This window comes from Gymnoscopelus microlampas, assembly GCF_963454915.1.
Source record: "Gymnoscopelus microlampas genome assembly, chromosome: 11".
Taxonomy (NCBI): Eukaryota; Metazoa; Chordata; class Actinopteri; order Myctophiformes; family Myctophidae; genus Gymnoscopelus; species Gymnoscopelus microlampas.
The window spans coordinates 12301653-12373741 of record NC_139948.1 but is presented as its reverse complement, the minus strand read 5'-3'; the positions used below and the strand labels follow the sequence as shown (position 1 = coordinate 12373741).

Genomic DNA, 72089 nt, shown 5'->3' with positions numbered 1-72089 from the left:
CCTGTGCTCATCCCGTGCTCATACGGGCGCTGGGGGTCCCTGGACCCCTCTTTGATAACGTCATCAATTCATGCTCGTCCCTATTGGTGGTCTAAGTCCACATACCAAATTTGGACTTGGTGGCATGCTGCAAACTGAAGTTATAGCTGTTTGCTTCTTTGCCGTGCTCATCCCGTGCTCAAACAAACGGCCCGTGCTCAAACAAACGGACACGCAGACAGAGTCAAACGTAGAGCGGTTGGCACCGCTAAAAACACAAGACAGAATAAACAACAAGCCAACAACCAACAAGCCAACAACCAACAAGTGTTTCATCATTAACAATGAAAAATTCATAATAAAATAATAGCAGTAGTCATGTATACTCCCCAAATGCAGTTAGACTGCATATGTACACATTCTCATATATTCGTCACTGTAACGGACCCTGGTACGGCCAAACCTTTATTTTGAAGGCTGTAGCCGGAACACGGAAGTCAGGGCGGCTGGCTTCCTGAAAGGGGGCTATTTAAACCAGTTCAGTGACAGCATGGCAGGAGAAATGTTTGTTACAGACGGCACGGAAGGAAAGACTGCACATAGTATGTCTAATAATGGACCTGAAAGGATGGTCAATGGAAGGACGGAAAGTTACAGAACTCTGCATTAGCGCCTAGCTGGAAGGGGAAAAAGGTATTATTTTTGTATAAATGTTTTTGGTACTGTTGTCACTGTGGATGCTTCATTGAGTTTTATTGGTTTCTTATGGTTGTTTATGTATGCTCTATCTAATGTATGGGATAATGTATTCATAATGATGATGTATTAATGATTAGTAGTTTATATGAATTTTAGATATGTTTTGCCAGGCTTCATGATGCAATGATGTTTATTTGACTTGTGATTTATGTATTGTATGTTTCTTTGTTTCTAGTTTTCACGTTGAGACACGAAATAAAAATGGTAAACTCATCAGTCGATCTTCAACTCCTTCATGTCCAGCTGGGTCCGCTACAGTCACTCCCATACAAAGTACTCTTTTCCATTCTTCTTTTAAAAAACCTTGCAATTGGTGACCAGTCTCTAACAAAATCAGCAAGAGTGCCTCTTAATACATATGATAACCTCTCCATTGGCAATATGACATCATTTATATCAGGGGGATCCTCATCTAACCATTTCTGCCAAATTGAAAGTCGTGCGGCATACAAAGCTACTCCTAAGATGTATCTATACCTGATTTCGTCATCAGAATCCAAGCATTCATGCTATGTTGATGAATTGAATACATAGGACCACAATGGAAACAGGAACCCGTACCACGTGCCGATTTACATTTCGGACTATATTCAATCAATCAAAAACTCCACCTTGGCCAGGGGAGGTATTGCAAATATTGGAGGTATTGCACTTATGAGCTTCAGGTTGACTACTTGTCAGATAGCAGGTGTCCCACCCGACACCAGGATCTAAACAATGCGTCGCATCGCGACGCATTGTTTAGATCAATGTGAGCTTGTAGAAATTGTGAGCTTGTAGAAATGTATATATAGGGCTGAAGTGTGCTTTGTAATAATAATCAAAATCTACAAAGCAACTAGTAACTAAAGTTTTCAAATAATTGTAGTGGAAATACTCCAGTAAAGTAAAAGCACCTCAAAATTGTACTTAAGTACAGTACTTGAGTATAAATGTACTTAGTTACTTTACACCACTGTTAACATACTCTACCATGCAGATTGGTTAAAATAACGTTTCAAATAAGTTCCTGATTGCAGCTTTAACATTAACGAGTGGTGAGCTTAGAACGTTCTCGCAGACAGCTACTCAGCACTCGCAACCTGTTTGAGTGATTGTTTGTTGTTTCTTTTTTATTGGTGGTACCTGTAATAAAGAGGCGATTAGCCTCCCTCAGAGATAATTAGATGTTGTGAGCTCTCGCAAAGTTCAACACATTACTCAGCGAGCTCGAGGCGGCTTTAATGAATTCTCGACAAACAAAGACCACATCACTGTGAAAGTCGTTTTGCTGATGAATTGGGTTGGAGGATGTGAGAATGAATCACGGTTTTAACCACTTACATCTTATATCATTCGCATCCCCCAGGGGTCTATACTTGGTCCCCTCGTTAATAGTCAATCTATATGCTGTTGTGAGCTTGTGGATTATGACATACATAAACACTAGGGTTCATGTGTTTTCTTTTTCTTCCCACGATTTTGTAACCTCATTTTTTTCACCCTGTGTCAATTGCCTATGTAATCCTGGGCGCTACTCTCCCTCTGCCAGCCTAGGGAGAGCCCAGAACTGAGCTCTTGCTTCCTTCAATGCGTGAGGACCTAGCAAGCCGCTTCTTATCACCTGACAGGGGGGAGTCGAGGTTCCCCGGTAGGAGGGGTATCTACCCTACCACAGGGAGAACATGCAAACTCCACACAGAGAGGCCCTTTCACCAACCCCACCTAGGGTATGGGCACTAGTGTGGAGGAGAGGACACGCCCCCAGCGCCCACAGAGTCCCCGGCGGGAATCGAACCCAGGACCTTCTATCTGCGCTACAGGCTGCGACACCGTGCCCCCGGGTTCATGTGGTTAAGTAGGTGGGAAGAATCAGGGTTGGAGTGGATCATTTGTGGCTTTGAATGGGGGGGTAGGAGGATGAAGGGATGAATTGGGGGTCGAGGATGAAGCGATGACTCAGGGGCAGAGAAATAAGGGATGGCTTACTTGGGTGTCAAGGATGGGGGGATGAATCAGGATGGGATGAAGTGGGATGAATGTGGGAGTGAGGGGTTAGGAACGCTTAAATAGGTTAGATTATAAATTGAAGGTGTGTTTGACCCGTGCAGGTCTGTTGTTCCCAAACTTTATGCTGTAATAACTTCAATATAAAAATGACTTAAAGTAATGATTTAGTTTGACACACACACCATTGGGAACTCCGTATGGCTGAGTAAGAGTGACGTCAGAGGTCTGCACGCCCGTCCTCCTTCCCATTAGTGTGTGTGTGTGTGTGTGTGTGTGTGTGTGTGTGTGTGTGTGTGTGTGTGTGTGTGCGCGCGCGCGCGCATCATTACATAGAGGCCTAGACGTCTAATCAAACAACCTCAGGGATCATAGCCATGGCACACAGTGTTAACTCAGTCGACTGTACGTTGCAGTTAATCAAAACTGTTTCGTAACCACGATCACCACACAGTCTCTCATGTCTTTGCCTCCAGACCGCACCAAACGTTGTGGTTGGCTTGTTCTACAATTTCAACAAGTTACATCACAATGTTAGCATTGCACTGGTAAGCTGCTGTGTACAGTATGTCACTGGGATTACTAAGCATGTGCTGTGTTCCATTTCAAAACAATGACAGCATTGAGGGTTTTTATATGCGCAATAAAAAATCTTCAGTGTGTTAGTTCATTGTTTCTAACAAGTGTGTACCAATTAAACCAAATATAACCTCACAATTATTGTTTTTACTCTCATAGTTAAATTAAAACTGCAAGCCGGAACCTGTTTTAATGAATAAAATGTTATTTTAACCCATTGAATCCAGGAACGCATGTCTGACATTTTCGCTTGTAGATCTGCTATTTTTTTTTAAATTTTAAATCTTTGAATATGTATTTTTTAAAGCGAACATTTGTCAAATATTTTTTGTTCCAGGAACGCCCAGAAGCAAAGATTTGAGTTACAAATGTTCGCTTTAAAAAAAATATGTACTCAAAGATTTTTCACGATTTTTCTAAAAATAGCAGATATACAAGCTCATAGCGCGGCACTCGTGCCGCGCTATGAGCTTGTATATCTGCTATTTTTTTCAGATAGCCAGAGAAATCTAAAAATGACACAGATGTGTCCCTGGATTGAATGGGTTAACAAATCTGTATGGTAGGAATGTTAATCCAATATAAGTCGTACATTGGTCGCGGTGGTTGGATGTGGTCTCCCTATTCTTCCACTGAGAAATACAGACCCTGGTGTAGTAGTAGGACCCTTACTCATTGACAAAGTACTGTAGTACTGCCCGAGGTTCATAATCTGCTGGCTTTGGGGATTGCTGTTCTGGTAGAAGTTTCGGGTTCAAGACCCTGACCAGCTAAGTCTCTGGTTCGATTCCTTTTATGGTGTACAGTAACTAAGTACATTTACTCAAGTACTGTACTTAAGTACAATTGAGTTTTTTTTTTTTACTTTACTGTATTTCCAATTTTCAGTACTTTTACTTCTACTCCACTACATCTCAGAGGGCAGAGGCAAATGTGCTTTTACTCCACTACAATTATTTGAAAACTTGAGTTACTTTGTAGATTTTGATTATTATTACAAAACATACATTAACCACTTCAGGCCTATATACCTTTCCGCCATTTGAAAATAGCTGATCTACAAGCAACAACAAAAAACGTGTGTAATGGTACATTCTGCATAATGATTACTTTCTTTTGGTACTTTAATTTTGATACCAATACTTTTGTAAAATGGTGTCTTATAAACCCATGAGGGTTGGGCACTTAAAATCTATCTATCTATCTGTACTTTTAATCAAGTACATTTTGCATTCCGGATGTTTACTTGTAACAGAGTATTTCTACACTGCATTATTGACACTTTTACAGTACTTAAGTCAAAGAATAGAGTATGTTTCTATCACTGCTCTTCGGCCAGACTGCCATTCTCCTACACTCTCTCTCTCTCTCTCTCTCTCTCTCTCTCTCTCTCTCTCTCTCTCTCTCTCTCTCTCTCTCTCTCTCTCTCTCTCTCTCTCTCTCTCTCTCTCTCTCTCTCTCTCTCTCTCTCTCTCTCTCTCTCTCTCTCTCTCCCCACCCCTTATTCCTCTATTGCTGTCAAACAAAAAGGCATAAAACAATGCACCAAAAACAACGCACAAAGACGGCAGCTTTAACACTACAGGGTTCGACTGTATACTTCACTAGAACAGCATTAGGCCAGTTAGTACCTTCCTCAGGACAGAAGATGTTGTTTTGCACCTAATGTTCCCCCCATAGCAGCTATATTCAAACGGTCTTCAGCTAAAGACCCACCACCAGCCCCCCCTGAACCCCCTCGAGCCTCCGTTTCTCTGTTATCCCATTCAATCCGGGAACGCATCTCTGTCACTTTGGATTTCTCCGGCTATTCAAAAATAGCAGATCTACAAGCTCGTAGCGCGGCACCGAGTGCCGCGCTACGAGCTTGTAGATCTGCTGTTTTTTTGAAAAATGATGATTTCAAACAAAGATTTGTGTGCAAATCTTTGAATATATATTCTAAAAATGTTTTCTAAATCCTAACGGTATGTTGCTATTTCAGTGGTGCTCCAACTTTTCCATGTCAAGGACCCCCAAAAATGATATGCATTTGGCCGCGGATCCCCTTATTCCAGGGACCCCCAGAAGCACAGATTTTAGTAAAAAAAAAAGTTCGCTTTAAGAAATATATAATATTCAATGATTTGCACACATTTTCACGATTTGTCAAAAACAGCAGATCTACGAGCTCGTAGCGCGGCACTCGGTGCCGCGCTACGAGCTCGTAGATCTGCTGTTTTTGAATAGCCAAAGAAAAAGACACACAGACGCGTTCCCGGTCTTAATGGGTTATTGTATGGGTGCTATCCAGATAATTTCATCATGCTGTTGTGGCTGGCGGACCTTTTTCTCCTCCCCCCCCCCCCCCCCCCCGCCATCCGTTTGCCCAGGCTGTGTATCCTGTAGTAGGTTATCTGTGGAGAGAAAAAAAAAATCCAATCAGACCTCTAAATGTGCCTGACCCGAGGCCATAGCTATGCTGACATTTCCTGCACGTCCGGACTGCAGGCTCTGTCTTGACCGCATAATGTGTCTCCCTCTCTCTCTGCACAGTATAAAAGCCAGTGGTGGAAAGTAACTAAAGTAGATGTACTCAAGTACTGTGCTTCAAGTACAACTTTGAGGTATTTGTACTTTACTTGAGTATTTCCAATGTACAATGCTTTTGCTTCAACTCCACTACATCTCAGAGGCAAGTATCGTACTTTCACTCCACTACAATTATTTGACCACTTAAGTTACTGGTTACTTTGTAGATTTAGCTTACAAAACACACACGCAACTTCAGCGATTAAACTTTGTCTATTTGAAAATAGCCAATCTACAAGCTCACAACGCGTCGCATCGGGACATGTTGTGAGCTTGTAGATCTGCTATTCAAAGGAATTTTGTACATACATACACATAGGCCTACTCTAGAAAAATGATGAAATGGGGACATTCTGCATTATGACTACTTTATACTTTTTGGTACTTTAAGTGCATTTTGATACCAATACTTTTGTACATTTTGAATTCCGGACTTTTCCGGACAGAGTATTTCTATATTGCAGTATTGATACTTTTACTTGATGTGAGTACTTTTTCCACCACTGAGTAAAGCCCTAAGTGTTATCACTCTACTCTGAGAGAGAACACGATCAGTTCCATTGGGTTGCACTGTGTCCTCTCTCAGAGTTCACAAAATGAACACTGAGTATTTTACTGGGTAGAGAGAAAGGTCGCTTTGCTTTGCAATCCTTCCCCATGGGCGCTCAACCTATATCATGAAATGACAAAACGACAAGATCTTACTCTAGGCCTACATGCACATGTTCTTTCACTTCTTCTTCTTGCATTCGTGTCTTGCTTCTGCCCCCTTTTGATTTAGAGCGGCCAGGGGAGATATTGTGCTTATGAGCTTCGGGCAGTGCTACTTTTGAACCGCCAGTGTTCTTCCCCGTTTGAACACGCGGTAGACCTGAGATGCTGCTGATTGTACTAACCCATTGCTTTTTCTTGTCCCCTTTCCAGCTAATGTATCTTAGAGAAAATAAAGCAAGCGGCGCTCACGGACTTCGTCTAAGCAGAACCAGCAGGGGGCAGTAAACCAAACTAAACCAAGTCTAAAGACTGTACCCACAGCACTGACCTCCTGACCTTTTTTGCGAGAACTGTCCATGTGTCAATTTTTCTCAGAAGCACATGTTTGACCTAAAGGTCTTCAAGCAACAGGGGTAATTCATATACGCACATTCAAAAACGTCAAAAGTAGAATATCGACAAGCGGTTCGAGCTTGTTGATCTGCTACCTTTGATGCCTTTGTGTGACGCTGTAGTATGATCAAGTAGGGCGTTCATTTACAAAAATACACAAAAAGTTAGATTATGGAGACAAGAGGTTTCTGCCCGACTCCGACAGCAACGATATATTTGTGCTTTCTAGGGCGATGCTCATTGGGAACGTATGTTATACAATACCTGTTGTACCCAGCGAGCACATCACTCCTGTTCTGGCCTCTCTCCATTGGCTCCCGGTCCGCTTCAGAATCGAATTTTAAGGTTTAAATGCTTGCTTTCAAAGCGCGTAATGGACTAGTCCCGCCTTTTATCACTGACCTTATCAATGATTACACCCCATCCAGTCAGAACCCCTAAGGTCGGCCGATCAGCTGCTATTGACTGAGCTCTCGACCAAAAAAAGGTTCTAGAGGCTACAGAGCTTTTGCCGCGGCTGCCCCCAGGCTCTGGAACAGCCTTCCATTTTATATAAGAGCCTCTCAGTCCATAAACATTTTTAAATCACTACTGAAGACCTATTTCTTTTCTCTTGCCTTTGAGCACAGCTAATCCGATTCTCCACGACCACTGATCCTACCTCACTATTTTTCTGCTATGCACTTTTTTAATTAGTTTATTACTGCAAATGTATTTTTTTTTCCCCCGTATTTTTGTATTGCATTTTTTCATTGTATGTATTATAACATTGTTGTTCTATTGTTGTGTTGTATAGCACTTTGGTTGGCTTCGGTCATTGAAATGCGCTCTATAAATACAATAGGCTCTATGCACAGCAGCCATATTGGACAGAAATTGGGCCCCTTCCTTGCTTCCTTCACAGGTGTTACCAATGATACTAATGAAGGCTCTGTTCCATTTAGTGTAGCACAGTGGTTCTCAAACTTTTTTAATAACTCTGAGAGTGTACAAATGGAACCAAATGGACCCGGGAGGGTCCATTTGGTTCCATTTGTACACTCTCAGAGTTACACCCTCTCAAGGAACCATGAGGGTCCCTGGACCACACTTTGAGACCCACTAGTGCTTCTGGTGAGCCAACATGCACAATATCAACACCCTGACTCTGTTTAACCAGAATGGAACAGAGCCTTCATTAGTATCATTGGGTAACACCTGTGAAGGAAGTAAGAAGAGGCCCAATTTTTCTCCAAAATGGCTGCTGTGCATAGAGCCTATTTGAGTTGAGTTGAGTTGAGTACCCCATGTCTGAGTAGTGCTGTGCCCATTACCATAGTAGAGGCCAGTCTATGACGCCAGGAGGCCAAAATACATACGCAAACATACACGTCTGCTAGTTGTGAGGGCCCGCTAGGGTTTGTTCGTTTGTGTAACAGGCAATTGGGATGGATTTGGGTCTTAGCTACTCCAGAGCCAAGTCTGTTGAGGTTGACCCAGGCATTCCGTCCCGCTATAGGGTGACGTCCACCAGATGTAACATTTGCCATGGACGGTAAGCACAGCGGTGGAAAAAGTACTCAATTGCTTTACTTAAGTAAAAGTATCAATACTGCAATGTAGAAATACTCTGTTACAAGTAAAAGTCAGAAATTCAAAATTGACTTCAGTAAGAGTACAAAAGTATTGGCATCAAAATGTACTTAAAGTGCCAAAAGTAAAAGTACTCATTAATGCGGAATGTCCCATTTCAAGTTTTCAAATGTATAAAAATATTTTGAAATAGACGATCTACAAGCTCACAATGCGTCGCATCGCGACGCATTGTGAGCTTGTAGATCGGCTATTTTCAAATGGACGAACACATGTATACAGGGCTGAAGTGGTTAATGTAAGTTTTGTAATAATAATCAAAATCTACAAACTAACTATATAGCAATTAAAGTTTTCAAATAAATGTAGTGGAGTAAAAGTACAATATTTGCCTCTGAGATGTTAGCCGCGGTCCCAGCCTCACTTATCTGCAAAAAGAAGAGCCTGGTCACGACCTAAAGCAGCGAGTGTCTAGGAAATGCTGAGTGGGTAGGATTTCCGTCGTACGCGTTTCCCCCGGAAACTATATTTTTTTTGACCAATCACAACACTCGTTTCATTCACGGAGAATGTTAACAGATTTGTAAAGCCTCAACGTCATTTCCTTGGGCGGTACTTCCGTCAAATTCAACCGTTTCCGGTTCTTCACTTCCTAGACAACCAACATCCCAGGTCTTGCCCAGGGTGCTGAGATGTAGTGGAGAATTGGAAATACTCAAGTAAAGTAAAAAGAATATGTCAAAATTGTACTTAAGTACAGTACTTGAGTATGTGTACTTAGTTACTTTACACCACTGGTCTTTATCAGGCCTACAGTGGGAACTCAGTTGACCCTACAATAGACAGCTGGTGGGTGTATGCCAGGTTATCATAGATGGATGCACAGATAGCTAGATAGCACTCTAGGTGAGAAGACAAACAGGCTTTTGGCATTTGCGGTGAACTGCCCCTTTAAGTGGCATGCTGCATCAAATGGCATTCCTAATGTCATACACATAATGCATTGTTGTGCTAATCAGCAGCAGCAGTGTGTGGTATGATGACTGCGTTACCCTGAGTTAAACACTATAGCATTGTATTGGGGATTGATTTGATTAATTCAATCAGTGGTTCTCAAACATCTTCATGTCAAGGACCACCTAAATTGATACGTAGGCCTATTAGGCCCTCCCCATCTGAACATATCTTGTGCCAGGGACCCCCCATAAAAAGATTTGTGTTAAAATCTTTCAAAAATATTCCAAAAGTTCAACATTTTTGCAAGATTATTTTTGAAAATAGCAGAGCTACAAGCTCACACCGCGTCGCTTTGCGACGCGTAGATCGGCTATTTTCAAATGGCCAATCTATATCGGGCTCAAGCGGTTAAACTGAATTGAATGCAAGATTAACTAATTGTGCTGGGAACCCCCTCCCCGAAGGACCGCTTGGGGGTCCCCGGACCCCACTTTGAGAACCAACGCTGTAGGTAGCCTACTTTAGGGACAGGATCCAGAAATGGGGCCGTTTTCAGGTAACCAGGTTTTATCACACTGTCAGAGCTGGTAAGTGGACTTTCACGTCTGCTATACAATTACAATATCAGTGGTTCTCAAACGTTTCAATTTAACTCTGAGGGAGTAGGAAATGAACCAAATGGACCCTTGCGGGACCCTTACGGGTCCATTTGGTCCCATGTGTACTCCCTCAGAGTTACAGACCTGTCCTGCACGTGTCCATTTGGAACCCCCTATATAGCAGTGGTTCTTAAAGTGGGTCCGGGGACACCCAGGGGTCCTTGAAGGGGTTCCAGGGGGTCCCCAGCAAAAGGGCTGATAGTTAAGAACCAAATGGAATCCTTATGGGTCTGAACTGTAACACTCTCAGAGTAATATTATTAACACAGATGATACTGCAGTGTAGAGCAGAGGTCCCAGAGATCAGAATGGGGGTCCAGGAGATGAACCACTGCCCTATATTAATCGTTAAAGGGAACCGTTCAGGAATTGAACCGTCAGGGAATTGCCGAGGAACCGGAATTGTTAAAATCCCAAAGGATTCCCAACCCTAACTGTAGGGGAGTAGAGAAAGTGAAATACATTTTCTCAATGGACTAATTAACTTGTTTTCTGATGAAATAATCATTTTGCTGGGGAACCTCAGAGAAGCACTGAAGTGACGGATTTCTGATGGAATGACATAACATTCCAAAGGAAATGATGAATAGCATATGAGGCACACATGGGACAGTTAAAGCATATGGACCATGTAATCACTATACATTCCATGTCATAACCTCCTGTCTGTGCCTGGCCTATTAGCTTTGCTGTCTCTGTCTCCGCCCTTTCCATCCTGACAAAATCTCTCGTTCTATTGTCCTAATAAGCAATAATAGGCTTTATGCACAGCAGCCATATTGGACAGAAATTGGGCTCCTTCCTTGCTTCCTTCACAGGTGTTACCAATGACACTAATGAAGGCTCTGTTCCATTTAGTGTAGCACAGTGGTTCTCAAACTTTTTTTAATTTCAAGGACCCCCATAACTCTGAGAGTGTACAAATGGAACCAAATGGACCCGGGAGGGTCCATTTGGTTCCATTTGTACACTCTCAGAGTTACACCCTCTCAAGGAACCATGAGGGTCCTTGGACCACACTTTGAGACCCACTAGTATTTCTAGTGAGCCAACATGCACAATATCAGCACCGTGACTCTGTTTGACCAGAATGGAACAGAGCCTTCATTAGTATCATTGGTAACACCTGTGAAGGAAGTCAGAAGAGGCCCGATCTTTCTCCAAAATGGCTGCTGTGCATAGAGCCTATTGTGCCGCGCCGGCTTCCCTGTGGATCTTGGACTTCATGTGGCCAGTCTATCTATTCTATGACATCAGTACTACAGTATGACAGCATTCATCTCCATACGTGGGCAAAAGTTCAGCCCATTGACTTCAAGTATCAAATTAAAGTTTTGAATAGTTAAGTATTTGAAAAAGCATGAAACATTATGGGGCCCTATTTTCGCCGGTGTCTTACCCATTATTCCTAAAATTCTTTGCCAATTTTTACTATTTTCAAAAACATTTTCAAATAGTTCAAATCTACAGCCAATCTACAAGCTCACACCGTGTCGATGTAGATCGGCCAGTGGTGGAAAAAGTACTCAAATGTTTTACTTAAGTAAAAGTATCAATACTGCAATGTAGAAGTACTCTGTTACAAGTAAATGTCCAGAATTAAAAATGTACTTGAGTAAAACTAAAAAAGTGTTGGTAACCAAATGTACTTAAAGTACCAAAAGTAAAAGTACTAAAATGTTTGAAAATAGCAGATCTACAAGCTCACAACGTTGTGAGCTTGCAGATCTGCAATTTTCAAATAGCCTAAGTATAAAATAGGGCTAAAGTGGTTAATGTATGTTTCATGTACCAAATTATATCTGCAAAGTAACTAGTGACTAAAGTTTTCAAACAATTGTAGTGGAGTAAAAGTACAATATTTGCCTCTGAGATGTAATGGAGTAGAAGTAAAAGTATAGACAATTGGAAATACTCCAGTAAAGTAAAAGTACCTCAAATTACTTAGTACTTGTACTTTACTACAAGTACTAAGTACTAATTTACTTGAGTAAATGTACTTAGTTACTTAGGTTTACACCACTGAGATTGGCTAGTTGAACTAGTTGAAAATGTTTTTAATGTTAAAAATGGCAAAGAAGTTTAGGGATAATGAGTAAAGCACCGGCGAAAATAGGGCCCTATGTCCTTGGCCTATTGGCAGAATGCACAATTAATTTGCGAGATTAGCCCCAGATGGACAGACGGACCCTCTCCTATACGGCTTTCATCAGCGTGCTGTTGTTTTACGATACTACTGGCCCTGTGATTGGCATGTGTTCAGCAGTAATTAGCCAATGATGTTTGGTTAATCTCTGAGGCTCATCATGATGGGATTAGTGCTGGTGTCAACTGACACTCTCTCTCTCCATCTGTCTCGCCCTCTGCGCTCACACTGTCAAATACTGAGGGTTAATTTAACTCACCCATAAGGGTCCATTTCTACAGTTAAATCAAAGGGGCACCTCACAGAATTAGTTGGACATTTTGGAGTGTGTTTTCAAATCCGCGACATTGCATTGAATCTCAGTTCTTCCTGGACTACAGTTTGTTTCCTGCAGTTCCAGTCGGACCGGCCCCCTCACAGAAAGAAAACACTCCAGAATCATGTTTTTTATTTCCTCAACTTCATTAGAACGGGATTATATTTTATTTATTTATTTTTATTTGACCTTTATTTATACAGGCGAGTCCCACTGGGATACAAGATCTCTTTAACGATGGAGCCCTGGAGCAGAAAAAAAGTGTTTATATAAAAATTAAAATAAACAGAACATTTAAAATAATTTGCAACAATGCTTTAAGGCAAGAAAGTAATAGCGCCATTAAAATATACAAAATATACCATTAAAGACAGTAAGTAAGAGGGTGTTGCTTAAACGTAAATACTGTTTTTTTGTATGAAATATACCCACAGATTTAGGCAGGAAGCAAACAAAGGATGGCTTTATAAACTAATGAATACCAGTGAGTGAGTCTATGACACATGAGGCCAAAGAAGACCACCCGACCCTGGCATACAAAGTGCAACGGTGAGTGAGAAACGTGCAGCCTGTGACAAACGTCAGGCCGCTGTGGTACACCGTATCTAACCAGAGCAAACATTTGGCACTGGCGTGCATACTGTATATAAACCAGGTCACCATAATCCAATAAGGGAAGGAAGGAAGTTGCCTCAACCAGTTTTTTTTCTTGGCAACAAGGGAAAAGCTCAATTTATTACTTAAAAATAAACACCCAGCTTGAGCTTGACCAAGTTTTCAATGTGACATTCAAATGTTAACCCATTAAACCCCAGCATCCATATTGTGGGGGAAAGCTTTCGCAGAAAATAGCAGATATACAATTTTCGAACGGCTATTTTCAGCGAAAGCTTTCCCCCCCCAATGACAGAAAATACACTATAGTGTAGGATAGAGTTCTATTATTGGTTCACAGGGTATTGAACATCACCATGGTACATCAGCAAGAATGTGTGACAACTGAGTTCCGTTTAAGCCGTTTATTTTCCACATGAGCATTTGACAACATTAATGACACCACATTTACAACCGACACCAATTGGGTAGCTATAGACAAACAGGACGGGTGATATTGGTGATTGCGAGTGAGTGAGAGCAGGTGAGAGGGGTGGAGCCAATAGGCTCTATGCACAGCAGCCATATTGGAAAGAAATTGGGCCTCTTCCTTACTTCCTTCACAATGATACTAATGAAGGCTCTGTTCCATTTAGTGTAGCACGGTGGTTCTCAAACCTTTTAATGTCAAGGACCACCATAACTCTGAGAGTGTACAAATGGAACCAAACGGTTCCCTTTGTACACTCTCACAGGTGTGTCAGAGTTACACACCTGTAAGGGGCCATTTATAACCCCCCCAAGGTACCATGAGGGACCCTGGACCACACTTTGAGACCCACTGGTGTAGCAGAGTGTTTCCAGTGAGTCAACATGCACAATATCAGCACCCTGACTCTGTTTGACCACAATGGAACAGAGCCTTCATTAGTATCATCGGTAACACCTGTGAAGGAAGTCAGAAGAGGCCCAATTTCTTTCCAATATGGCTGCTGTGCATAGAGACTATCCATGGGAATAGGCCAGGGGGGAGGGGTTGCTGTTGCTCTGCTCACTAGGATGACTCTTTTCTACGACTAGCAAAGAGCCCTGAGGGACTCCGCTCAGTCATGTGGGGTTTCAGTGGTTAAACTGTCATCAATTAAAAACACTTATTATACGGCTTGGTTGAATGCTTGAGCCTTCATGACAGCTATTTAAACAAACACGCAACGTTATTTACAGCTAAAACAAGAATGTTTTTGAAAACATCTGAAGCGAGAAATAGACAATGCAGTAACCGAAAATTGATTCTATTTGGTTTTCTATCCTTGATTCTATCCTTGTTTTCCGAGGGCGACCAGTGTCCGCCCAGCGCAACACTTATGGAATACTTTCATTATCGTAAGCAAGGAGATACTTTGTTTTGTTGTTACTTTTGGGTCAATGAATTCATTTTATGAAGTAGCCGTGTAATAAGCAGGGTAATTGACTGGATAATTATGCCCCTATAATCACACTGTCGGGTTTTGTTTCTCAACAATGACCGGCTGGCCGTCAATTATCCCTTTGCCTAAATACTTAGTAGACTACTTCAATTTGACTACGCTGCCAGGTTACAATGCCAGGAGGCGAAGCCACTGTCTTTCTGGAACTATAGAGAACAACAACCAGCCTCATCGTTGTGGCATTCAGCACAGGTTTCAAGCTAAGCAGCTGGGATTCTACGACAGTAAAAGCACTCTGCAGATAGGCCTGCTGTAGAGACATGAGCAAGAGTGGCACCACAGCAATAAATATAATAGGATTCGGGTTAAGTGCCCCTTTAACACAGGATTTTAATGTGCATTCTCAGTCAGTCAGTGACTTGCAGCGGTGGGAAGCTATTAAGTACATTTACTCAAACGTACTTCATACAATTTGGATGTACTTGTTCTTCAGGCGAGCAACGGTATGTCAAGGACCCCCAGAACTCTGAGAGTGTACAAATGGAACCAAATGGACCCGTAAGGGTCCATTTGGTTCCATTTGTACACTCTCAGAGTTACACACCAATCTACTCCAATACATTTTGAGGCAAATATAATATTCACTTTTTATTTTTGTTTGATACCTTTAAATACTTTGAAGATTAGAATTAGCTATATAAAATATAATTGACAAATATATTAGGATGTATTATTAAACACCAGGAACTACAAATAAAGTATCTCACCAATATGATTCTAACAGCATGTCATCTAAGGAGGTCTTTATATCTGGCCTGTGCTGGTCCTGTTTCACTCAATACAGGATGCGATCTCTCTTTCTGTTACTCAGCCCTCTCTCCTTTCCTCCGCCAGAATAGAATGACTCTATAAAGGCATGAATCAATAATATTGATTTCTTATAATAACTGTCTATTCCAGTGATTCTCAACCTTCAAGGATCGCGGATTTGATATGCATGCATTGATATGCATGCTGCTATTCTTGATCATTCCTTTTTGATTATTATTATTATTATTTTCCTTGATGTTTTGTTTATAATTATATTGTTATTATTATTGTTACTATTATTATTATTATTATTATTATTATTATTATTATTATTATTATTATTATTATTATTATTATTATTAAAGCTGCTACAATATCTGAACCAGACCAAAACAATTTTACTCGTGTGTGCAGTATGTATCAATAAAGAAACCTTGATCATTAGGCCACAGACCCCCGTTTGATAGGATTCTTATCTCCGGGACCCCAATCCAAGAAGATTTTCTGTATTGTTAGACATGATCTGATCTGATATGGTCTGTCATTTGGTCCAGCATTCCTTTACTGTCTATACTACAGTATGTCTAGATAACAGTGAAACTCTGATCAAAATTCTTATACCATTCTTATGTCTCTACTCTTGTTGTATTTTACCTGCTATTGCAATAATGGTGAAGATTGACTGTCATCATTTAGCTGGGGACCTCTGGATGTCCCCCAGACCGAAGGTTGAGAACCGTTGGTCTGTTACATATGTATAAACTCAAAGAATGTATTATGGCCAGTTCCAAAGGTTCCCGTGCTCATTCTAAGCTGTTTTTGGTGCAACTTGCACAACAAACGGCTCTAAATCGGAGCGCATGACCTCAGGGGAAATCAGAACCTTATTATAATTTCCTCCAGTGCGGCTATTATACGCACACGTGCAGTAAAATCCTCAATGTTAAACCTATCCATTTGTAACTCTGAGAGTGTAGCAAATGGAACCAAATGGACCCGGGAGGGTCCATTTGGTTCCATTTGCCACACTCTCAGAGTTACACGGAGACTCTTGGATTTCAGTGTGTAAGCTATATGGATCAGCGTGGGAGCGTGTGAATATTCTTGGTGTGGCGTGCATGGTGGAACAACCAGACAGACTGCATTGGATGACTCACAGAGGATGACAGAGCAGGGGGGTGCCTACACAGATTGGCCTGTCCACAACCGTGACAAAGAACCTAAAAAACACTCCGCGCCGAAGAGATTAAAGTCCTATCTACGCTGAAGTACTTTATGTGGCCTCAAAGCGTTGATACCTCTCCGTGTGTGCTCCCCGTTGTTGGCCCACAACACCACTACAACTCTACCTCTGAGGCAGGCAGGCAGGCAGGCAGGCAGGCAGGCAGGCAGACAGACAGACAGGCAGACATAGGCCTACATACAGTATGGTAGATACATACATGTATACATTTATACATACATACATACATACATACATACATTTATACATCCATACATACATACATACATACATACATACATACATACATACATACATACATACATACATACATACATACATACATACATACATACATACATACATACATACATACATACATACATACATACATACATACATGTATACATACATACATACATACATACATACATACATACATACATACATACATACATACATACATACATACATACATACATACATACATACATACAAATAATTTAAAAAATATGGTAATATTAATCAATAGATAATAAATCAAATCTTGTCTAGTTGTGTGATATAGGCCTATAGTGGGTTGAGCCCTGAGGGACTCTGGTGACCCATATGGGGTTTAAGTGGTTAATAATATTGATTCAAAAAGATTAAATAATAATGTTGTAAAACATTGTGACCTTTGAAGAATAAAAAAAACTAATAAGGTAACAATGAGCAATAAAATAAGCTGTTCTTATCGTGTGGTCTCTAAAGTGTCCCCTGTACTGCCTGTGTGTGTGTGTGTGACTGTCATTATTATCAATAATGCTGCAACATTGTGGCCTTTGTTCCCGGGGGGCGTGGCTTACAGCAGCAAGGGGGCGTGGCGCCGTGCTGTGTGTGGCTGCGAGGGGAGGGGGCGGGGCTGGGGGACGTGGTGTCGGCGCGGCGTCACGTCACGGGGTCAGCGTTGGGAAGAGAACTGTCAACGGCGAAATAAAAAACGGGCTAAAAAAAAACTTTCCCCTCAACAACTCCACCACTTCCATACCCCGCGTTACACAGGGGGATCCGGAGGACGTCGGCGTCGGAAGGAGGAGACGATCAAAGCCCGAGACGAGAGATGAGCGACCGCCGCGGGCTGTGATCTGGTGGCGTGGCCGTCGATCCGCCCCCGTCGCACGGAAAGGATCTCTTTTCTTGTCTTGTTTTTTCTATGACACGGATCGAGACACAGAGAGCGAGAGAGAGAGAGATCTGCAAAGCTAGCAGGTTAGCCCAGGCTAAAGTTGCATTAAAGAAGTGAAGAAGGCGGATCGGATCGGACTGGGGGGGTTGGTGGTGGTGGTGGTGGTGGGGGTAGCAGGCAGCTACAACGGGAGGCTATACCCCCATACACACACACACGAACGAACACACACACACACAGACCCTATGCGACTGACTGATATCAGGTAAAGATATATTCCTCCTACTACTACTACCCCGGTGATCTGTGTGTCTGCTTGCCTGCATCGGGCCGGGACAGACAGACACAGATCACCCGATCCTTATTGTTGTTATTAATGGGCTTTATTATTATTGTAACGATGATAATGGATCCCTGACTCTGTGATCGCAAAGGCAAAGCGGTGATCGCGAGGTTTTTCTCTCTCTCTCCCTTCTCGCGTTGTCGCGTTGAATGCAACACCGTGGTGGTGTTGGTGGCAGGGATCACAGGGGCTCCGTTTGATTAGGAATCGTGCATAATAAAGGTAACCGTTGTGTCGTTCGCCGATCAGACCCCGCGATCTACAAGCCTTTACTACGTTGTAAAGGCTTGTAGATCGGGGGGTCTGATCGGCGTGCAGCTGAAAGGTGGAGCCCCCCCCCCCCCCGTGTGTGTGTTTTTCTTTTGCAGCGATATGCGATCGGTGTGTTTTTAAGGCGTTTGCCATGATGTTTGATGATACAGTGTTGCTTCATTCACAAAAGCTGTTACAATGTTGACGCACTGCAAAGAAGAGAGAGAGAGTGAGAGACCCTCTCTCTGCTCTGCATGAAGCCCACCCTCCCCTCCTCCCCCCTCATTGTGCATAATAATTATTCCGTTTTAAATGCTTTCCATAATGACAAAGGCGGCGCAAACCAAAGGCAGCCAATTATAAACCTCCCGTCCATGTCTAATAATAATAATAATAATGCAGTGCTGTATTTTTTTTTACCGCATATTCTTTCATGATATAATGATCCCTAATGATGAATCGTTGCCACTACAACAATAACAACATCTAGATGTAGATCGCCTTATTTTTATTGAGCTCTATAAAAAAATCCGACACCTGTCGTCCGTCCGTCGTTATATTCAGCCCCCCCCTCCCCCTCCCCTAACCCGGGGGAGATAATAGCTAAAAACTGCCCTTGTTTACACATTAATTTCACGTTTGTTTTTGTTTTGCCTTGTTGATGATGGCTATGGCTGCTGCTGCTGGTAGAGCGACCAGCAGTGAGCAGTGGCCCCCTGGTGCATCAATGCGGTAGACATGGATGCATATGGGTGGGGGGGGGGTTACCGGAAAGACTCGCCCCGAAACACACTCGCCCCCATCTTTTTTTTCGCTGACAGCTCGCCCGAGCGGTTCTTGTATTGTTGTATTCGTTTTTGGACTGGAGGATAAGGTTAGAAATACGTTCAGGGTTTTAGGCATAGTTTTACTGAGGTTATACATATAGGAATAAGGGTAGGTTTGGGCATAGCTTGACTGAGGTTACGTTTAAGGTTAGGTTTTGGAATAGTTTTACTGAGGTTACGTTTAGGAATAAGGTTAGGTTTGGGCATAGTTTTACTGAGGTTACGTTTAGGAATAAGGTTAGGTTTGGGCATAGCTTGACTGAGGTTACGTTTAAGGTTAGGTTTTGGAATAGTTTTACTGAGGTTACGTATAGGAATAAGGTTAGGGTTGGGCATAGTTTTACTGAGGTTACGTATAGGAATAAGGTTAGGTTTGGGCATAGTTTTACTGAGGTTACGTATAGGAATAAGGTTAGGTTTGGGCATAGTTTTACTGAGGTTACGTTTAGGAATAAGGTTAGGTTTGGGCATAGTTTTACTGAGGTTACGGTTAGGAATAAAGTTAGGTTTGGGCATAGTTTTACTGAGGTTACGTATAGGAATAAGGTTAGGTTTAGGCATAGTTTTACTGAGGTTACGTTTAGGAATAAGGTTAGGTTTGGGCATAGTTTTACTGAGGTTACGGTTAGGAATAAGGTCAGGTTTGGGCATAGTTTTACTGAGGTTACGGTTAGGAATAAGGTTAGGTTTGGGCATAGTTTTACTGAGGTTACGGTTAGGAATAAGGTCAGGTTTGGGCATAGTTTTACTGAAGTTACGGTTAGGAATAAGGTTAGGTTTAGGCATAGTTTTACTGAGGTTACGTATAGGAATACCTGGTGGCAACCATTCTGAGATCGTTGGATTTGACCCCAGGGCGAGCGCGTTTTGGGGCGAGCTGTTCTTGTATTCATATAGGGCTCTTTTAGCTTTCCACTGCTGGAGCGAGAGAGGGCAGGGGGAATTGAACCGCTATTATTTATGTCGGTCGATATGCCACGGGGGTCATAGTTTGCTGACAGCAGCACATACTCCTCAACAAGGTCAAACGTGGCTGGTTGAGCCGGCTCTCCTGCTTAATGTCAGATGTAGTAGGACTTGGGACTGTGTGTGTGTGTGTGTGTGTGTGTGTGTGTGTGTGTGTGTGGTGTGTACGCCTCTCTCGCTCGCTCTCTCTCTCTCCATGTGGCAGGCTTAAAGCCGCTTCTAACCCAGGTGAGGCACTACCAATGAATTATTCAGGCACATGCAGCAGATGATCCAACCAACATGGCTGTGGAATGTGCTGCAATAAGGGGACAATAAGAGGCCGTCTGTCTTGTCTTGGGACCCGACAATGGGACCCAGGACGGCGGTGTGATGCTGCCACCACAGCCCACAATAATTGGCTACTTAGGATGCCATGCTATGAAGCTGGCCCGGGTTGGCTCAGACAAGCCCAATGATACGACAAGTTGGGGAGTTGTGTTATGGAACAGGGGGTTTGGGTGAAACCTCTCTCATACTCCGAAAGAGTGTGCAAAATGAAACCAAATGGAACCCCCGTACACGCTTTTCAGAGTTACAGGCCCTTTAAGGTTTCCATTTGGTTCCGTTTTACACCTCTTCTTGTGTTTAAAAAATGGTGTGTGTACATGTTGGCCAGCCTTCTCTTCAATTTCTCAAAATATTCACCCTGCGCAATTACGTCAAGTTTCAAAAAACAATCCCAGATGTTGTTCGGGGGGAAAAAGAATAACGCCCTGAAGGTTCAAGCGTTAAGGCCACCATCCTCCTTTATTTATGTATGTGTACGCTGCTGTCATTTGACTTGAAAGGGGTTTGCATGTGACAGTGACAGTTTGTCATGAGGCGTGTGCGCTCCTCTGTTGTGTGTGTGTGTGTGTCGCCCTGCGCTCGCTGTATGGTGTAGGCGGAGACACGTGGAGTCATGACACTGGACTTTTTCCCCCCCCCTGTGTAAAAATAGAACTTAATGTAGGCTACATGCCTGGAGTGTCATGTGTGGGCAACAGGCCAGTATGGCGTTGGGACAACAATCTTATGGCTAGTGTTGCTGTCGAGTCTCTACTCGTGTGTACTGTACGCTACAGTACAGTATGTCCATCAGTCTGTAATCTTTGGCATTGTATATGGTCTTAATTGTGATTTGGTCTGGTCTTAACCCTTTTAGACCGTGTCATTTTTAGATTTCTTTGGCTTTGTTCCAGGGACCCCCAGATGCAAAGATTTGAGTTAAAAATGTTTGCTTAAAAAAAAAATATATATATACATTCAAAGATTTGCACACATTTTCACGATTTTCCAAAAAAATAGCAGATCTACAAGCTCATAGCGCGGCACTCGGTGCCGCGCTATGAGCTTGTAGATCTGCTATTTTTGAATAGCCAAAGAAATCAAAAAAATGACACACAGATGCGTTCCCGGTCTTAATGGGTTAACTTAAAAGCAACGAATTGTTAAAAAAATATATGTATTTTTGGCTTTTTCTGCCTTTATTTGATAGTATACAGTAGACTTACAGGAAATGGGGAGAGACAGACGGGGAGTGACCCGCAGCAAAGGTCGTCGGGATCGAGACTCGAACACGCGACACGCTGTCAGGCATTAGCACCCTAGGTGCCCGGAACGCTACGCCAGCCGTCTGGGCCCAGAACTTATTTTGATGAATAGAACGTTATTTCAACCGATCTGTAATGTATGTTACAATGTCACTAGTCAGAGGTGGAAGAAGTACTCATGTTTTTTGCTTAAGTAAAAGTATCAATACTACAGTGTATATATATATATATATATATATATACTCTGTTAAAAGTAAAAGTCTGGTTTTACTGCAGAATGTCCCATTTTCAGAAGTTTTCAAAATGTATACAAAACCTTTGAATATATTCCGCATTGGGAGCTTGTAGATCGGCTACTTTCAAATAGCTGAAGGATATATATAGGGCTGAAGTGGTTAATGTATGTTTTGTATTCATTATCAAAATCTACAAGTAACTATAAAGCTGTCATGATTTGTAGTGGAGTAAAAAGAACAATATTTGCCTCTTAAGATGTAGTGGGGTAGAAGTACGGTAAAAGTATTGAAAATTGGAAATACTCTAGTAAAGTACAAATGCCTCAAAATTGTACTCAAGTACAGTACATGCACTTTCCACCACTGTAAGTAGCACATCTGCAGCGGTTGGAGGTGGTCTCCCTATACTCTTCCACTGAGGAATTTACACCCTGGTGTTGGGTAGGACATCCGACTGGTTGACGAGTAGCACTGCCCGAAGCTCATACGTGCAATATCCCCCATTTGGCCAAGCTGGGAGACCTACAGGTTCAAGTCCTCCTGAAGCTGGGACATGAAGCTTTAGAGATTGCAGATTTGAAATGCTATTGCCTCATTCTGAGCCACCCCCCGGAATGTAAATAAATGTTAATCTAAATTCTCAGGTGTCTTAGTTAGCTAGGACAGTAGTTCTCAAGCTTTTTTCGTGCCAAGGACCCCCGAATTGATATACATTTGTCCGCGCGGACCCCCATCTTAAAAGTGTTTGTGCCAGGGACTCCCCAGAAGAGATTTGTGTTAAAAAAAAAATCTAAATTATTCAAAAATGTTCTATATTTTTCAAAAATATTATTAGAAATTGCAGATCTAACTGGTTGGAATAACGTGTTCCTTCCACGCGCTGCGTCCTACCGGGGAACCTCCCCCCTGTCTGGGCTCCCTAGGCTGGCGGGGGGAGTGTAGCGCCCAGGATGACTTAAATAATTGGCACCGGGTGAAAAAGGGTTACAAAATCGTGGGATGAAAAAAAAAAAAATATGTTGGCTTTTTGAATAGCCAACATATAAATGGATAAAGTGGGTCAGATGATTGTGATGCTATGTTAACCACTTCTGCTGGGGACCCCCTGGACCCCACCCCCCCTGGACCCCTGGGGGTCGCCCCCGACCCCACTTTGAGAACCAATGGGCTAGGAGAGTCTCAAGATGTCGTCGTAGAGGTGAATGTGGGGGGGGCGACGCGACGCGACACACCGAGTGGGACATTCTCTCTCAGACACTCACTCACACAGGCTTGGACAGATCTGTCTAAAGGGCTTTTGGAGAGGAGAGACCTACTCTCTCCTAATCCCCCTCGCCGAGGAGTGAGTGAGTGAGTGTGACTGATTGCCTGACACTGTGCTCTCCACTGCCGGTCAGGTTGTGTGAAGCCTGATTTATAACAGAATATATACAGTACGTTGCATTTTAGATTTCTTTGGGCTATTCAAAAATAGCAGATACACAAGCTCGTGGCGCGGCACTAGCTTGTAGATCTGCTATTTTTGAAAAACCGTGAAAATGTGTGCAAATCTTTGAATATATATATATTTGGTAAAGCGAACTTTTGTAAAATATTTTGTTCCAGGGACCCCTCCAGAAGCAAAGATTTGAGTTACAAATGTAAGCTTTAAAAATGTATATATTCAAAGATTTGCACAAATATTCCTGATGTTTCATAATAGCAGACCTACAAGCTCATAGGTGCTATGAGCTTGTAGATCTGGTGTTTTTGAATAGCCAAAGAAATCTTAAAATGACACAGATGCGTTCCGGGATCGAATGGGTTAAACCCCCCCCCCACATGCCACGTACGTCGCGTGCCGGAAATAGCCAATCTACAAGCTCACGACGGGTCGCATCTATGACGCGTTGTGGACGTATGGATCTGCTATTTTCGGCGTGTAGTGACACTACACGGCGGAGCATAAATTAGGCATGATGGCAGGGCGTCCGGGACGATTGAGGGCTCGACCGAAATGGGGGCAAACGGCAGAACGGCTGGTTTATATATATATATAGAACTAGTGTTACTTTTATGGCCTCGCAGAGTTCTAGCTGGCCTGCTCGAACTTGAACGAAATGGCTCAAAGGCAGGGAGAAGAACCTGAGAAGCGAGATTTGCTAATCTGCCAGATAACGGCCGTCTCTGTGACAGCGAATGGGAGGAACGGGACTTTGAGGACCCGAGTGTTTCCCCTCCGCGCCGCTCCCCCTGGTGACAGCGGAGAGAAAAGACCCTCTGTCCCCCCTTTGACTTGGAGCTGGAGAGACCGTTTTTTTAGTGGCTGTTTTTTTTTGTTCTGCCGGTGATGTAGAGTGGCTTCGGTGTGAAAAGATGAGGGTTCTAGTTTGCCGGGGTTGGGTAAAAGGGGATCTGTGTTAGCCGTGTGTGTGTGTGTGTGTGTGTGTGTGTGTGTGTGTGTGTGTGTGTGTGTGTGTGTGTGTGTGTGTGTGTGTGTGTGTGTGTGTGTGTGTGTGTGTGTGTGTGGGTGTGGGTGTGGGTGTGTGAGCGCAGGCATGTATGTGTGCACGTGAAAGTCAAAGTCAATGTCCTGAAGTGACCGTTGGAGAGGCAGCTGGCTGTGTGGACAGTCTGGTTCATTTCCACGGCGGCCTCTTACATAGGGCTGTCACGATTGCGTAAGTTGTCGTGTAAGTTATGTAAGTTGACGATTAATTGTCATGCAAATAATTGCGATTAACTATTTTATTGCGTTTTTGCCGTTGAACATTGGAACGTATAAAAATAAAGGGCAGATATTGCAAATATCTTAATATACAAAGAAATTACTGACATATTCAATAATTGTATACTTTTAAAAAAAAAATGTGAGTGTAGCGGGCCGGAAATAAATCACGATTAAATTAGGCGATTATGTAATAATTGTGACATGCCTACTCCTTCGGGGAAACGCTCGCACGGACACAGTGTTTCCGGCTCCCCATTTGTTTACATTTGTGTTGTTATGCTTCCTATCTCCCTGCCTTTCCGGCCACAGTCTATGGTTATGTATTCATCCTCTCTTAACCACTTAACCACTTAAACCTTAACCACTTAAACCATGTTGTTGGCCAGGGTCCCCCAGGGGTCTATACTTGGGGGGGGGGGCGCTCTCCATTTTCCCTCTACACCAAATCTCTTTGCCTGAAGATAGCCCATTTACAAGCGCGTCGCAACACGACGTGAGCTTGTAGATATGGCTATGTTCGCCGAAATGTCCTCCTACCAAACGTTTTCCTTCTTATGCCCAGAATAGGGTCGCTGGGGTTCAAGGGGTTAACCTCCTCTTTTGCAACATCTTGACAATCCTCTTTTCTGATACGTTTCCTTCTTACTGTTACTGCTGTTTTTTTTTCTCCTTCTTGTCCTTGTCAAGGAATTCTTGAGTGTGTGATTACTAAACAGTCGCACGTAATCCCCTTGTGAAATGCACACAAGAATGAAAGGGCTTTGCTATATTAACCCCCCACATGCCGTGCCTCTCTCCTCCATCCCAGTGCCCACATCAGTAATACCCCAGCATCCCTCCCTGGGTTTCTCCGCCCCCCTGTCCTTTTTCTTGGTGCCAGGCAGCACCTTTTTTTCCCACGTTCCCTCCATCTTTCACCTCCCTCCGTGTATACAGTATATACACTCTATCGTTACTGTGTGGCAGACACCGTCTATCTCCATATTCTAACTTTTTTGTGTTTTTTCCCCGCAAATTAACGCCCTACTTGAACATACTACAGCGTCACACAAAAGTAAGCAGATCTACAAGCTGGAAACGCGCCGCCACGCTTTGAGCTTGTAGATCTGCTTCTTTGGTGCTTTGTTTTTTAAATTTGAATCCTGAAAAGTAGATGATATCAGGGATCTTTAACGTTTTTCAGTCCAAGGACCCCTTAGCTGAGAGGGAGATGAAGCAGGGACCCCCCAACACTACATATTGTGTAGAATTGTGTTGTAGATTTGATTTTTTCATAGATTTCATAGATGGCTTCATAGACTTTGACAGCACTATCATTGTGTAGCGTTGTGTTGGATTCATGTTAAAGGAGGAGTTCACCCAAAAAATGACTTATTTTCTATCAATTGCACACCCTATGAAGCCTTGAATCTATGGATTATTTTTTGTTTTTGTGGCATTCCTAAGCTAATAATTTGATTCCCGTCTCCTACCGGCTAATGTATCCGGTAGGAGACACAAAGTAGATTATTTGTGTCTCCTACCGGAAATACACACGGTCATCAAATTATTGTCTTAAGAATGCCACAAAAACAAAAATAAATCCATGAAATCAAGGCTTCATGGGGTGTGTAATTGATAGAAAATAAGTAATTTTTTGGGTGAACTCCTCCTTTAATGTGTATTTTCAGACAGTTAACCACTTAAACCCTCACTACTTTGAAAACTTGTATCTGGTCCGCTCTTTTTTCCCCCCTTATACCAAACCTCTTTGCCGAAAATGGCAGATCTACTGTACAAGCTAAGCGCGAGGCGTTGTAAGCTTGTTGATCGGCTATTTTCGGCTAACGTTTCCCTCAGAATAGGGATGCTAGTGTTCAAGTGGTTAATGTAAAAATGTTCCTATCACATAAAGATTTGTCCGTCCCCCTGTAGTAAATCTGAGGACCCCCTGTTGAAGACCCCTTCACCATATGACCAAACATCAGTGAAAGCCCCCTTTTAATTAGTGTTGGTAATTAGTGCCCCTTGTTCCCGTGAATGCAAATTAGGGCTGGTAACTTTCCTCAGAAATTATATTTGAATATTGGTCTTAAAAATTGGCAGATATTCAAATATATTCGAATATTGTTATTATAAAAAAATATATATATATTTTTGTTATGTTTCTTTGACAGGGACAATACAAAAAACTATGTATCAAGTGCTCGGATCCAATAAAACATATTTTGTTTGTTTTTATAACTTGATACATTGTTTTTTGTATTGTCCCTGTCAAATAAACATTACAACATCTTTTTTTATTTGAATATTAATTTTCATATTTGAATATACATATTTCCCCAATATTAGAAAATGATATTCGAATATTCGTTTACCAGCCCTAATGCAAATCTAAACTACCCCTAAGCGCCATTTTAGGAATTGTGGTACTGTACGGCGAAAATGGCTGATCTGCAAGCTCACAAGCCGTGACGACACGACACGGTTGTGAGCTTGTAGATCAGCTATTTTGTTGAAAGTGGTCAATATAGCTACAACGCCATTATAGACAATCGTGTGGCGACAGTTTGCAGAAGGCTGTTTACTATTTCAGAATGACAATCTCTCTCACCATGCCCCCCGTTATGCTCCCCCCCCCTGTACAGGAAGGGTTTGTTGAGATGATGATGATGGAGTGAGGAAGAATATGACTGGCCTGCACAGCAGTGGTGGAAGAAGTACTCATAGTTTTTACTTAAGTAAAAGTATACCACAATGTATACGCTGTTACAAGTAAAAGGCCTGTATTCAAAGTTTGACTTGAGGGAAAGTACAAAGGTATTGGGCATCAAAATATACTTAAAAGTACCAAAAAAGTACTCATTATGAATGGCTGATTTCAGAATTTCTTTCAAAAATGAATGCGTTGTGAGCTTGTTGATCGGCTATTTTCAAGTAGATGAAGTCACATGAAGTCACACTTCAAATATTTGTAGTGGAGTAAAAAGTGCAACATTCGCCTCTGAGATGTAGTGTGCAGTAGATAAAAGTATAAAGTAATTAAATAAAAAATTGACCTTTTTTGACTTAATTAAGTACAGACTGCAGTACTCGAGTAAATAATATACTCGGTTACTTTCCACCAGTGCAGTGCAGAGCCCCGTCCTTAACCCTATCAGAACACCTTTGGAAATGAATGGGAACGCTGAACGTTGAGCCAGATCTAATCGCCAAACATGAAGTGCATTAATGAGTGACCTCATTAATGCTCTCAGTGACTGAATGGCAGCAAATTGCTGCAGCAGTGTGCGTCCCAGCCAGTGAAAAGCCATCCCCGAATAGTGGAGAACGTTATAGTAGGAAAGATAAGATTTCCATTCACCGGGACAAAGGGTCACTAATTAGAAACTCTAATTTAGAAAGGGCGTCCACTGATGTTAGGCTGTTATTACAGTATAGTGTTGCTCAAATAAGGGTTCGTTCTTTGGGGCAGTGTTTCTCTTTTACAGTGTTTAACTTTTACATTTCAAGGACCCCCCTTAACTCTGACAGTGTACAAATGGAACCAAATGGACCCTACCGGGTCCATTTGGTTCCATTTGTACACTGTCAGAGTTACAGACTTGTAAGGGTCAATTTAGAACCTCCTAAAGCAGTGGTCCTCTAACTTTTTGATGTCAAGGACCCCCAAAATGATATGTATTTGGCCGCGGACCCCATGTCAAAATATTTTGTCCCAGGGACCCCCCAGAAGCAAAGATTTGAGTTACAAATGTTCACGTTAAAAATACATATATTGAAAGGTTTGCACAAATCTTCACAATTTTTCAAAAATAGCAGATCTACAAGCTCATAGCACTATGAACTTGTAGATCTGCTATTTTTGAATAGCCAAAGTATAAAAGGAACCATACGGAACCATAAGGGTCCATTTGGTTCCATTTGTGCACTCTCAGAGTTACGTTTGTTTTGCGTGTCTGTCTAATATTGTTATGAATTGTTACAAACTTGTAGATCTGCTATTTCCACTATTTTTGGCCATTTCCACAATTCTTTTAAGCATTTTTTGAAGTATGAAGTTGTTCAATTATGTCACTTATTTCTTTTGTGTATTTAGGTTATTTGTCATATCTGCCCTGTGCAATTTCAAAGCTTAAAAGTCAAACAGAAATGTAATCTTTATGGTCAAAGAGAGTTATTATTATCTACAGCAATTATTTGTGTGACAATTAATTGTCACGTAAAAAGTTAACCTACAGTATTAAGACCGGGAACGCATCTGTGTAATCTTTTTGATTTCTTTGGTTATTCAAAAATAGCAGATATAATAGCAGATATACAAGTTCATAGCGCAGCACCGAGTGCCACGCTATGAGCTTGCTATTTTTTTTAAATCTTGAACATTTTTGCAAATCTTTGAATTTGAATTAAATATATATTTTTAAAGCGAACATTTTTAACTGAAATCTTTGCTTCTGAGGGGGTCCCTGGAACAAAATATTTTCGGCCAAATACCATTTTGGGTGGTCCTTTACATGAAAAGGTTTGAGCACCACTTTTATAGCAACATATGATTTTTTTTCTCCAGAAAACTGTTAGGATTTAGAAGACATTTGTAGAATCCCCAGAAGCAAAGATTTGAGTTTGCTTTAAAAAAGGCATATATTCAAAGATTTGCACACATTTTCACAATTTTTCAAAAAAATTGCAGATCTACAAGCTCAGTGCCGCGCTATGAGCTAAATATCTGCAATTTTTTTTTATAGCCAAAGAAATCTAAAAATAACACGTTCCCCGGTCCTAATGGGGTAATTTGCCCACATCATCATTCATCTCTCGCCCTTCTCTCTGCCTCACGTCTCTCTCTCTCTCTCTCCTGTCACTACAGGTGAGTGATGGAGATGCGAGAGTTGACGGTGGTGTCTGGAAGCTTCGTGGGATTCCAGTTCCTCTTCTCGGTGGCCAGCCCGCTCCTCTCCTCCGTGATCTCGCCAGGCTATGGTTGCCTGCCACCCACCAAGCTCACCGAGTGGAACTCCAGGTTGGTTTCCCCCCGCCCGCCCGCCCGCCCGCCGGCCCAGCGTGGCCATATTGTGTGAGAGAAATAAGCAACAACGCATCGCGATGCGACGCGTTGTGAGCTTGTAGATCTTCGAGCCATCTTCGAGCGATTTTCAAAAACCCTTGAAATAAAATGTGGAATCCTTTTTGAAACATTCGAACACAAGTGCTCCCTGTGGCACAAAAGAGAAATTCATTTTGTGTCAAGCAGCCATCAGGACACAAAAATCACAACACATAAACAAATACACAATACATAGACAGATCACTCAATACATTGACATTACTACACAACACCTCTCTTACAGAGAGGGAAATAGAATAGGCTACCAGTCATCGTTCGAGAGGCATCACATATCACAACACACATTATGGACAAAATCTATAAGTTAGGACAACAACATCAGAATAGAAGTTTGAGTGTGGTAAGTTTTATGGGATTTTGTGGATAGGCCAATATACAAACTCGCATTGCGAATAGATCGTCTCTTTTCGGCGAATGTTGGCCTGTTTGCACCGAATATTATCCTATTATGACATGCCCAGAATAGGGACACGAGGTTTCATATGGTTAATATCCATGACTGTCTGTCTGTCTGTCTGTCTGTCTGTCTGGATATCTCTTTGGCTCTTGCTGTCTAGGATAACAGGTGAAATTTCAATCTGGTACTTGACAGCTGCACTAGAATAAGGAGGGACAGCCCATGCAAGGCCATACAAGCGACTACTGTCCTGTACAAGTATCTGGCTGGCCTACTGTACTATAAGGTTACACAACACTGCAACATTGGCAAATTATTGAAGCACCCCGTTCCCTTACAATAACATGAGTCCTATACATTCTTGCCGTCTCACTGTCCATAATGGAAAGTGTTGGCTGTGCTACTAGATCAAATATATTCAAAAATTGTAGATTTACTGTATAATGATGGGGAAAACGAAAAATCAGGCGAGTAGCTTGCAAGTCTGTGCTGTGCGCTCGTTTCTATCCCGAACTCTGTTCCACTTATTCAATATTTATTAGCAATTATACCGTGGCCACGGAGACTACAGTACTTGCCGGAGGACGTTCATTAATATTTTCAGATAACCACAAACCCTTGACATGGCGGCCTCATCACTAAATCATTCTAAATAATATGCTCAATAAAACGCTATTAACGGCTATACATTAGCTACAAGCTATTTCATTTTGACTTTCAACCTTTTCAGGAACGTGCAACATTATGTGTTGTTGATGCTACGTTTGTGTATGTGCGTATTGTGTGACTTTGGTTGACGCCATACGTTCACTTAGCGCTGCTAATAAGAGGTACAAAATTGTTTATTTGTCTTACTTAGGAATGTGTCCTTGGCCTTTCCTTGTTCAGTCGCCTTAAACATGAAACATTTCCAAACGGCACTCCACCCGTTTGCTTTTTCAATCAAAACCGGTCATGGTGGCTCTTGTCATATTCAAGCAAGACTGTGACAAGACCTACAGAGCAGTTTTGAAGTGGAGGAGAAGAGAGGAGAAGAGAGAGTGGAGCACTGTGAGTGGGAGGAGGCAGGCTGTCGGGCAGGTGTGTGAGTGTGTGTGTGTGTGTGTGTGTGTGTGTGTGTGTGTGTGTGTGTGTGTGTGTGTGTGTGTGTGTGCGTGTGTGTGTGTGTGTGTGTGTGTGCGTGCGTTTGTGTGTGTGTGTGTGGTGCCTAGTATGCTGTATGTTTGTGAATGTAGACCTTTGTACAGCATATAAAACAAATCATCATATTGGACAGCTGAATCTGCAGTACAGACTGTTCTACTGGTCAGCTCCCAGGTGTGATTGTACTGGTCAGCTACCAGGTGTGAATGTGTGCATGTTCAAGTTTTATTGGAAAACATCATTGCATAACAGTATGAATTATGATGTTTCTTACAATTCAAGAAACACAACAATAAAAAGTGTGTGTGTGTGTGTGTGTGTGTGTGTGTGTGTGTGTGTGTGTGTGTGTGTGTGTGTGTGTGTGTGTGTGTGTGTGTGTGTGTGTGTGTGTGTGTGTAAGTGTGTAAGTGTGTGTGTGTGTGTGTGTGTGTGCGCGCGCACACTTATACAGTATATATATACACATACACAGAGAGAGAGAGATATGTGTGTATATATTGTTTGGTCTTAAGGCCAATATTCGAACGATATCACACGGAATAGATGTCAAAACAACAAAATGTGTCACAAAGGACTTAGGCAAAAGGTGTTGCGTACCTCTGGAGAAATAAATATTCGCAGACGTTTCATAAATTTCCGCATAGTCTTGATTGGTTGGGAAGACAAAGTAAGCTCTGGCCGTTACCATGGACCAAGACAAAAAGAATGAAAAACCTGCCATATCCGGTTTTCTTCACGTATCTGTGTGAAGTAGGTGGCCGCCTTAATAGGAGAGCGGAAGCAGGTTGGAGTCTTATTATATCCAATGGAAGAAGTGAACGTGAACTCAGCTTCTGAACCATTCTTAGGCCACCTGGTCACTGAAGCCACACGATCTTCCCAAGATTTTCATACAAAACATTTTTTTCAGAGAGACAAATCAGGAGAAAATCAACTTCATTATCGACCTTTCACTGCCCCAGCAACACACTCTAGCTCTAGTGGGATCTAGCACCAGTAAATGTAGGACGTTCGTGAGATCTGCCGTCAGACGTCGGAGATCATTCGTAGGATTTGTACCATTTCGCCCCTAGTGGCTCCAATAGGCTCTATGCACAGCAGCCATATTATCACTTCCTTCACAGGTGTTACCAATGATACTAATGAAGGCTCTGTTCCATTTAGTGTAGCACAGTGGTTCTCAGACTTTTTAATTCCCACGACCCCCATAACTCTGAGAGTGTACAAATGGAACAAAATGGACCATTTGTACACTCAGCGTTACACACCCGTAAGGGCCCATTTGGAACCCCCTCAAGGAACCATGAGGGTCCCTGGACCCACATTTTAGACCCACTGGTGTAGCAGAGTGTTTCCAGTGAGCCAACATGCACAATATCTCAGCACCCTGACTCTGTTTGACCAGAATGGAACAGAGGCTCCATTAGTATCATTGGCAACACCTGTGATTTTTTTTCCACAATATGGCTGCTGTGCATAGAGCCTATTGGGATGGTCTATCTTTCTAAATCAACCATCTTTGCCATGGAGATGTGTGAGACCACATTCACTTCCTCGTTTATATGTTGTGGGGAAGTCGCAGACGGTATGAACACCCGAGACTTGTAAGGCACGTGGTGCGACTTGTTATTTGACACTGGTCACTCAAAGCATAAAGTGGCCTTTAGTGTTGTCACGATACTGGCATTTCTTTGGCATTTCTTTGGCATTTCTTTGGCATACAATACCTTGAAGAATATTTTCGATACCGTTTTTGATTACCACAGGGAAAATTGACAAGAAGATCAATACAGCAATACACTGTTTTCTTTATTTTATTAAAGGCAGTGAGTGTGTTGTTTTTGTTGCAGAGCTATTCTCCTGAGCTTCTCTCTGACGTGTGTGTGTGTGTGTGTGTGTGTGTGTGTGTGTGTGTGTGTGTGTGTGTGTGTGTGTGTGTGTGATTTTGCTTAAATTTTATAATGCAACTCAGGAATCCAAGGCAGGGTGGAGATCAGGACGTCATGTCATAGCAATTTATTGGCAAACTACTTGATCCTAAGTTTTAGATTTTCATCCATTAGCTCACTCTGCAAATAAGGCTAACTAAATGTACCATATGGTAGGCTACAGGCTTACTGTAAAAACTGTATCTTAACAATACATAGTAATGATAATAATAAATACAATTTCTATAACATAATTCACAAACTTCGTTTCTATTTCTAACCACATGAAACCTAGCGTCCCTATTCTGGGGTGAAAATGGCCAATCTTTAAGCTCTACAAGTTGTAGATTCGCAATTTTTGGTGTTGAAGGAATTAAAGCTGGCGACATATAGTATAGAGCTCTTGGGGGTCGACTATAGTCTCGCATACTACACAACTATGGAGGATATGCGTTTGACATCATCATCAAACCCGGAAGTTATGCAGGAATGCCTAATGAGTGTCAAAAAAATACTTTCTGGCCTTGACAGCCCATGCATCCAAACAGAAAAGTCATATCTGATTGTATTAAACAACATTAAAGAATGTTAAACTCACTTTGCATGTTGCTTTGCCACTCGATTTGCCACTCGATGTGCCATTCACTTTAAGCATGCGCATATCCTCTATTCCACAATCTCTGAATGCTATTTGAAAATTGTGGGAGGCAACATTCTGGCCACACGAGACTAGGTCGACTAAGTATATAGGGTTTAAGTGATTAAAGACCATATTGTCCCAAATATTTTAACTGTTGGTAAGCAGCCGTGGTATAATAATGGTAAACTCCTAGCCACACGGTTGATAAAAAAAAAACATGCACTTTGATAGGAGGTAATTAGCCTCAATGTTGTGCATTTCTTTGACGCTGTGACGCGGGTGCAGCCCATCTCCTCTTTTCCGTTTCCTACATTTCCAACAATTCCAACATTTCTCAAAAATATTTAATAAATAAAATGAAAATATCTAATCATTTTCATTTTCATTTTTTTTTAAATAAAGAAATGGTGAAAATAGCATGTCTACTAGCTCACAAGGAGACACAAAGCTTGTAGATCTGCTATTTTCACTTGAAGGCTGTTCGTACGTGCATGTCCCCCCAATTCTTTTGTCCGTCTTTCCATCCATATTACTCCATTCACAGGAAAGCCATGTCATGTGCCGGGGCGAAATGAACAAAATCAAATGTCACGGCGATACTTTTGACCAAATATCTCTGTCGATATTGTGTTGATAACATTGTATTGTAGGACAATAACCCCCCCCCCCCCCCCCCCCCCCCCCCCACACACACACACACACACACAAAAAAAGATAATACAGCAGATCTGCACAAGCTCACAATGCATCGCGATGCACCGCATTGTGGGCTTATAACACACTTATGTCATATGATCACAATATTACGGTAATCAAAATCCCAGACCGTGATAATCAATATACCGTTATATTGTGTAGCCCTACATGCCATCAATAGACCCCGTCTTGTTCAATCACCGCAAACCTCAGAGTGGATTATACCGTACCTATTTGACTGTATTATTTGGTCTAGGACAGTACTCGATGTCAGAACCCTTTCAAAATGTTAAGAGAAAGGTAACCCATACACTTTTAAACGAGAGGGCGGTCTTTCATCAACGCACATCTCTGTAGAACTACAAGAAAGACCACTAGCATCTGGTTTTCTAGAGGCTCATCAACATTCCACACTAGCCCTGCAGTGATTTGAACGTATTGGCAGAGCAAAGGCATGCTTTCAAGTTCTGAATAGATAGTTTTTCGAGGTTTAAGTTCAAAGGGCAGGGCAGTGATTTGCTGTTGCGTAACATCTTTGGCTCTGGGTGATTGCATCTTTCTCGCTCTCTCGCTCTGTCTTTCTCAGCTTCTCTCTTTTCGTTTTTCACTTCCTTTTCCACATCTCTCTCTCTCTCTCCCTCCCTCCCCCTCTACCCCCCCCCCTTCTCTCTCTCTCTCACACACACACACACACACGCACACGCACGCGCACGCGCGCGCACCCCACAGTGGGCTATTTAACCCCTCACACAGAGTCATAGTTGACGTCTATCTGCTATCTGTCCATATTAGCATAGTGCTGGAGGGGGGGCAGTGTTCCAGGGATGGACCGTGGTATATAGAACATAACCAGTCAAAGGCCAAATGCTCACTGTTTGGCCCACAGTTGCCCACCATTGCATAACAGCCCAGATCCCAGCGTGTCAGTGTGTGTGTGTGTGTGTGTGTGTGTGTGTGTCTTTTTTTTTTTTTATGTAACCAAGACCTTACTACTTCTATGAGAGAGAGAGAGAGAGCTGTTAAAATCATCATCATCACAGGCCCCATTAACACGCATTATGAATTTTGACATTACATAGTTCATACCCCATACGAAACACGGGTCGTTGTACTTGCCACTTCCCGAATATTCAGGTATAGGCATTATTATTATATGCACTTTTTAAAAATGTTATGAAAAGAAAAAAAGGACATGGATACCATAGAGTATTTTTAAGCTTAAATTGTGGTTGGTTGTCACTTGCCAAAAAGAATGATCTTTATACAAGCTAACAACACGTTCTATCAAAGTGTCGGACGGAGTATACATTGGATCCTCATTCGTGAATGTATTACTTATTATTACTAAACGCAGCCTCTGGAGCCTGAGCTCCGAAGGTGACCTAAGGAGGCTATTTACACCGTGACCTTGTTTTTTTTGGGGCTAACCGAATACGATCCGTCACCCGGGGACGGGTGTCATTTTAGATTTCTTTGGCTTTTCAAAAATAGCAGATCTACAAGCTCATCTGCTATTTTTGAAAAATCATAAAAATGTGTGCAAATCGTTGAATATGAATATGTTTTTAAAGACAATATATTTTTAAAGATTTTTAATGAAATATTTTGTTCCAGGGACCTCCAGAAGTAAAGATTTGAGTTAAAAAAAAGTATATCTATTCAAAGATTTGCACAAAATGTTCAAGACTTTTCAAAATCAAAGCAGATCTACAAGCTCGCACGCAGCGCAGCTTGACACCGAGGCGGAAGCGCGGGCCGTGTGATCACAATAATAAACAACACAGAGACGTGACTCTTCCATGCAATGAGAAGGCGTAGAGAGAGAGAGAGAGAGAGAGGCCTCGGGCTGTCATAACAACACAGCCCCACACAGACTGAGCTGCACTGTCACTCGGCCCGACCCCCCGACCCCCCCCCCCCCCCCCAAGTTCCTGCGTGGTCATTCCATTCTTAGACGTTCGATTCATGCTCCCGGCGACTCGAGCAGCAGAGCTGGCACTTGTGCCCGTGCCAGCAGTTATAATGGGCTCATCCGCCCCATACAGCGTCACCGTCTTTGGTGACAGCCCTGCGGGGCCAGCTGCTGTGAGCTAGTGGACCCGGGCGGGGGGTAGGGCTGTCACAATTTACAACATCTCATTTGATGATTAATTGTCCATACAAATAACTGCGATTAACATTGAATTGTGTTTTTTGGGCGTTGGAACATTGGAAACGTATGAATACATTTCTGTTTGTCCTTTGGGCTTCGTAATCCAAAAATTGCACAGGACAGATATGACAAATAACTTGAATAGAAGTTAAAGACCTTAAAAGATTGCGATACTTAATGATTTTATACTTTCACTTTTTTATTTTAAAATAGCGTAAATAGCTGAACGCCTTGTAAGCTTGTAGATCAGCTGTTTCCACAGTTGTTTTTGATATTTGAAAATGCATGAAAATCTTTCCAACGTGGAAACGATTATGCCGATTATGCAAGAATAATTGCGATCAGGCGATTTATGTAATAATTGTGACAGGCCTTTACCCGGGGTGTGGGGGGGGGGGTGTGTGTGGGGGGGGGGGGGGGGGGGGGTAGGAGGGCGTCACAGTGGAGGGGCCGTCGTGAAGCCTGTGCCGGGGAGAGATAAGGGGCCATTGGAGGTCTTGAGTGTCACTCACCCACCGCAGATAAGCACTCCAAGGGTCAAGGCTAGCTGCTTAGCCATGTCGGATAGGATGCTAAGTTTGCATTATGCACACACACACACACACACACACACACACACACACACACACGAGGGGAACATAGATAGAACACAACAGATAAGTATGTGATAATGGATAGATAGCACACACAACGGATGAAAGCATGGACGGACAGATATTAGACGCGCGCAAACCGTTCAAAGCGTGCATGTAAGCTTTTAGCTGTCGCCGCCGTTTCCATTCGGCCCACGTGTCACCACATTGACTATGGTAGTCACAGCATCAGAGCATAGTTCTGATGCTGTTGCAGCTCGAGTGACGTTAGCGATGTTATTGACATTATTGGTTTTGTCACGGCCAAATCGACCCCCCCCCCATCTCAAACTCAATCCTGGAACGGCTGTCATTGTCATTTAATCATTTCCTTAACGTCACTCGGGTAGCTCACATCACCTGGTATGACATGGCTAATCTATCCAGCCAGTGACCGTGACATTATTTACCTTAACCCATTAAAACCAGGAACGCATCTGTGTAACCACTTAAACGATTATTTTATACTTTGGCTATTCAAAAATAGCAGATCTACAAGCTCATAGCCCATGCTATGAGCTTGTAGATCTGCATTTGTTTTTATCGTGAAAACGTGTGCAAATCTTTGAATATATATATTTTTAAAGCTAAAATTCAACTAAAATCTTAGCTTCTGGGGTGTCCCTGGAACAAAACATTTTGAGATGGGGTCCACGGCCAAATACATATGTAAAGATGTTTTCTAAATCCTAACAGTATGTTGCTTTATCAGTGGTGCTCCAACTTTTTCCATGTCAAGGACCCCCAAAATGATATGTATTTGTCCGTGGACCCCCATCTCAAAATATGTTGTTCCAGGTACCCCCAGAAGCAGATATTCAAGATTTTTCAAAACTAGCAGATCTACAAGCTCATGTGTGCCGCGCTATGAGCTTGTACATCTGCTATTTTTGAATAGCCAAAGAAATCTTAAAATAACACAGATGCTTTCCCGGTCTTAATGGATTGCCACGACTGATATCTGTCATTTGCATTCCATAGAAGCCAGCATGTCTTCTATGGAAACATGTCATGCACCGAAAATAGTCGATCTACAAGCTCTCAACACGTCGCAGCGCGACGTGTTGAGAGCTTGTAGATCGACTATTTTCGGTTATTAGTTATTTTAAGATGAAAGAGTATTTTTTTAAGTGGTCAAGCTGTGTTCAGGAGTATCTTCACATAAAACCTTAAAGATCTGGGATATTTCATAAAAGCAAAGGTTAAAATCTCGATCTGTGATCTCTTCAACTGGTTGGCTGTATGTAGAACATATAGACATAGGCTTAGAAACTTTAGAATGATAATGAATGATAGAATGATACCAAACGGCATCATTTTACAACGACGTGTTCATTGTTTGGTAAACGGGCTCTTTTCACGTTTCAAAAATCCCCAAAATGGTTCAGTCGTGAGTTTTTTTAATTTTTGCTGTATTCCATGTTAACTGCTTTAAACCTGCCGTGCCTATTTTGGGCACGGCATTATAGGTAAATCTACAAGCCAATCTACAAGCTCACAGCGAATTTCTTTGCCTGGCAACACCGTCGTACGACAAAGTATTGTGTCTTGTGTGTCACGGGTATCAACGGCACGCTGTAAACTCCTATTGTTCTGCATCATCAAATTGACCACTTTGGTTTGTGTGTGTGTGTGTGTCTCTTAGGTTGGTGTCCACCGTGCACGCCCTCATCGTGGGGCTCTTCTGTCTGTACATCCTGTGGTACGATGACGCCGTCAACGCAGACCCCGTCTGGTAAGAGGAACTAACGGAACAAAAATAGAACACGAGGGATGGGGGGGGGGGGGTGGTTAGGGCACTCAAATACCCCCAAAACTCTGCAAAAGCGATTGCTGGCTGATGAAGGAACGGGGTTGATGATGAATTAGCCTGAAACGACCAGACGACGTGAAACTCGCTGGGCCCGGGGATGGGGAGGGGGGGAGATTTATGTAATGAGCAGACTCTTAACCCATTAAGACCTGGAACTGTGTCATTTTTTGATTTGAGCTAAAAAAGCATTATTTTACACTTTGGGCTATTCAAAAATAGCAGGCATACAAGCTCGTAGCGCGGCACCGAGTGCCGCGCTACGAGCTTGTAGATCTGCTATTTTTGAAAAAAAGTGAAAATGTGTGCAAATCTTCTGAATATATATATTTTTAAAGCGAATATTTGTAACTCAAATCTTTGCTTCTGGGGGGTCCCTGGAACAAAATATTTTGATGGGGGTCGGCGGCCAAATACGCATCATTTTGGGGGTCCTTGACATGAAAAAGATGGAGCACCACTGACATAGAAACAAACGTATTTCAGAAAACTGTTGAGATTTAGGAGACATGTAGAATCGGCTTCAGGTCTCAATGGGTTAAATAGGCCCGAATAATATCCATTAATGTGGCGTGATGCCCTCGTCTCGTTGGCAGTGAGACCGAGTGTCGTTTTTTTTTTCACTTTTTTTTTATATATATATTTTTTTACAAGAGGAACTGAAACAACGCCAGCTCTTGGTCTGACTTTGCAAACCGGCGACCGTGACTGTGCCCACACGGCAAGGGGAGGAAATGGAGGGAGGGAGAGGGAGGGAGGGAGGGAGGGAGGGGATGGGGTGTGCGGGGAAGGGAGCCAGGGGAATGATGATGGCGACGACGATGATGATGCAATGCCATTCTCTTCATCAGGGAGAGGAGGATGGGGAGGAGAGGGGGGTCTCATCTGTCAAGCCAGTGCGGCTTCCAGAGAGGTGTAGATTCCCCCCAGATATGCTCTTTCATTATTGTCTTCTCTCTCTCTCTCTCTCTCTCTCTCTCTCTCTCTCTCTCTCTCTCACTTTCTCACTGCAACTGCTGACTGTGTGATTTGCCTCAATGAATCCTTCAAAAGTGGAATGGTAATTTCTTTCTCGCTGTGTGTAGAATTTGATTGCCCAGCTCCCCCCGTCAGATTTCTCTGCTCTCTATGTCTCTCTCTCTCTCTCTCTCTCTCTCTCTCTCTCTCTCTCTCTCTCTCTCTCTCTCCCTCTCCCTCTCCCTCCTCGTCTCTCTTGTCGTCTCATCATGTCCCTCGTGTCTCCCTTCCTCTTTGGGGCTCATAGCTGATGGAGTCCGAGACCAACAAGGCTCCTTTTCACATCACACAATAGCAGCCCTGGTCTTCTGCCCCCCCCCCCCCCATTCTCTCCCCATGTGACCCCCCCATCTCTCCTCCTCCCCCCCGCTGCCTCTGGCTTTCTCCTCCCGGCGCGCCTGCCGGCTGCCTGAAACCGACACAACACCTCCTCCTCCTCCTCCTCTCATCTTAACCCTTTAAGACCGGGAACGCATCTGTGTCATTTTCAGATTCATTTGGCTATTAGCAGATCTACAAGCTCATAGCGCGGCACTCGGTGCCGAGCTTGTAGATCTGCTAATTTATTTATTTTTGATCGTGTGTATATATGGATATTATAAAGCGAACATTTTAACTCAAATCTTTGCTTCTGGGGGATTCTGCAAATGTCTTCTAAATCCTAATAAAAAAATATATATATGTTGCTATCAGTGGTTCTCAAACCTTTTTCATGCCAAGGACCCCCAAAATGATATATGTATTTGCCGCGGACCCCTATCTCAAAATATTTTGTTCCAGGGACCCCCCCCAGAAGCAAATATTTGAGTAAAAAAATAAAATAATGTTAAGAAAAGAATGTATCCATTGAAAGATTTGCACACAATTTCACAACCCCCCCCCCCCCCCCCAAAAAAATAGCAGATCTACAAACTCATAGCGCGGCACTCGGTGCCGCGCTATGAGCTTGTAGATCTGCTATTTTTTGAATAGCCAACAAAATCTTAAATTGACACAGAAGTGTTCCCGGATTGAATGGGTTAAAAAGGCCTGATCTTAATATGCTCCGTCCGTCCGTACGGTCGGCGTCTCGCCGCCGAAAATGGCCGATAACAGCTTGTAGATCGGCCCTTTTTTTTTCGGGGGCCGCGAGACGCGGTGGTATGACGGAGCATAAAGCGAGGCGGTCGCTCTCCTTTTTGTCTGCGCTGTCTGTCGGCCCGGGCTGGCTGGCTGGCAGCCCTCTGACAGAGCAAGGAGGAGAAAGGAGAAACCCCAGGGTGGGCAAGGTTGAGGGGAGAAAAGCTAGAAGAAAAGGGAGGGGGGAAGGGGAGGACACACACACACACACACACACACGTTTCAGGGACTATTTTGTGACGTGGCATAAGGCATTGGTTCTCAAAGTGGGGTCCGGGGGACCCCCAGGGGGTCCTTGACGGGGTACCAGGTGGTCCCGAGTTAAATAAGTTAATATAGCGTCACAATCACTTTAACCATTATTGTATACTTTGGCTATTCAAAAATAGCAGATATACAAGCTCATAGCGCGGCACCGAGTGCCGCGCTATGAGCTTGTAGATCTGCTATTTTTTTGAAAAATCGTCCCTGGGGGGTCCCTGTGAACAACATGTTTTGAGATGGGTGTCCGTGGCCAAATTTGTGGCCAAAAGTTTTGGGGGTCCTTGACATGAAAAGGTTTGAGAACCACTAGCATAAGGAAGCTATATAAATTCCCTCGCATCACTTCCTTCTGTTATTATTTTTGCCCCGAACGCACCGTACAGGCAGACCAAAGGCTCTTGTCGTGTTTTGTTTAGCTTTTTTTTGTTACGCCTTTTCTTTCCTCCTTCTTATAAAAAAAAGCTTACTCCCACATCCCTGCAGTAACCAGTAGCTTATTAGCTTAGCACCAGCGGCGGCGCAGCGCTACATCATGTGCAGTCTTAAGTATTAATGGTGGCCTCGTTGCGACACGGAGGTGGTGTAAGCGTTAATTCTCTCTCCGGTCAATCAGATTGGGTTGCAGCATCGTTAAGAGCGGTCACACGGCCGTCTGCCGTAGCCGGAGCCAGCCACAGCGCTCACAACATGTCATTCTGTGTCGCAGCAGCTTAGCAGGCTCGTGTGCGCACAGGCGTCTTTGTGCACACCTACACAATTGTTTTTTTTACAACTGGGACACATGCACCGTGAATGGTACTTTTTATATAACGCCTTTATCCAAAGTGCATTACAATGTCATTCACACACACACACACACACACACACACACACACACACACACACACACACACACACACACACACACTCACATTCACACCACGCACCAACCTAGCTCAAGGGCACTTCGACCCGGGAATGGAACCTGGAACCTCTGCCTCCTGAGCCTCACTAACACACTGTTGTCTGTCAAGGAGGAAACGGACTCATCCTTAAAAACCCACATATTGTGTTCATATTACGTTCATTGTCGCTGAAATGGCGGTACAGCACTTGCATGCCCTGCCATTACTGTACCTTGACAACTAAAGCATATTACCTGGTCAATAAAACGATGATTTAAAGAACATTTTTTAAACCGTACCTGCACCCTTTATACGGCATATCTCAATCGGCTTGATTGGCCGTGAAGTAGAAACGATTTAACATTGTGTGTGTGTGTGTGTGTGTGTGTGTGTGTGTGTGTGTGTGTGTGTGTGTGTGTGAGAGCTATTGTTTTCTATTTTTTTTTTAATGGGACCATTGTACATTGTATAAGCCATGGTCAAATGGTTAATCAGGTGTAGACCTGCTATTTTGGCCAAATGGCCAATATATATATATATATATATATATAGGGCTGAAGTGGTTAATGTATGTTTTGTAATAATAATCAAAATCTTCAAAGTAAGTAGTAACTAAAGTTTTCAAATAATTGTAGTGGAGTAAAAGTACAATAACTGCCTCTGAGATGTAGTGGAGTAGAAGTAAAAGAACAGAAAATTGGAGATATGTGGTGAGGCTTTAGGGGAGAGTGCTATGAGCCTGCCAACGCCCTGGCAACGTCGGAACAGAAAAGTCTGTAGTTCCCGTTCATCTATAGAGAGCAAACTTCATAGCCTTCTGAATCTATCACCTGGCGTGCACGCTGAACAGATTGGCCATAGTCCAGAGAGTCCATAGTTAGAATGTGGAGTGGTTTCAAAGTTACAGTGCTTTAACCCATTAAGACCGGGAACGCATCTGTGTGTCATTTTTAGATTTTCTTTGGGCTATTCAAAAATAGCAGATCTACAAGCTCATAGCGCGGCACCGAGTGCCGCGCTATGAGCTTGTAGATCTGCTATTTTTGAAATCTCATGAAAATGTGTGGAAATCTTTGAATATATATATATATATATATATATATCAATTTTTTACTCAAATCTTTGCTTCTAGGGGTCCCTGGAATAAAATATTTTGAGATGGGGGGGTTTCACGGATAAATACATCATTTTTGAGAACCACTGATATTATAGCAACATTAGTTTATAATAGCCACTTTTTTTTTATCTTGAAAATTTGTGCAAATCTTTGAATATATATATTTTTTTAAAGCGAACATTTTTAACTCATGTTACAACTTCTGGGGGTCCCTGGAACAACATGTTTTGAGATGGGGGGGAGGTCCACGGCCAAATACATAACATTTTTGAGAACCACTGATATTATAGCAACATTAGTTTTTAGATTTAGACTACATTTGTAGAATCCCCCAGAAGCAAAGATTTGAGTTACAAATGTTCGCTTTAAAAAAATATAAATACGGTATTCAAAGACCCACGATTTTTCCAAAAAAATAACAGATCTACAAGCTCATAGCGCGGCACTCGGTGCAGCGCTATGAGCTTGTATATCTGCTATTTTCGAATAGACATCTTAAAATGACACGGATGCAGTCCCGGTCTTAATGGGTTAACTGGATTAGACTGATGTGATTATCAATCGGCCTTTGGACTCTGCCACGCCAGCGCTGGCCTTCCCGATCGCTCTATCAGGGCTCTGTATCTCAGAGAGGGTGTTGCTCAGTCATATCTTCAATGGCGTATCTTTATATGCCATTGAAGATAAGTGCGTTTGCGAAGTGACGCATCGTGATAAGCGAGATAGCACAGCACTCGGCTGTTTGCTACGTTGACCAATTAGATTAAATGAAGCCGTTAACTGCTTTATTACTAAACCCGTGGCCAAATTCTAACTACACAGTCAAAGAAATGGAACCAAAATGGACCCGTTCGGGGTCTGTTTGTTTCTGTTTGTGCACGTGGATAAATGAACACTGAGGATTTTACGGCGCATGCCGAGTTTGGTCTGCGTGAATTTGACATCTTCTGCATTTAGCTGATGTTCTGATCTAGAGCAAACTACGAAGACAGAACTTGCTGACTTGCTCAAAGGCACTTTGACAGATCACATGGCTGTTGATGGATTGATTAACTGGCATGGGACTCAAACCCGTTTTAGTTGACACAACTTGTTCTAGCTACTAATATAGAGGCCGACCTCCCACCTAAACCCTGTCTCTCCATGCATCATGTTATCTTACCATACTTGGGAAGCATTTCTCGTCGTACTACTTCAAAAATAAACCCAAATGGTTGCATATTCTGTTCTCTAAGGGCGGCAGTGGCTCTGGAGGTGGAACGGCCGCTTGGGAATCCGAAGGTTCCCGGTTCAATCCCGGGGCTGTGTTACTCTCGAAGTGTCCTTGAGCAAAACATTGAACCCGATGACCTTTGCATGGTTTCCTGCGCCGTGTGTGTGTGTGTGACATTGTAAAGCGCTTTGGATAAAGGTGCTATATAAATGCACCATTTACCATTTTATCTGTTCAGGTCTGCAAACCAGACCCATAGAAAATGGGAGTGGGTGGTAAGCATTCTTTCTGCATTTTTCGCTTACTTGTTCAGGAGAATATCCTGTCTTCAAACTACACTTTCTCTGGCAAAAACAAGAGTGTTTATACTACCAGTGGTATAAAGTAACTAAGTGCATTTACTCAAGTACTGTACTTAACTACAATTTAGAGGTATTCTTACTTTACTGGATTATTTCCAATTTCAGTACCAGTACTTTTACTTGTACTCCACTACACCTCAGAGGCAAATAGTATACTTTTACTCCACTAAAATTATTTGAAAACATTAGTTACTAGTTCCTGTAGATTTTTATTATTATGACAAAACATACATTAACCACTTCAGCCCTACATACATTTCGGACATTTGAAAATAGCTGATCTACAAGCTCACAATGCGTCGCATTGTGAGCTTGTAGATCTGCTAAATTTCAAAAGATTTGTATACATTTGAAAACTTGTGAAATGGGGCATTCTGATATTCTGTTAAAGTGAGACCTCGCGCGCGTGCATAATGCGTATTTGAATGTGTACGTTTTATTGTGCGTGCCCCAGGCTGCCAGCGCGGCCGGTGTACGTTTACACAACTCACAGACAGAAGCCATGATCCGGGGCATTGGCCACGCGACACTCACTCTGCGGCCCGGTGGAGAGAGGCCAGTGTCGGATGTCCGTTGAACCGGAGAAACGGCGGTTGCATTGTTGTTTTTGAATGGCGCCGTTTAGCAGATGCCTTTTTTTTTTTTAGCCCAGGTGCACCTGACGAGCCAGGGACCCACAGCTCCTTGGGGGGGGGGGGGGTGGTGGGGGGCGGGGTGTCGCGGTCTCAACACGACCGCTTAACCCATTAAGACCTGGAACTTTGTCATTTTTAGATGTGAGCTAAAAAAGCATTATTTTACACTTTGGGCTATTCAAAAATAGCAGATATACAAGCTCATAGCGCGGCACCGAGTGCCGCGCTACGAGCTTGTAGATCTGCTATTTTTGAAAAATCGTGAAAATGTGTGCAAATCTTTGAAATATATATATTTTTAAAGCGAACATTTTTAACTCTTTGCTTCTTGGGGTCCCTGGAACAAAATATTTTGATGGGGGTCCGCGGCCAAATACGTATCATTTTGGGGGTCCTTGACATGATAAAGATTGAACGCCACTGATATAGAAACAAACGTTTTTCAGAAAACTGTTGAGATTTAGGAGACATGTAGAATCGGCTTCAGGTCTCAATGGGTTAACCGTTCATTCACAACTTTCAGGTCGGTGCCTTCGGTGGTGAAGGAAGCTCTCAGGTCTTATTACTGAGGTGGAACACTTTTTTTGTTTTAAAGGAGAAATAACCAGCTCAGTGACCTTTGTGGTTATGGTGTCTATTTTTGTCTATTAGATCGCAGATATACAAGCTCATGAGCTTGTAGATCTGCTATTTTTGAAACATTTTGAAAATGTGTGCAAATGTTTGAATAATATCTATTTTTTAAAGCGGACATCTGTAAAATATTTTGTTCCAGGGACCCCAAGAAGCAAAGATTTGAGTTACCAAAAAATATCTATTCAAAGATTTGCACAAAATGTTTCAAGATTTTTCAAAAATAACTAGCTATTTTTGAATAGCCCAAAGAATAAAATAATTGTTATAGTTCAAATCTAAAATGACACAGATTTGGATTAAACAAAACATACCATGAAGGTTTTCTTTTTTTTAAATTATATTCTTAGTGTTTTTCCAATTATGTATGGGCCCACTTGCAATACCCTCAGGGCCCACAGGTTGAGAGTCACCGGCGCAATGTACATATGAACAAACGACTGCTTAAAAAGTCTTCTCGGGCGCATTAGCCGTGTTGCGTACAAACAGTGGCGTCGACGCGCCCTCCCCGGGCTGATAGAGGGCAAACAGAAGGCCTTCCTCTGTCAACATTTGCCGATGTGCTTTGTCAACACGTGGCTCCGTGCAAACCGCCACTCGCCACCAGGTCACCCAGGGAAACCAGGCTACAGTATAGCTCCCAAAAAAAGACTTTAACCCATTCAAACGCATCTGTGTGTCATTTTTAGATTTCTTTGGCTATTGAAAAACAGCAGATATGCCAATTTTATTTTATTTTTTATCTTGAAAATGTGTGCAAATCTTTGAATATATATATATATTTTTTTTAAAGCACTTTTAACTTAAATCTTTGCTTCAGGGGATTCTACAAATCTCTTCTAATTTATTTATTTTTTACTTATTTTTCTATAATATCAGTGATTCTCAAACTTGTTTCATGTCAAGGACCCACACATTTTCATGATATTTTGAAAATAGCAGATCTACAAGCTCATAGCGCGGCACTCGGTGCCGCGCTATGAGCTTGTAGATCTGCTATTTTTGAATAGCCAAATATATCTTAAAATGACACAGATGCGTTCCCGGTGTGAACGGGTTAATCAGTGATTCGGTCATGACTGTGTGTTTGCTCCCCTCACACACACATGATGTGAGTTCTTATTATACACACGCGCTAACACGTGGGTGTCACGCACCGAAAATAGCAGATCTACGAGTTCACTGTGGGTCGCGCTGCGACGCATTGTGAACTTGCAGATTGGCTATTCTTTGGGTGCGCGACACCCACGAAGTGAAAAATCTGGCTTCCAGTCCGCAGCGTTGAGCTGTAGTGTGCCCGCGGGCGGAAGTAGATTACCAACGTTGTTTGTAGATTGCTTTAGATTTCCCAGAAATGGCAAGAAGCTTTTCCTCCCCTTCTTGTTTACATTGAGCAATAGCTCACAGTGTTGCAACTGTTCTTTTTTTTGTGTGTGTGTGTGTGTGTGTGTGGGGGGGGGGGGTGGTAAGCTGAAATCAGTAACTTTTATGTCCTACCTGGGATTATCCAGGGGATATGTTGCGCTTATGAGCTTCAGACGGGGCTACTCGTCGACCGGTAGGTGTCCTACCCGACACCACCAGGGTCTTAAGCGTCTCAATGGAAGAGTCCGGAGGCCGCCTGCCAATCACTGCAGATGGTGCTGGTTATATTGTGTTAGTATACTCTGCTATACGGATTAGTTCAAATAAAGTTGTTAATTCATTCCGCCTTTTTCCTTTTTTTCCACAGGGGGGATCCCAACCTGGTCAAACTCAACGTAGCCATAACCTGTGGTTATCTACTATATGGTGAGCGGTGTATTTTAAAACGCAAATTCAACAGTCTTCATTAGGGCTGCTTTTCCCTACTGTAGGCTCTATGCACAGCAGCCATATTGTGAAGAAAGGTGTTGCCAATGATACTAATGAAGGCTCTGTTCCATTCTGGTCAAACAGAGTCATGGTGCTGATAGTGTCAGTGTGCATGTTGGCTCACTGGATATCACTCTGCTACACCGGTGGGTTTAAAATTGGGGTTCAGGGACCCTCATGGTTCCTTGAGGGGGTTCCAAATGGCCCCTTACAGGTGTGTAACTCTGAGAGTGTACAAATGGACCCGTAAGGGTCCATTTGGTTCCATTTGTACACTCTCAGAGTTATGGTGGTCATGGAAATTAAAAAAGTCTGAGAACCACTGTGCTACACTAAGTGGAACAGAGCCTTCATTAGTATCATTGGTAACACCTGTGAAGGAAGTGATGATATGGCTGTTGTGCATAGAGCCTATTACGGTTAATGAATAAGCTTGTATATACCGTATGTATAGTGAAAATAGCAGGTCTACAAGTGCACAACGCGTCGTGACTCGTGATGCGACGTGTTGTGAGCTTGTAGATCGGTGTTTAATCAGACTAATTGATTGGGTTGATCACGGTAAAATATATTGTGTCAACTCATTGATATGCAAGGCTTCTTTTTTTTCTAACCTTCTCGATTATTCAATGAACTTTACAAGGTAGACAGGGATGTGCGAGATTAAGATATTTTTCGGATCTAAATGTCAGTTTGGCAGTGGTGGGGAAAAGTACTCGCATGTTTTACTTAAGTGAAAACATCAATACTACAATGTAGAAATACTCTGTTACAAGTAAAAGTCCGGAATGGAAAATTGACTTGAGTAAAAGTACAAAAATAATGGCATCAAAAATAAATGTACTTAAAGTACCAAAAGTAGAAAGTAGCCATTATGCTACAAGCTCACATCTACGAGCTCACTTGTGAGCTTCTAGATCGGCTATTTTCAAATGGCCGAAATGTGTATAGGGCTGAAGTGGTTGGTGTATGTTTTGTAATAATAATCAAAATAATCATCTGAGATGTAGTGAGTAGCAGTAAAAGTACTGAATATTGGAAATGCCTCAAAATTGTACTTAAGTACACTACTTGAGTAAATGTACTTAGTTACTTTACACCATTGTTTTTGAATGCGTTTTCGGTCTGCCTTTCAACCTTCTCCTCTCTTCCTCTCTTAGACCTTGTGCTCCTGGCACGCAACTGGGGCACCATGGGTGACAGCTTTTTCGTCTGTCACCACTTGGCGGCGCTCTACGCTTATGGATACGTCCTGGTGAGTCCACGCTCTCCTCGAGCAGCTTAAAAACACTGCTTCAATGTGAACTTAACCTGAGCAGCTAAAACACTGCTTCAATGTGAACTTCACATGCTTGGAAGTAGTTGACAGTATTAAAGGTAGGGTAAGTGATTTTCTTTGCTTAAAATAAGTGTTAAATAGCTTTATATTCTGATAGTACTCATTGCTATAGAGTGTTTGTTCAATAGCAGAGTCTCCATGTCTCTCCAGCTCTTTAGTTTAACAGAAAATGCATTTTCAGGTCAGGATGCCAATTTTATCCAATCAGGATGGAAAACGTGGTGAGGATACAGATTAAACAAGTGACATTGGAAGTGGTGACACAAAGAAATGAGCAGACAAAATTGGAACTGGAACACTATAAAAATGAAGCCAATAAATGGGTACTCTCTCCTGATTGGCTGAAATGTTGTCACCTACCTGAAAATGTTTTTTTTCTGTTTATTACCGAGCTGGAGAGACAGGGAGACGTTTACTGAACAAAGACTCTAGCAATGATTACTATTAGAATATAGTGCTTTAACCTTTTAACAAAAAGCTTATTGTTTTAACCAAAAAATATCACTTATCCTACCTTTAACACATCCACTGCCAACGGCTAATCTCAGAACGTCCATCGTAGTGCCAAGCTATTTCTTACCTTTTTTGTTTTTTTGATTCCGTCATAGGCCCCACTAAATCCGTTTAAAATCCGCGTTCATTTGGTTCGACACAAACACGGGACCCGGAGGAACAAAACGCTGAAAACCGTGCCGCGATCCGACACTCCGTTTTGGAGAACGAGAGCAAAACGCTACAATGGGGGATGCGGAGAGAAAAATCAACAAGCCGAGATAATGGCGTCCATTGATCGCTAGACAGGAAACGGAGGCGGGACAACAACCGGAAACAGTATTATTTCGTTTCCGGTCCGCCCCCTTCGAAACCGGAAGTGCAAAAAAAATCCGGAATCTGCACCTGCACGATTTAACATGGGAAAACACCTGCCCCGTAGGACTACGGGAACGGCAGTTAACGGTTGGATTTAACGGCCCGTAGGACTACGGGCCTGGCAGTGGATGTGTTAATATCCACTCAGATATTTTATGCAGTGTATGGTTGCTGTCAGGTGGAGACATCCAAAAGTGTTACTTTTTCAGGAAATGGACAAAAATAACCTGTGTTCCAATCAATGGATTGTGCCCAACAGTGACGATATTCATTACAGTGCTATGTCTATTTGTGGTAACCTGTTTTTTTTGTTGTTTTTTTTTCATTTATTTTGCAGACCCAGGGTGTGCTTCCCTATTTTGCCAACTTTCGTCTCATCTCAGAATTATCCACACCTTTTGTGAATCAAAGGTAAAGTGGTCCCGGTGCCTGTCTGTCTATTCTTGTATCAAATGCAGAAGTTGCACGCGGTGTCAGCCGTGCCATCCGCGTCTTGCCTGGCTTTACTTACTTAGCCAGGCAAGACGGATTAAGAACAGATTTCTCATTTACATTTGTGGCCTGGCAAAGGGTAAGGCCTTTTTGGGGGAAAGGAGAAATAAGGGGCTAAAAGAAATCAGGTTAAAAGCTAATAAAACGCAAAAGCACAGTAAAAGAAAGAGCGCAATCAATATAAAAACACAATAAAACATACATTTACCCACCAGCTAAGAGACCAGCTTATTTGATTTAATTTGATTTGGTAGAAGACATGGTAAAATCACAATATAACACATTAACCCGTTAAGACCTTTTTGATTTGAGCTAAAAAGCATTATTTTACACTTTGGCTATTCAAAAATAGCAGATATACAAGCTCATAGCGCGGCACCGAGTGCCACGCTACGAGCTTGTAGATCTGCTATATCAAGAACATTTTTGCAAATCTTTGAATACATATATTTTTAAAGCATTTTTAACTCAAATCTTTGCTTCCGGGGGGTCCCTGGAACAACATATTGTGAGATGGGGGTCCGCGGCCAAATACATATACATTTTGGGGCCCTTGACATGAAAAAGTCTAAGAACCACTGATACAGCAACAGAGGTTTTTTTTCAAAAAACTGTTGGGATTTAGAAGACATTTTGTAGAATCGGAACCTCAGGTCTTAATGGGTTAAAACATATACTCGTTGCCAACTCACAGTTGTCAACAATACACATGGGGAGTGACCTCCCTGGTCAATGTTTGGCTATTGATAACAAGGTACTAGGTACTTCAGTGGCAAAGCCACACAGTACCAGGAAACTCTGTATGGCGAACTGGCTGTGTCAACTAGCAATGCACCATGCTAGTCTAGCATGGTGACACCGGTTCTCAGCGTAAGGTTCGATAGGAAAAGCTGTCTCGGAGCCTGCTGGTCCAGGCCTTGAGGCTGCGGCACAGCTTGCCAGATGGTAGCAGCTGAAACAGTCCATGGTTGTGGTGGTGGTGGTGGTGGTCTAGGGGGTCTTTCATACTACCGCAAGGCTTTACTGACACAACGGCCGGTGGATATGTATATCCTGGATGGATACATCCACCGACGCTCTGGGCCGTCCGCACGACCCTCTGCAAAGCTATGCGGTTGAGGGGAGCACGGTTCCCATGTCAGGTGGTGGAACGAGCATCCAGTTAGGATGCTCTCAGTGTAGAAATGTGAAAAGCCTTATTTATATGTCACTCTGTGACGCGTCGTGAGCTTTTAAATCTGCTGTTTTTGATGCGTGACACGCAAACAAGTATAAATCAGGTGTGTTAACCCATTGAGACCTGGAACGCATCAGTGTCACTTTTTGATTTGAGCTAAAAAAGCATTATTTTACATTTTGGCTATTCAAAAATAGCAGATATACAAGCTCGTAGCACGGCACCGAGTGCCGCGCTACGAGCTTGTAGATCTGCTATTTTTGAAAAAAAATTGAAAATATGTGAAAATCCTTGAATATATAAAGCAAATATTTTTAACTCAAATCTTTGCTTCTGGGGGGTTCCTGGATCAACATATTTTGAGATGGGGGTCTGCGGCCAAATTAATATTATTTTGGGGGTCCTTGACATGAAAAAGTTTGAAAACCACTGATATAGAAACCTACGTTTTTCAGAAAAAAACGTTAGGATTTGGAAAACTTTTGTAGAATCCGAACCTCAGGCCTCAATGGGTTAATGGGGTATGTAGGAAAGACCAACAGACCCCTACGTACTCGCATCAGCGAACACCGCTCTAACATTAGATGCGGGGACGAACGCAATCCTGTGGCTCTACACTTTAAACAAGCAGGCCACAGTATTAGTACGTTCCGTTATACAGGCATTGAAAAGGTGTCGCAACCTCCTAGAGGAGGCAATTTAGAACGCCGCCTGCTACAACGCGAAATGTTTCATATTTATACTCTAAATACTATGGCGCCTCATGGGTTAAACGAGGAATTCGACATCAAACCTTTTCTGTAACATGTATACTAGTCTTGTATTTTAATTGTCTTTTTTTAATGTTTAATGTTCATATATATCTGACTGTGTGGTCTCTGTTTATTGTACAGCTTTGTTTATACATAGTGGTAGACTGGTATTTTGTATGGGTATAGACAATATTTACTGCAAATGTGTTCCTCTTTCCTGATGGCCACCAAAGAATAATGGCTATTCTATGTAATTGTCATAGGTCTGTGTTAACTTGTGAGTCATAGACTCTCAAATTGGGGTGTTGTCCCCGGGTGCTTGCACTCAATGATCAGTGTATCCTGCCTGCCCTCCTCTGTCTTTTTATACCAGTCTCCTCACACTTCTCAGTATACCTGACGAAGGCCACACGGCCGAAACGTTGTATCTGACCGCTAGCTATTCATTAAATCATCGGGAGCATTAAGACGGTGTGCGGACTCTTTTTCTTTATTCATATTTGTTCAGTTGGATCCAGCACCCGTTGCAATTTTTAGATGTGCGTGCATCACCTTACTGCTTTAATGTGTAAAACGTCCTCCATAACAGAGTGCATTCCATCCTTAACAGAAACGCGTATATACCATAGAGTTCACCGCCGTCTCTCTCTCTAAAATCCTCTCTCCTCCCCTCCCCGCCCAGGTGGTTCTTCGAGGCGCTGAAGTTCCCCCGTCAGAACCGTCTGGTGGTGGTGAACGGCGTGGCCATGGCGGTGGCCTTCTTCCTGGTGCGCATCGCCGTCATGCCCACCTACTGGGCCAGCGTCTTCGCCACGTTCGGCACGGAGGCCTTCGAGCGCCTGGGCACCGGCCCCCAGGTGGCCTGGATCACCTCCTGCATCGCCCTGGACGTGCTCAACACCATCTGGATGTACAAGATCACCCGCGGCTGCTACAAGGTCCTGACGGGCAGCCGCGGAGGAGGTGGCGGGCCCCGCAAAACGGCGGAGGCCGCCCCGCCGCCCGCCTCCGACAAGCACAACCACGTGAACAACCACACGGACTAGTGGAAGAGAAACCAACGGGGGGGGGGGGGCCGGGGGGTATAGCTGAGCAAAGGAGGAACGGATCTCCCAAGTACTGATGTCAGAGAGTGGCGAGGCGTCCCTCCTCCTCCCCAACACACACACACACACACACACACACACACACACACACACACACACACACCTCCTCCTCCTCGCCCACCGCTCCATCGACTTGAAACTTGGCTAGCAGGGTGTCGGGGGGCGAGAGACCCACCGGAGGCCTCCCTCCCTCACACACACACACACACACACACACACACACACACACACACACACACACACTGACTGGCAGAGTTTCCGTGGACAGATTGGCAGCCTGCTGTGTTTTGGTGGGAGTCTACGAGGCAGAGGGTGTAACTGTTGTTGACTTAATACTCATCTATTTATCATCGCTACTAGCCCCCCCCCCCCCCCCCCCACAGTATCCATCTCTCTCTCTCTCTCTCTCTCTCTGTATCTTGCGTCTGACCCCCCCCCCCCCTCCTCCTCTGCTCTAGACTTCAACCAAAGCCCTGTCATCAGAAGTGCCTGTGAACAATGCAGGAAAAGCAATAATTCGTAGAGGGAGAGTCATCGAGTCAACCCCCCCAATTAAGCCCACCTTTTGGAAGTCGAGCAGCTCGTTTTCAAACACACACACACACACACACACACACCCATCCTACGTTCTGGAAGTCCTCCTTGTGTTGTCCCGTCCATGCTGGGGGGGTGGAGCGGGCGGGTGGCCCCTTCGCGTTTGGGCCCCGCTCCGGCAGAAACCTCGACGCAGACCGAGCGAAAGACACCGTAATGCCTCTTTAGACAGAACACACTCTACCTGCTGTGGCCTCCTTCTGACACACACATGGCGCCTGCCTGCCCTGCCCTGCACCGCCCCGCCGTGTCCCCCTCTCTCTCCCCCCCTTCTCCTCTTAATGTCATCTGGATCCGGGACGGGGAAGGGAAGGGGAGGTGAACGCCAGCCACCAGTCTAAGCGCCGCTATATGTGACCCGCACGGCCGCAGGGGGTTGGTTTTTATGAGAGTATCCAACCGATCCAATTAAAACAACAAAACACACACGGTCAGCTTAGTACAGCAGATTAAAAGAAACACGATACCAGAGAGAGAGAAGATGACGAGGACAAGCGGACGGCGGGGGAAACGATGATCCCAACTGTCCCCCCCCCCCCCCCCCCCCCCCCACAACGCCGGACGCGTTTTGCCTTTTCAGTACCCCCCCCCCCTTACCCCCCCCGACAGGCCCACATTCCTGGTCAGGGCCCGTTTTGGGCTCGCGTCGAGGTGAGACGTTTTTTTTTCTTCTCCGGGGACACTCTTTAAGATTCATTTTTATTAAGTTTGACTTTCCTCGGTTAATCCAGTGTGTGTGTGTGTGTGCGTGTGTGTGCGTGCGTGCGTATGTGTGTGTGTGTGTGTGTGTGTGTGTGCGTGCGTATGTGTGTGTGTGTGTGTGTGTGTGTGTGTGTGTCTCCCTGCGTCACCCGGCCATTAAACCCACAAGGCGCCGGGCGGACGTCACAGTCACCACAACCTCCCTCTGCCTCACTGGTTAGACGCCAACTCTACCCAGCCTTATCTTCTTTTTTTTTTTCTTTTTGTTCTTTTTTTTTTCTTTTTGGTTCGGTTCAGTTCGGTTCTACCTCGCCCATCCTCCCCCTATAAAGACTTGTTCAATCCCTCCATGGTGAGAATGATAAAAAACAGCCTTCTTTTTTTTTGCTTTTTTTCTTATAAGAGGGATTTTAACCTTTTTGAAAGAGAATTTCTCCCCCATTATGCCTTGTTCAGTGGGCCCGAGACACTTTAATACTCTGTTTTTTTTCCCTCTCTGTGCTAAACTGGATCTGGCGCTTTTCCCAGCCAACGCCGCCAAACAGGACAGCTCTTTAAACCGTTAAGTCCAATTCATGCTTTGCCGCACGACGGTGCCGCGCGTCGGAAATGGCACCGACCTACAAGCCACGCGGCGCGTTTGCGGGATGCGACGCGTCGCGTGACTTGTAGGTCTGCTATTTCCGGGCGTGCGGCGGAGCATAAATTAGGCTTTACTCACTACTACACTGTGTCTATTGTGTCTCTTACGAAGGCACCTCTTGAGGGGGACGGGACGGGGGGTCTTTTAAGCGTCCCATTTCTCTCCGTCGTTTCTCAGACATTTCTGGGAGAAACCCCATGGAAGGCAGGTTTCTGGCATTGTCCGGCAACGGGGGGGCGGTGTTTCTCCTAGCTTCTGCAAGTGTGCGTGTGGAAATGTGTATTTTTGCGCGTGCACGTGCATGCCCGGTGTGTGTGTGTCTGTTGCCTTTTCTTTTTTTATATAATTACACAAAACACCACATGGTGCTCTTCCCTCTGCAGAATGTCGGGTGTAGAAATGCTAGCAATGTGACATTAAAGGAAAAAACAAGTGTTTAGCATAATCACATACGATCAACTCATTTCTACACCCGTCTGAGAACAGGCACGCGGGAAGTCGGCCCGCCGTCTGTGTGGAAGGCAAGCTGGCGTCCCGCTTGGTTATTTTCTGTATGAGCTGATTTGATCAATTGAAATCATCGCTGAGCGCATGGTAAAAAATTAACTCTATTTTTTAATGCCTTAGTAAACACAGCTGGGATAGACAAATATTTGTTTGATATTGCATTTTTCGAAACTTAAAACAATTCATTTTAATCCAGTGTGTTTAGTCTCTTGGGAGCATATTGAATGCATGTTCCTGTAATTATAATTTGTTTTGTGTCTATTTTTTTTATGCCCGTGCTCGCCTCTCCCCTCCTGCACGTCTATGGATACACGTCAGCACTAAGGGCCCTTGTGGGGGACCCGCAGACCTGTTGGCGATCTCTCGATACTTGCTAGCACAACGGAGAACATTACCTACTTAAGGCCTGATTTGACGGGGTTTGCGGACGGACGTACAAGTAGCTGATGTGCAAGCTCGCAATGCAACACATTGTGAACTTGTTGTGCAGTTTAATTCGTAACTATAGGCCCTATGCACAGCAGCCATATTGTAAGACATTCACAGGTGTTACCAATGACACTAATGAAGGCTCTGTTCCATTCTGGTCAGACGGGAGTCAGGGTGCTGATATTGTGCATGTTGGCTCACTGGAAACACTCCCAAATGGCCCTTTACGGGTGTGTAACTCTGAGAGTGTACAAATGGAACCAAATGGACCCGTAAGGGTCCATTTGGTTCCATTTGTACACTCAGAGTTATGGGGGTCGTGGAAATTGAAAAATCAGAGAACTACTGTGCTACACTAAATGTAACAGAGCCTTCATTAGTATCACTGGTAACACCTGTGAAGGAAGTGATAATATGGCTGCTGTGCATAGAGCCTATTTGACAGCATCCTGACGGTCAAATAGAAACACTATATGGCCCACTAACCAAATCACTAAAGAGCAAAGGAAACAAATAACTTGACTCTACCGAGAGCTGGAACGATTGCACACGCCGCTAGAGTGTTCCTGACCTTTTTTTTTGTGTTCGTTTTTTTGTTTGTTTTTAGCCCCGGCACTCTGTGTGTGTGTGTGCGTGCGTTTGTGTGCGTGTGTGTCTATATAACTGAACGGCTGGTGGGATGGGAGGGTCCCGAGAAGGTAGACACTGTGGATATACAAAGCACACACTCCCAGACGGAGCGATAACTCTGTGACTCCCTGTACTTGCTGTCTACCACCACAGAGGAGGGGCTATCTTTGTTGTGCCTTCACACAAACGGGGGGGGGTGGGGGCGCGATGCAGTCGGACGGACGGACGTCTTTTTTGGATCAGCATGAACTTTTTAATGTAAAACTCAAGTGACTCTTGTCTTTTCTCCTGCTAGGATAATCTCCTCTATATTCTATATATGTATACTGTGTGTATATATTTTTCTACCCTGCCTGCACAATGAATAATCCGGCCAAGTATTATTATTATTATTATTATTATTATTATTATTATTATTATCCAAAGCTGTTCCCTCTTGTGGGGGAAAAGACGGTGTTGTGTTTGTTTTCCGTGCTCTGCTGAACACAGGGGCATGTTTCTTATGAATGTTGATGTGGGATGTTTTAGTGGCATTACGATGAACCGCAAAATGTCCGGATCCCAGGATGATGAGACTGGAGAAAAGAAGAAAAAAAAAAAAGATCTGAGATTTTTTGACTTTCACTTGTTCATTTATTTACGTGGGTAGCGGGTAGCTACTGTAGGCTCCCTGTCATCTTCCAGGCCTCCAATACTCAAAAGCTGTGAATAATTATGAAACAATACTGTAATATTGTTTATTTAGTCCAGGAATTCTAGCAATTTAACAACTAACTACAGTGTCGAGAGATTTTTGTGAGATTATAATTATTTCCTCTTTTTTTTTTTTTTGCTTGCCTGTAATTCTGTGACATACTTTGTCACAGCATTTCTTTCTTTGTTTTTTGTTTTGTTTTTATTCCAGCTTTAGTTGCCTTTATGAGACTGGCGTTTATTCTCTGGTACGTCTTGGTACAAATTGCACAGATAGAAATATGTGCTGCCTCATTGTCCAACCAATGGACAAGGTATTGATTACAAAAGTTTTTTTTTTTGTCCATGAGTTTCCTACATAATATATTTCAAGATCCTTTTTTTGTTCTGTTTGTTTTATCCCACAACTTTTGATTGATTCAAAATCCCCAGGAAAGATGAACCCCCATTACGTGGCAATCTGTTTGCCGATGAAACCACCGCCGCTCTGAGGCCCCGAGCCCCCCTCCCCCGAATTCTGGACGAAATGTATTCTCATATCGGGAAGTGAACGACCTCGGGTTGCCTTGGTGTCGTCCTCAGAGAGGCCCTGGCGATGCCGGTGGTTTATTTACAGAAGGTACAAATGGCCTCGGGGCTCGCTGTCATCTTATCAACAGTCCGTACACCGTGGTAATGAAGCTACTCAGCAACCCTCCCGTTGTTTGCATGACACAGTGTCTCCTCGTTAACGTGCTTCTTCAGCACAACAACAGCTGCGTCCGAGTTCTTTAGGTGGGACTGTTTTTTCTGCACCGTTCAGGTGTGCAGGAATGTCGAGGCTGCTGCTCTGTGAAGTTGTTTGAGTGTTGAAGGGGATAGCTCACCCCCAAAATGACTTTTTTTCTTCTTTTTGTCGCCTTCCTAAGCCAATAATTTGATGACCGGCAGCGGTTCCGGTAGGAGACAACAAAGAGTTTCCTTTGCGTCTCCTACCTGAACCGCTGCCTACCGGTCCGCTGGCCATCGAGTTGTTGGCTTAGGAATGCGACAAAAACACAAAAAATATCCATGAATTCAAGTCTCCATGGGGTGACTAATCGATTAAAAAAAAATTTTTTGGGTGAACTATCCCTTTGATGTAAAGCTGCAAAATTGTCATGTCCTGCCCAGGTCTCCTTTTGTGCTAGACGGCTCTGCCGCTCTTCCAAGACGCGAAACCCTCGCTTGGCCCTGGGGGAGACATCACGCTTATGAAGCACTACGTGTTGACCGGTATGTGTCCTACCCCAGTGATTCTCAGCCTGTGAGGGTATATTGCAAGTCGGCACCCAAATAAGAGGCAAACGCTGAAAAAAAAAAAGAATAAATAGGAATACGGGTGTCATTTACATTGAAAAGCGGACGCTTTTGAGGTTTTCAAGTTCCATCCAGAAAAGTTTGAGATTAGTCCATCAAGACCCGGGAACGCATCTGTGTTATTTTAAGATTTCTTTGGCTATTCAAAAATACCAGATCTACAAGCTCATAGCGTGGCACTGAGTGCCTAAAATGACGGACCCCCATCTCAAAATGTTTTGTTCCAGGGACCCCCCAGAAGCAAAGATTTGAGTCACAAACGTTGGCTTTAAAAATACACATATTCAAATATTTGCACACGTTTTCTGGATTTTTCAAAAATAGCAGATCCACAAGCTCATAGCGCGGCACTCGGTGCCGCGCTATGAGCTTGTAGATCTGCTATTTTTGAATAGCCAAAGAAATCTAAAAAATCTTCGAGGGTTAACCAGTAACCACTGTCCTACCCTATACCTAAAATGTCTCGATGGAAGAGTAGGAGTGTATAGGGAGGCCACCTCCCACCACTGAAGATGTACAAGTTATATTGTATTAACATACTCGTTTTATTCAGTAAAAACGGGTTCAGGATTGCAGCTTTACATTAACTCGGTGAGTGTACAGTACATTTGGTACACTCACTGAGTTACCAGTGGATACATTTAACACAGAGAATTTTGCAGCTCCATCCCGATCCGGACCCTGTCTCGTCCCCCTCGTAGGCTCATGCTGTATATGAATGACAAAATGATACGAGCCGAAAAAATAGATGTATTCAGTGTGTCAACTGAATATGATTGTAAAGAGAATCGTAAAAAAAAAAAGTGGTTTAAAAAGATGATAGAAGAAATTTAACTGACTAAAACAAAATTGCATGGAATTTATATTTCTTTCTTTTTTTTTGTTTCTCCTGCTAATCACACTGTTGTTTATTTTTGTTTTGTTTTATTTCCTCTTTTAATCCAATGCAATGTCTCCTCAACCAATGTTTCCGGGAGATTTTAATGTGAAGCATCGTGAACACTACACAGGCCTTCCCGTCTCAGCAATACCTTGTGACTCGAGATTGTTGTCGTCTAGAATGACCACTACTAATGATGATGATGATGTAATTGTAGCGCTGAAAGTTGAGACCTTACTTGAAAGTATTGCTCTTCAATAAAGTTGAAGACAGAATTGGAAAAAAAAAAAGTCGATTGTCTCCTTTTATATTCCGTCAGTCAGTGGTGGAATAAGTGAGTACATTTACTTAAGTACTGTACTTAAGTACAATTTTGAGGTATTTGTACTTCACTTGAGTATTTCCAATTTCCAATACTTGTACTTCTACTCCACTGCATCTCAGATCCAAATATTGTACTTTTACTCCACTACAATTATTTGAAAACTTTAGTTACTAATTACTTTGTAGATATTGTTATTATTATTACAAAACATACATTAACCACTTCAGCCCTATATACATTTCGGCCATTTGAAAATACTTATATACATTTGGAATGGGACATTCTGCATAATTAGGACTTTTACTTTTGGTACTTAAAGTATCTTTTGATGCCAATATTTGTATTTCTACATTGCAGTTTTGATACTTTTTCTTAGGTAAAACATTTAAGCACTTTTTCCACCACTGTATTCCGTTCCCATGTGGGATGCACACACAGTAACATCCTTAGGGTTCATTTAACACCGGGATTTCTTTGCACCCTCCCCGGAGGTAAATGCAGAAATACAGTCCACAATGACTGGTAGTTACCTGTGAGAACAGTTCTCTAATGACTTACTGAGCAGTTGGATGGACGGGGGAATCGATGGATTCTTGTATATCTGTTAAAAGGAGAATCCCAGACCTGAAAGAGAAATTACACTGTTCCAGCGATCTTGGACAGTTGATATCAATATCTTATCTATGGACAACTGTCCCCCTAAAAGCTGGAAATCAGAATCAATTTATGACATCAGGTGATGCTTTTTGAAGTTGGAATTAGTGACCAACTTGGAGTTTTTACAATGAGTTTAATGTTTACGGCTCTGAATGATAGGAAATGTACACATCACAGTGAGAATTGTGTGCACATCCCACGCCTGCGTTTAGGCCAGGTGCTGGACATCAAGGGAAGAATCAAGGATAAGAAGAAGAAAGTCCGCACACTGTTCTCAAGCTCCAAAAAAAGATACTTTTTGTCTCCGCCAGAGGTGGAGAGTATGTTTTCGTTCCCATCACGCTGTGCCCCCCCCAGCCAAGCTAACATTGGTCAAGCTTCACGTGACAATATGTAATATAACTAGGTAAGACAGGATTAATCAGGAACAGTACTGGCGGAGACCTGTGCTCCGAGGAGCACATTTTCTAGTTTATTTATGCAACGTTTCGACCTTCTAGGTCTTCATCAGGCAAATATTTGCCTGATGAAGACAGGAAAATGTACACATCACAGCAAGATCACCATGGGTTCTGTCGTAGGGTTTATTCTTCAGCTCTCTCTGTGTGGTTTGTAAGGACATATTCACTACAATCTTGCACTCTGCCTTTACAGCTTAAAGGAGAAACTGCTGAAATCCCCAAATTAAATCTCAACTATACAATGGTGTAGAAATAACGTGTGTGAATTTCCTTTAAGCATGCATACAACCTGCAGACACTATAACCTGATGGGACTCGGGGTGTGCGGTCGTGCGCATACACTGTATGTTTATATATACTACTATACAGTATGTGTAAAGAGTATTCCCTTTAAGTGTGCATGCGTGCGTGCGTGTGCGTGTGTGTGTGTGTGTGTGTGTGTGAGAGAATGCGCGTGTGCTTGTGTGTGTGCGCACACCCGTGCATGCATGTGTGTGCCTGCATTCACTTCTGTGTGTGTGTGTGTGTGTGTGTGTGTGTGTGTGTGTGTGTGTGTGTGTGTGTGTGTGTGTGTGTGTGTGTGTGTGTGTGTGTGTGTGTGTGTGTGTGTGTGTGTCTATATGAGTGCATGAATGCGTGTGTGTGTGTGTGTGTGTGTGTGTGTGTGTGTGTGTGTGTGTGTGTGTGTGTGTGTGTGTGTGTGTGTGTGTGTGTGTGTGTGTGTGTGTGTGTGTGTGTGTGTGTGTGTCTATATGAGTGCATGAATGCGTGTGTGTGTGTGTGTGTGTGTGTGTGTGTGTGTGTGTGTGTGTGTGTGTGTGTGTGTGTGTGTGTGTGTGTGTGTGTGTGTGTGCAGTGTATAGTTAACTAAAACATCTGCACATTATTGTGTTTATCCAGTGGTTCCCACCTCGGGGTCCTGATGGTGTTTCCTCATTTGAGCTCCAGGAATCTGTGAGAGGCGTAATGACTATACATTAGAGGTCTTCAACAGGGGGTCTGCGAAATTGTTGTTTGATGTAAAATTAAAATGAAACGTTTTAAAAACGTTTTAATTTTTTTTTCAAAAATGTCAATATGTCTTTAAACATAACATGACATATTTTAATAGCTTAGTATTGAATGCACAATAACATGGTATGTTTATACATATTTTGTAGAGAAAGAAAAGGTCTTTTGCACACCTACTGGGACAACCTGTGGGTAGGAGCAGGCTCCAGGCAACCATTTGTTCATGTTTAATTGTTTATACATATAAAACACACTTTTATACATAAATATACGATATATGTGGTGGCCTACCCCCTACCCTACGAGGTAGGGGGTCCCTGCTCCATCACCCCATCAGTTTGGGGGTCCCTGGCCTGAAAAGGTTGAAGACCCCTGCATTAGACGTTACCTTGACTGCACAGCCCCATCACGTCTCACATCCATCTTTTAGGCTGTGATAATGAAGGTTTACTGAACAAAATAAGATGTATAACTTAAGTCGCCTCGTTTAAAGCCACACTCAAAAGAAAACCCACCTTTTCAGACTCGCATTCCCTACCTAATCCCCCTTTTTACCGTTACCGTTAGTTTTTGACTTTTTAAGCTAGTTCTTTCCTAATAAACTTTCGTAAAGCGTCTTTGAGTACTCAGACACCTTTCAACCTAGTGTGGGTGATTATCTGTTGATTATCTTCACCAGGTGGGAAAATGATGTAGCCGAGTCCGTCGACATTCAATATAGTAGATTTATTCAAACACAGTTAGGTATTAGGCCTGACCTCGATTATTCGAATAGTCGACTAATCAGTCGAGGGGTGTCTGAGTCGACTGCCAATCTCTTAGTCGAATTATGAAAAGAAATGTACTAATAGTTTGCCAAAAGTAGGATAAACATCATGATTTATTGGGAGAAACCAAGCAAGTATATGTTAAATCTGACACTAAGCACCCCTACAGCCCAAATGGAATGTTCCTCTATTCTCTAACATATTTTTTGCATGATTTGACTGAGAGATTGGCAGTTGAATCAGACTGGGTGGTTCTCGGTTCTGCGAGCTTGGACATCTGCTTTTTTTGCACATTTTGGAAAAATGTTGAATAATTTTGAATTTTTAAACACAAATCTTCTCTTACGGGGGTACCTGGCACAAAACATCTTCCGATGGGAGGTCCGTGGCCAAATACATATCAATCTGGAGGTCCTTGGCCCAAAAAACGTTTGAGAACTGGTACTGCGGGGTGCCCACTGGCCTAGCGGTCCAGGCGCATACCACATACTCTGGTAATCCAGCTTGCCAGCGCGTCGCGGGTTCGACACCCGATCCCGGCGACCTTTACTGTGTCACCCCCCCATCTCTCTCCCCATTTCCTGTCAGCCAACTGTCCTGTCAAATAAAAACCTATTCAAAAACAGCAGATATACAAGCTTGTAGATTTGCTATTTAAAAAAAAAAACGTGAACATTTGTGCAAATCTTTGAATATATATATTTTGACTCAAAATATTGTGAACGAAACATTTTGAGAGTGGGGTCGGCGGCTAAATACATATCATTTTGGGGAGATTTAGAAAAACACATCTAGCTCTGATTTCTTGCTTGGTTCCAGGCGAATCTGCCATTGCAAAAAAAAAAATGTGAGGGACCAATCAGGGCCCAGTATGCATATATATATATATATATATATATATATATATATATATATATATATATATATATATATATATATATATACCAGAGGCTTTTTGTTTTTATTTGCCCCTCGGAAATACAGGTTCCACACAGACATTCGAGACTAATATCTACGCAGTGATATGCCAGGCTACGGATTTCTTCTTTAATTAATTAATTCATTAATTAATACCTGGCAGTGAATGTGTTTAATGGGTTATCCTCAGCTCTCTTTTCCTTTGTTCACACTCACATCAACTGCTCTTCCGCTCATTCGTTTGATTTTGGTACTTCATTTTTGGTACCAAATTAACCGCGCGGACCGGCCGCGCATGCACGCGCGCTGCGCACCCAGGAGCGCGGACACAAATCGGCGCCCCTGTCCCTTGGTGTCATTGTATGACCGGCCGCTTGCCGATGTCCACGGTGACGTTGGTGTACAGCGGTCCTCTCGTTGTCCTCACCACCTTGTAGGACAGAGAGTTGATCCCGTCTGTTGTCCAGGTCCATTTGGTGTGAGTGACTTGGTTCCAGCTCTCTGTATTTACTGGATTGCCTTTGTCTTTCGCATGGGGGATGTTCTTCATCTTGGTCACCTCTCCATTGGGACGTGACACGGACATACCAACAAGCATAACCCTATTATAAGCGTCATCATCCTCGCCGCCCCATCCCCAATAGTTATTTGGGAAACCATTGATTTTCAAAAACTGCCCTTTACTCATCGATGTTACGCCTCCAAAGAAAGTGGAATATGGTAACTGGAAGTTCCACTTCTCAAGGGCAGCAGCCAGGTGTCTGGGCTGGCTGAAGCAGCCGTATTCGTGCCGGTCGTTCATTGGAATCAGGTCCACGTCGCTGAACACAAAGCAGTTGTAGTCACGATCCTTCAGGGCCTCAGCGAAACCAATGTTCAACAGCTTAGCCCTATTAAACGTCTCTTCGCCATGCTGTTGGACGACATACACCGTATAGTCCAGCTGCTGTCGTTGCAGAACGGGGTGAAGGTAGTGGAGCCAAAATGTGAGGTGCTCTTCCCTGTGTCTGAAGGGAATGATCACCGCCACCTTCTGCGAGGACACACACTCTCTTGGCCCATACCGACCACCGGCCTCGACGTTAGGGTTCTCTTTCAGAGTTTGCTCCAGACTCACTTTGGTGCCGACATCCACATTCAGGGCGCCAATCAAGAGCGGAGAGGCTTCAGGACATCGTGTTGTTTTGTCTGGTGGTGCTGCGGGGGGCGGGGGGCCTGCAAACACCAGCAACACCACTAACGGCAACAGCAACACCAACGGAAGACTAACACTACGTATCTGTTTAAACCTTTGCATCCCCGGCCTGTCTGGTCTCCTCTCCTCTCCTCTCCTCTCCTGTCTGGTCTCCTCTCCTCTCCTCTCCTCTCCTGTCTTATCTGGTCTGCCGGCTGCCCTGTGTCGGCAGGCAGGTGATATGCGGATATATTCAGGATATATTGTGTTATATTGCCTCTGAGAGTATTAGGTCTCGGCTACAAAGCTCAGTAGTTAAGATTAGAAATCGCTCACTTCCCGTTCAACAAACACAGAGCTCTATGGTTCATTTGTGTCTCTTAAATAGCCTGCAGGCCGTGACGTGTCGTGTCGTGACGTGTCGTCACTGTTGTGTGTGACCTCATCTGGCCTTATATGCAGTGGTGTAAAGTCACCAATTACATTTACTCAAGTACTGTACCTAAGTACGATTTTGAGGTACTATTACTTTACTGGAGTCTATGCTTTTACTTCTACTCCACTCAGGGGCGCCGATATTTATAAGCTCTAGCGGGTGCCCAACAAGGCACACATGCACGCACGCGCATGTGTGCCTTGCATGTGTGCATGTGTGCATGTGTGCCTTGCATGTGTGCATGTGTGCCTTGCATGTGTGCAATTTTGCGGGTTTTGGTCGGATAATTTACTTTTTTGGGGGGGTTTTGTAACTTTATTTCGGTTAATTCGGTTGTTCAGTGGCGATCTGAACCAGGTGATCTGATTTTGGAAAAAGAAAAAAAAATGTTTTTTTGTTGTTGTTTTTTTTATTGACCAGCACACAGTGGGTGCTCCTCACCCACAGTGAGTGCTTTAGCCCCGGGGCACCCACAGTATCGGCGCCCTTGACTCCACTACATTTCAGGGGCAAATATTGTATTTTTACTCCACTGTACAATTATTTGAAAACTTTAGTTACTAGTTACTTTGCAGATATAAATTATTACATAATAAAACACATATTAACCACTTTAGCCCTACTTTATACCTAGGCTATCTGAAAATAGCCGATCTACAAAATCACAACGCGACGCGTTGTGAGTTTGTAGATCTGCTATTTTCAAACATTTTAGTACTTTTACTTTAAAGATAGGGCAACCCATAGTGCTTAACATCAGTAATACAGTGATTGAATCAACCCAGCCAGGCTATAACAGTATGTTACATTAATGTCAGATAAGGTGTTGTGTTTCCATGGAGGAAGGAAACCCCACAGATGGTGACGGGGATGAATAATCTAATGAACACATGCAGCCTCATGTCATGTATCTCCAGCTGAACGCATGCATCCAACTGCCCATGGAACACAAACAAAAACACATCGTAAAACCAAACAAATTAACAATTGATATACATCAGCAGTAATTAACCAGCCTTGATACTGAACTGTGTGTGTGTGTGTGTGTGTGTGTGTGTGTGTGTGTGTGTGTGTGTGTGTGTGTGTGTGTGTGTGTGTGTGTTTGTGTGTGTTATTGTATCCACACTATGAGGGGGACAAAGAGGAGTATCAGTGTGATTTGAAACCACACAGGGATGATGCAACTCTAACAACTGCATTAGTCGACTGCCAGTCGACTATTGGCAATTAGTCGCCAATCAGATTCGACTATACAAATCCTTAGTCATGGACAGGCCTATTAGGTATACAGCGAGCCTGCGTAAGCCGCACATCAGCATCTCCATCCAATTCTCATTCTTCTGTCTCCCAGTCCCTCATCAGTTAGTAGACAATCCCCTTATTCGTCACTCCGTATCCTGTTCTATTCTTTCACTATTTCAAACAGGACATGAACACATAGCATCGGGATCGTTATGACCTGACATGTATCTGACATTTCCTCCAGAGAACACCCGTTCTTTCACAATTTGTTTGATCAGCCGTTGGTAAGAGGATAATACTATAAGGCCTCAACCTCCTATCCTGAGAATGTCCTAGTGCAACCAAATGGACGGACGGACCCCGCTCTCAGAGTTATGGGGCGGCCACGTCCGTGACCCCCCAAAATAATCATATTTGAACTGGGGACTAAATAAATAAATATTGTGAAAATAGCTATTTTTCTTTATTATATTATTTGAGAATTTGGCCAATGTTTTTTTATTTGGCCAATTACTTTTGATGCAGTAATGGTCTTATTTCTTAAAAATGTCAAAACAAAAAAAATCCTTTGTATTAAAACGGTATTAAAAGTCCTTAAATTATCACCTCATCTGGGAACCCCCCCCCCCTCACCCCCAAAATCATGTGGGGCTCCCGACCCGCAGGTTGAAAACCAATAATGTAGACAACCACGTGTCAACCTCAGATACTCGTGAAATCGCCAGCCACTTAATTTCACCTTCAACAGTAAGGCGTTTCACTTGGAGGGTGCCATGTGTGCGGAGGAGTAACATGCACGCTGTTCCTCCCAGTTCTGCTCCCTGCTGAACAGGCAGGGAACCAGTGCTTCTCAAACTTTTTCACGTCAAGGACCCCCAAAATGATATGTATTTGGCCGCGGACCCCCATCTCAAAATATTTTGCTCCAGGGACCCCCAGAAGCAAAGATTTGAGTTACAAATGTTCGCTTTAAAAATATATATATTCAAAGATTTGCACAAATTGTCATGATTTTTCAAAAAAATAGCAGACCTACAAGCTCATAGCGCGGCACTCGGTGCCACGCTATGAGCTTGTAGATCTGTTCCCTGCCCATTTGAGGGCATCTGGGTGGCACGGCCGGGGCATAGTTCCCTGAGGGAACTATGCCCCGGCCGTGCCGGTGCCACCCAGACGCCCTCAAATCATGTTTGTGTCAAAGCACCAGACAGCGAGAGAGCCTCATAACTCATTTTAGTGCCGAGGGTACTCTCGCTGACGCACCCTCCGCACGTCAAATAGACACTTTCTCATGGGCGCACATAAAATCGCACATAATGCTACATCAACACAGATGACACATCTGTTTTCGTGCAACACGTGGTCTGCAGTCCCCCCATCATGGGAGAGACTGCAAGTCAAGAAGGAGCATGCGAGTGATGTGAAATTATTTCCCCCACATAGGCTATAGGTTTGCTTAATGGACAGTTTTTTTGAGAGAACATTAATCGTGGATGCGTTTCATTTATGTCTTTGCGTGTGCCAGTCTTAACAAGAGTAGCCCTGCCCGAAGTCAGCAGGGGCTGAATGGATGAAGTATAGCCGTACCAGCTCATTACGCATAATATCTCCACTGGACAGGGGGGGGGGGGGGGGGTTATTTTGGATGAGTGTTATGCTTGGTTTCTCATGCAGGAGACTGGTTCGAATCCTTGGGTGTTTGTTACACCAGCATGAAGTTAACTGTACAGGAGCTGTCCATGCTGATAGGCCGGGGTCATGCCTATGTTCCCTCAGCCCTATGTTCCCTCAGCCCTATGTTCCCTCAATCCCTAACAATTTTATTTTATCCAAATTAGTCCCTATGTTCCCTCAGCCCTATGTTCCCTCAGCCCTATGTTCCCTCAACCCTATGTTCCCTCATCCCAAATTAGACCCTATGTTCCCTCAGCCCTATGTTCCCTCATCCCAAATTAGACCCTATGTTCCCTCAGCCCTATGTTCCCTCATCCCAAATTAGACCCTATCTTCCCTCAGCCCTATGTTCCTTCAGCGTCACATATGGCCCTTCCACAATGTGCTGTTGTGGTCACCTGTTGGGTTCCCCCGGGCTCCCCAAGGTATCCCCCAAAGGTATAAGACTATATATATATTATTAGTAAGTTATAAGTTATAAGACTTCATAAACTTTTCTTTACACTGATGATGATGGTGACCACAACATTAAATTGTGGCTACGTGGTGCAGCTCCGAAAGCCCACCAGTCCGACAGCCGTCCCTGGGCGCGGAGGTGGACCGGGGACCCCCGGGGGTCCCTGGCTCCGGAGGCTTAACCCGACCGGTCTGTCGGTCGGGTCAGGCCTCTCCAGCCAGGGACCCCTGGGGACCCCCGGGGAGGCCTCGACCTGGCCCAGGGAGCCCCGAACCTGGGTCCAGGTCCGGGGGGACCCCTGCATCCGGGGGACACCCGGCTCTCCAGGCGGTCCCGTGGACCCACTCTTAAGCACCCCTCAGCAGGCGCCAAGTGAAGTGACAGACCGCGGCCCAAGCACCGCGGGGACCTGGTGGTACAAACCAGAATAGTCGCCCCTGGGACTATTCTGAACTTAGCGCGTCGGGCCCGGCTCACCGGCCGGTCCCGTGTACCCACACATAAGCACCCCTCGGCGGGCGATAAGTCGGGGGGGTCCCGCGGCCTACAGACCGCAGGTACCTGGTGGTACAAGCGGTGCCGCAATAGTTATCACGCCCATTAGCAGGGTCTTGTTTCCTCGCTGAAGATTGTCTTCTTCCTCTATGGTCTGAGCTGATTTCATTTCTCTTGGCTATGGTTTCGCTAGGTAGCTGGTAGGGACAGTGGGAATCTCGTTCGATTAACTCGGGCGCAGCCACTGCTGAGTTGCGGGACAACCGCGGCGCCGGGCACAACCCACATAGATACCTAGCTGCTCGCAGGTTCATGTCAAGTTCCCCCGCCCCCAACCCCATCAAGGTAACTTGCCTTGTGGGTCTACAATCGGGAACTTTGGTTTAGTCAACTCCTGCGTGCGCCACCTATGTTGTCTACACCCATATCAGTAACTGTCCTGGCGTGGTCACTTGGCAGTGACTGCACGCCCAACTCAGACAAGTCTGCAGCGCCCTTTAAGACAAGCATATGCTACTGGCAGGATCAACCAGGTAGGCCTCCTGTTCCGCCACGGAGACAGCGCGCCCAGGTGAGGCGCGCACCGTGGGGTTGCCGGTCCGCGGAGACCGCCAAGGCCCCCCGTAAGAGGGGCGGCGGGAGCTCCCGGCGGCGTGCACTGCGACGGTCACCACATCTTCCTTTGCCCCCTAGCCAGGTCGACGGCATGTTACGGGGGATCAGCACCCGTGGTATGCAGCTGTTTGGTCGGTCACCGGAGTACGCGACGCAAGCAGGTTTTGAGAAACGGAGTCTCCGGAGCGTGCCTTTGGACGCCTTTGAGGGGCCCTCGGGCGGTCCGTGGCAGGACATCTAGGCCAGACGGGGCGTCTCGGTCTCGCTAGGCCGGGGTGGCCTGGGGAGGAGTGCGGAGGAGGCCGGGGCCTCTCTGCACGTGGTCCCTCCGCGCCTGGTCGGCAGCGTCTGCCGAGCAACCAGAGGTGCACTAGAGGTGCCGGCGGGGCCCTTGTAAGAGGCGGGCTACGATTGCCAATCGGTCAAAATCAATTGTGGGTTCCACGGCCTTTGCGGGCGGCATGGTTCCCGGAACACAGTGCTTTGACTAGAGTGCACCGACGCGTGCGCACCCGGGTCCTCTGGAGCCCATGCGGACAGACACTTAGAAATTTTTCAAAGAACCATGATTTTGGGGGTATTCGCCGCTCCGTCGCTACCCCAGGAAGGTGCCTCTTCCTGGGCATGATCCCTAGCTATCCTATGGCACGAGTCAGCCCTTCTCCGTGGCTTCCCCCTTCCAGCAGGGGAGAGGCCAGGAGCCCTGGGCCTCCCAGCAGACTGCCGGGTTCACACTCGGTTGCTCTACCCGCCCCGGGAGCCACCGTCCCTGGGCGCGGAGATGGGCCGGGGACCCCTGGGGGGGACCATGGTCCGGGGAGGGCACCGCCTTGTGGGCACGGCCGGTATTGCGCCCCGCGGCCACCACAGGCCTATCCAGGCTTGTGGATCTGCTCTTTTTCCACGGCAGGACTTTGTCCCTTTTCCAGACCCACGACCGGGGGTCCCCGCCGTCCGCCCTTACCCGGGGCACTGAGGTGGTCCATGGACCCCTGGGGGACCATAGACCGGGGACGGCGCCACCTGTGGCCGCTGGTGGTATTGCACCCCACGACAACAGGCTTTTACAGGCTTTTACAAGCTTGTGGATCTGCTCTTTTTCCACCCTTTTTGAGCCCGGATTTCGGCTTTCGGAGCCGCGCCACGTAACCTTAAATTGTACGTGTTGAAAGCATATGTTCTGGGGGTACGTATACGTGTACATTATGTCACAAGGAAAACTTGACCATGATGACCATGACTGACCATGTTGCTGACCATGCTACTGACCATGATGCTGACCATGATGCTGACCATGATGCTTGGCAACATGATTGGCCAAACTTAATTGCTTTGACCTGGT

At 43.8% G+C, this 72089-nt stretch overlaps 1 protein-coding gene across 2 annotated transcripts; it reads left to right on the top strand.

Annotated features, from left to right (window-relative positions):
- The first annotated feature begins 17652 nt into the window (after positions 1-17652).
- tlcd4b (TLC domain containing 4b) lies at positions 17653-54359 on the top strand. 2 transcript variants are annotated; one of them, XM_084071691.1, is made up of 7 exons: positions 17653-17935; positions 29610-29762; positions 39101-39190; positions 48242-48300; positions 49524-49618; positions 50910-50983; positions 53676-54359. In XM_084071691.1, exons 2-7 carry the CDS (start codon positions 29617-29619, stop codon positions 54037-54039), a joined length of 828 nt encoding a protein of 275 aa, XP_083927817.1. In that variant the 5' UTR covers positions 17653-17935; positions 29610-29616; the 3' UTR covers positions 54040-54359. The 2 variants fall into 2 exon arrangements, with proteins under 2 accessions (XP_083927817.1, XP_083927816.1); XM_084071690.1 differs by having other exon boundaries at positions 17653-18117.
- Positions 54360-72089: the final 17730 nt, after the last annotated feature.

Bases quoted from the DNA above. Each gene is read 5' to 3' on its own strand.
- tlcd4b (XM_084071691.1), top strand. From the start codon at position 29,617: ATGGAGATGCGAGAGTTGACGGTGGTGTCTGGAAGCTTCGTGGGATTC. The intron at 39,191-48,241 runs GTAAGAGGAACT...TTTTTTCCACAG, and splicing joins GTCAACGCAGACCCCGTCTG to GGGGGATCCCAACCTGGTCA. The intron at 49,619-50,909 runs GTGAGTCCACGC...TTTATTTTGCAG, and splicing joins ACGCTTATGGATACGTCCTG to ACCCAGGGTGTGCTTCCCTA.